This window comes from Miscanthus floridulus, chromosome 1 (genome assembly GCF_019320115.1).
Source record: "Miscanthus floridulus cultivar M001 chromosome 1, ASM1932011v1, whole genome shotgun sequence".
NCBI lineage: Eukaryota > Viridiplantae > Streptophyta > Magnoliopsida > Poales > Poaceae > Miscanthus > Miscanthus floridulus.
Window position 1 is genome coordinate 59371379 of NC_089580.1, and position 71849 is coordinate 59443227.

Below are 71849 nucleotides of genomic sequence, written 5' to 3' on the forward strand. Positions count from 1 at the left end.
ACAAATCACGCCCTGTGTCGTGCACTGTGCCCTGCCGCACCCTCGTGTTGCTGTCGGCAGGCACCATTCATATTCACAATGCGTGGTCTGTCTCGAGTCGATTCTTCGCGTCGCCCAACCCACATAGAGAACCAGAAGTGCTCCGTTGCTGGCTAATTTGGCATTTTCGTCCCTGCCGATCAGCTCACCGCCGTTACAGAGCACATTTGGGGGTAAGGCCCGAGGCAGCGGTAGCAGTTCGATCGAATGCAATTTCTAACTTGCCTTAACCTCCTATATCTGGTGCTCGTCTCGGCTTGGTCAGGACCTTCACCGGTGACGTGCTGACACGGCCGCGCCACGCTCAGAGCGCCGCCGCCCTTCACCATGCACGTGGCCATCCTAGCACGGGCCGTTTCCGCTCCAGACGACACCGTAGCTGTGTCTGGGGTAAGGTCCTGATGCTCTCCCATCTTTTTGTTTCTGTCTCTGAGGTTGCAGGTCGTTGGAACAGTCATGTCGCCATAGCTTTTAGTCCGCCAGCGTGGTCAGAGCGTTAGAAGTCACCATTCGGCCCCGAATCGGCACCTAGGGTTTTGTCTTGGCTCCGCAGTGCTCGTCGGCCTACTCCTTTAGTCGACGCCTTGCTCTGTTGACCGGCGTAGCAGGGCAGTGTCAGACGGAGCCACGCCGTCGTGCATGGAGTCAGCGGGGGCGGGTGCACTCGAATTAGGAGAAATCCTAGGGGGCTGGGTGAAAGCGTCAGAGAGAGAGAGCAATAGTGAAAAGGACTGTAGGTTACTTTCGTTGAAATCCAGGGTCGTTTCTGCAAAAACGTTGGCGCGCGCGGGCCTCCCGGCCTTGGGCCGTCGCTAGGCTGATTATGCCCCGTGCAGCCCCGCCCTGGCTTGGGCCGGACCTGGCCGATGGGCCGAAAGGGGTGGCCGCCGGTCCTTTTTCATTTCCTAAATGCTTTTCTAATCAAGGTTTCTAGTTTAACTTGTAAAATCAATATAAAATAGTATAGGGGTCCAAAAATTATGAAATCAATCATGTTAGTCTCCTAAAATCATGATCTACCTGTTAGTATACTTTGTTCATATAGTGTAATAATATTCTTGGAAGCTATATAATTAATTTAAGGTACTTAATATTGTAAAAATATAAACTTAAAGGAATTGTTGTGATAAATTGGTAATAGTGTTGGATCTGAAATTTTTACAGTAGGCTCCTAGCAATATTAGGTACTCACTGTAATTGTTGTAGCTCTAGAATAATTAGTTGCTAGATAGATAATGATGCCCTATTTCGAATAATGAGTAAATCGATAGAATAAAATAAAGAAACAACTTGGGTTTGTATAACTAAAATATTTATTGGAAAATAATGCCTTAATCGACGATGTGGATATGTAGCCTAAGTACGATCATCGTTAGAACTAGCTCGTTAGCTTAAAAGGCGTAAATCGTATTTCTACGAGTCACGATTGCAGTTGATTAATTACGTCTTTGCATTGCATCACATTGCATATCATAATAGGGACATCGATGGATCGCGGAGTCATTGAGAGTTGCTGGAGAATGGTACTTTTGGAGATCATGTCGCCATGATGGAAAGCTAACTTCTGATTAAATCTTACCTAGGCAAGCCCCGGTGCATAACCCCTATTATTCTGCACTTTAAATTATATTTGTGCATTAAGTTTTAAGGAGTTGAATGAAACTCACTTGCATATATATATATATATATATATATATATATATATATATATATATATATATATATATATATCTTTATCCTATGGGTCTTACCAGTATGACAGGATCGTGTAGATTGCTATGCTACAGGACTCCGATAGAAGTCGAGTGATTACCTGTCACTCACGAGATATAAAAAATATATTACTGTATTATTATCACATGGAAAAATATAAATGGTGGAAAGGAAAAATGGTGATTGGGTAGGCATATGGTTTGGGTTTTGGTGGGTGTAAGAGGTTGTGTCATGCGGCCAATGGGACATAGCTTGGTTACACTGTTTTTCCCTATCTGTGTCGGTTAAGGACCGATCGTTGCATAAGTCATCGAGACAAGTCACAGATTTATTATCCCGAGCACATACTTGTGTATGGGCGCTTAGAAGACTTGTTACTCTCTTGTCATGGGTTCTGACTCTTTCCAAACCAACTGTCATGGTGGTTTTTGAGTTAGAAGGTCCTTGCACTGCACTAAGTCCGGGACTTAGGGGCGGAGGCTTGGAGTCCCAGTTTAGACGGGGACCTGGACCCCGTGACAAGAGGGTAGTGGATTGGTTCTGCTTGTGTCCGGGGTACAAGCGGGGTGTGTGTTTTTGGGGTACCTAGCTGGGGCATTGATTCGCGAATCGTCGGGCAATCCGGTACGGCTTGTTTTGTGTCTAGCACCGTAGTAAGAACTGGAAGATAAAAAAGGGCAAAAGGAAATCTGATTGCTTACTACCTGTTTGAAAGTAGTATAGGTGCTTACATAGAATAGTTAGTTGATGAACTAATGCACTGCTAATAAAAAACGAATATAAGGACGCACGCTTATTAATGCTTTCTGCAGATGCAATAAACCCACTAGCCAGATAGCCTTCATATCCTTAGAGTCTTTTCTTTTCTCCTGTCGGGTAGGTCTTGCTGAGTATAATTGAGTACTCAGGGTTTTATTTCCCCCTGTTACAGGTGACAGGTGGATGCTAGAGTTGACTCTTATGTGTGGATTCCTCCTGGTGGGCTTAGAGAGGATTTTCTTTATGCAGCGATCATAGCTTTTATTTATAACTCTCACCAAATATTTTTATAAATGAAAGTTTTAAACCTATTGTCATAGTTTATATATCAATGCTTCATTATACCGTAAATAGATAATTATTTCCGCTGTAATTCTGATCATATGTTTATATTCCGCTGTTACATTAAATTATTCATAACTCTGATAATATAATTACATTTCGCTATTATAATAATAAATATTATACTCTGATGTTGTATTAAAAGTGATGTAAGAAATGGTTAAGAATGATGTAAGCTTTATTCTCTCATTTATGATCCTGATGGAAAAATATGGATTTTCGGGTTCTCCCTTGGGGTGTGTCCGACGGGACCACGTAATTTAGTGTCCTCCTTCGAGTGCTTAGTGTCTAATGGAAGATGAGCACTCCTGGGAGGCATTCGGTTAGGCGGTTCTGCCACAGCAGTCCTAGGTAAATATCGCTCGCGAGCCACCCTCCCTCTGTCTGTCTACCCGCCGCTGCGCACGCTCGCCCGCCGCTGCGTAGCGCCCCACCGGCAGCGCCCGCCCGCCCGCGCCCGCCGCACCCGCCCACTCCCGCCACACAGCGGCCGATGGTCGTGCCTCCCTCTCTCGATTTCATGTTATTATGATTGTTGCTTTAGTTAGGGTTAGTGATTTAGGATAGTTAGGTTAGTGAATTTGTTTATTTAGGTAGGTAGTTTTTAGGGTTTAGGTTGTGTGTTGTAGTATAGTTAAGGTTTGGTTAGGTAGTTAGGGTTTAGATTACTGTTAGTTAGGATTTTGGGTTTAGGGATTGATTAGGTATTTATTATTTAGTTAGTTTATAGTAGTAAAGGTTGTAAGTATAGATACTAGTTTTCAAGTGTCGGTACTTCGTAGTGCGTGATACGGCGATTTGGATGACTTGATGAAGTTTCGTCAAATGCTTATTTTTCTAGGGATGTTATTTAATATGTCTGTTAATATTACTTTGAATATATACATGTGCTTTCATATTGTGTTCGTATTACATAACAAGTTGTTCAAATTTTGCAATGCTACATAATGTTAATTTGAATATTGTTAATTTGAATACTCTAACACTTTATTTATCAATTTGTAACAGGATGGTCTCTCCCACGCATCACCCGTTGTATCCCCTTCTTGAGGTGGAATACGACGACTAGCACCGAGCACACATCTTGAGTGGCACCGACGTAGAGGTGGCATTGCCTCCTTTGAGGCCCCGCACGCACACCAGGTTGCATGCACACCATGCGGGTTCCCCACACGACCAGCACACCTTCGTCGGGTACCTGCGGTGGCTTCACAGGTCTATGAGGACATATATCAAGCCCCCGTACACTGAGGAGGCAATTGACGATGACTCAGAGAAAGATGTGATCGAAGATGTGTACAACGTTGCCACTAGGGACGACACACAACTATAGATAGCCCCGCTTCAAAGATACGTTATAAGATACTCGAATGGTACAGTTTGTTATCCATTTGGTATTAAGTATGTGTATTAAAACTGTCCAAACGTGTTTCTGTACCCAGGCGACACATTTGTTAAGGATGTCCAACGAAGCAGCATTTCGACTTCACGAGTCTAGAGGGCAGGGGCCAGGCATTCTCGAGGTTTTTGTGGAGGTAAACATAAACTTGTCCGTTTCAAAAAAATATTTCTTTAGTATATATGCGTTTGGGAAATGCACTAACTTTAACGTCTATTTATACAGAAGGTGAAGCGGGGCTGCAGGAAGCTACCTCAGAAGATGAGCTGCATGGACACTCCTTGGGTGGACCCTGCAAACGAGGACGACGACGACCCCCTGGGCTTCAGCAGACAGCACCACTAATAAAACGATTGGTCGCAGGACGAGATCAGCGTGTCTCAGCTAGGTAGTGCCCCGTTTGATTAAAAAAAAGCCTCACAGCTAGTAACAATTTAGTGATGTGCCAACGGCGGCCGCCGCCGCCACCACCACACGATCGCCTCCACTAAACGAGACGCAAAAGGCCATCATGTATGATATTGCTAGTCTGGTGAACTCTGAATCCGCCAGCACTAGGTGGAACACTGCAGACCAGAATCCATGCAACTGAAACCGATTCCAGTTCTTTCTCGGTCGTCCCTAGCATCGCCATGTCCAAGTCCAACTATGGCCTATCCGATTCCTCCATCTTTGCCCACCTTTGCCGTCTTGACACCTTGCTGACCCTTGACCTTTCCAGAAATTCCTTCACAAATTTGTCCGCTCAGTTCTTCGCCTATTCTTCTTGCTCCATGAAAGAAGGGTTGCAGTCACTTAATCTTAGCACCAATCAGTTGGCTAATTCGCTCAGTGATCTATCTGGCTTCCACCAGCTAGAAATTATTGATTTGTCCTTCAATTCCTTTGCCAGTAGAAGTCTGGGTGCAGACTTGGGTTCTTTTCCCAAATTAAGGAGCTTCAACGCTAGTACCAATAAGTTGAATGGTGATGTTCCTACCAGTGTGGTCAGCTCTTTAGCGGAGTTGGTATTGCCTCGTAATCAGTTGAGTGGCTCAGGGTGTTTGGTTGAGCTTTTGGCTTTAGCTTTTGACCCCAAAAGCCAAAAGCTCAACCAAAGGGGCTGTTTTTGGATGCTGTTTTTTCAGAAGCAGCTGCTTTTCCGTAGTTTATTTTTGAAAGCTGGTTTGACCCTGCTTTTGGCTTTTGGCTTTCTGCTTTTCGAAATTGATGGAATAAAAAGCTCTTCCATAGTTGTTTCAAGAGAGATAAAGATAGAAGATATATTTTATACTTGTTTAACCAAACAGCTTTCAGCTTTTCTACAGCTCACAGCCCACAGCAGCTTTCTCACAGCTCACAGCCCACAGCAACTTTTTCTCACAGCCACAGCTCAACCAAACACCCCCTCAATCCCTCCGGGCTTGTTTAAATATGAAAATCTCACTCTGCTGGATCTCAGCCAGAATAACCTGACTGGCGTTGTCCCAGATAACTTCACGAGTCTCTCCAGCTCGAGACTTTGCTCCTTTCAGGCAATTTACTGACTAAGATTATAAGCAATCGTGTATGTACGAGCCGTACGCATCGGCAACACGACCACACCAGCGTTGACTACACTCCTAATGTGTTACCAATAAATCTGAAGAGACGGAGGTGTCCGAGAGATCCTTACACTTCTAGATCTTAGTTTGTTAGATCGAACGAATATTGTCGTCCGAAACTTGTAGGCTTAGTTGGTTATGTTATGTCGAACTTATATTGAATCAATGAAAATGTTACGTGGCAACTTGTCAACTTACGCATGGACTTTATTTATTTGCTTCATATTCGTTTCAATGCGTCGCAGCAGCACTACCGATGAGATTAACTAGCAACTAGTTCGGGAACCGACAGTCCCGGCGTATCTCGCCGCCGGTGGCCGGCATCTTGACCCCAATCCTTCTGAGCTTGGTCATCGCCGTCATGAAATCGCCAAAGAAGGCACCCTGATTGGACGCGCGGCCTCATGTCGGACTAGAACACTTGCTCGGAGCCCACCGACGAGGGGTCGAGGAAGGCGAAGGCGTTGGGGTCAGAGCTGTAGGTGTCGTTCAGCTGCGCGACGCGAAGCCGGGGTCCATAGTTGCGTTGCTGCCGACCCTCACCAACAGCAGCCGATCTTCTATCTGCGTCCAGGTCCTGCTGCGCCGTGGGACTTGGCGCGGCAGTGCCGCGCCGAGGTCTATGGTACGGCAGACCCGGCCATGTCACCGGTCAGCAGCCTCGGTCGTCGCCACGTCATCCTCCCGCCACGCCACCATATATAGCGCGGTATAGGCATTTCGTCGCGCCATAGCAATAGGCGTAGCTAAAAGTGTTGGTTAAAAAAAATTAAACAATATTAAATTTAAAATTAGTTTACACAATATGTTAAAAAAATCGATGCGGCCAGCCAGCAGCAAAGGCAACTGATGGACCAGACTCCTCTGACGTAGAGATCGGCGTCAGATGCTCAGGATTCACATCTCAATAGATGGGTGGGCGGGTGGGCAGACGAAACAGTCGTCAGCCGACAGATATGCGGGAAATATCGGGGACCGAGCGAGCAGAGCCGTCCGCCAGTGGAGTAGCTATAAGAGCAAGTATAATAGTAAGCTGTAAACCGACTAAATACTGAGGTGGAGGAGAGAAAGGAGGAGAGAGAAGAGAAGCAGGCTGTAAGCTTACAGCTGGCTTGGACACAAGAACCAAGAAAGTCTGTGAGAAAGAAAAGTGGACCATGTATTAACTGTAAAGAGCTAATTACTATATGAGTGAGCTAAGAGAAGGCTGTAAGAAACCTTACAGCCAGCAAACCAGCTGTATTATTAGCCTTGCTCTAATCAGTTGATACGAGAGTGGTTGTAATCGAGAGAAAGAGAATGATTGAACTGCGATCGTTTCCATTGATTGATCATCCATTTATACGTGTTGAACCGTCGCCAAGGATCGGATGGTGTCCGTTCGGAGGCATCCCTCGCGAACCGACACGTCGCTCGGCGATGTCGGTTGTTTACAGGGATGTATCCGATTAGATGGACGCTTAATACTAATTCAACTCAGTAATCCTTAACTAATCCATGTCATGGATCTTGTGCTTCTTCCACCTTGGCGATCCGTGTGATGTTATCAATTGTGGCAATCCGTGTGATGAGATCAGTTGAATCTGATTGGCTCTTAACATATATTTTCGTTACCCGTTAATCCTATTGTTCTTAATTGAAAACTGTCAAATTCCAAGCTACCAATGGGCCGGCCTATACAGAGCACGAGCAGTATAGCAGGGCTAGGATGAAACTGGGCACCTGACATGACAAAGAGGTTTGCGGATTAATTAAACCTTGGGCTTTTCTATCTTATATAATATAATAATCTCCATCTTTACTGGTTGTTAGTGAAACTTTCATGTGTAACTCGGCACGCGGTGAGCCGACACGAACCGATATTAGATCCAACGGCAACACACCAACATACGGCATCCTCGTACTGTTGTGCCCAGCGATGAATATAGGACCTCTCGGGTGTTTAATGCGCTTGCTGCAAGCGTGACAGTGGTCGTAATCCATGTCCTTCTTTAGCGGTTCCTTGATGTCTCTCACCATCTCATGACATCCACCTAAAAAAGGCATCAAAAGATGTCCAAACATTATTCAAACGAACCAAACGCAAACATAGCAAACAAGGACCTTAAACCATACACATTACTCCGTCCTCAACTTTCAAGACAGAGAGAATTTAAAATGCACCCATCTTCAAATCGTGCAAACAATGGCATGTTCGGTTTGCCACACTAAAGGTTAGGCACATGCCAAAGCTCTGACATGCATATATTTGCAAAGTAGAGCTATTTGGTTGATTACCATGTCAAACTAAATTGAGTTGTGGCAAATTGAATGAGGTAAGTATTTGGACTCCTACACGAAACTTGCCACAGTTGGATAAACATGTAGCGGCTGTTTGGCTTGCAAGTAGCAAAACATGACCCAAATCTATGAAATGGTAAGAATATCACATCGGACAATTCAGTTGGACCATATGTTTTTTTAATGCATGATCAATAATTATATAATGATAATACACCTATCGATAATGTCAAACAATACAAAACTGAAAAAGGTGTACGTAATGCAACAAATCTTCTCAATGTTACTCACTCCAAACAATATAGTACAGCAAGCCACAAGATGCATTCCGTATGACAAACCGAAGGCATACCGTAACAGGAGGAGACCTAAGTGTCCAAAAAGAGGCTGCTACTTCCCATACAGTGCAGAGGTATTAATAGATTCACCATAAGCATAGATGAGCAATTTCACAAAGAGAAACCAGATCATTAATCTTGAACCCAACAGATTGAAAGTTGTTCTTCAATGGTGACAATGCAATTAGCCACAAAACCAGTACAGAAAAGGTCTAACCATGCTTATCGTGAAGCATCTCTATCCAACATGGGACATAAGTTACCAATTTTTTCCTATAAATAAAAGGAATTTTATCCATAGAAAAAATCACATTGCCTATGCAAGAAGCTACTTATAAATGAAAATAATTAGCTTATCATCAATAGAACAAGAAACAATCTTCTTACAAATTCCTAAGATAAATAGAAAAAGGGATGCATTTTACCTCAAATTTACAAATATTTGGAGACAAATAAACACGAGACCAAAACAGGTGGGCAAGAAAGTTTTGAGAGGCCGGGGAGCAAGATGGACCAGCACGTAACTGTAAGTTCCTAAATTACTTAGGGGCCGTTTGGATATTGGGATATAGGGGGTAGGATAGGGATAGGGAAATGAATGAATGTCTAAGATTAAATGAGGTACAAGAACGGATAGCTATGATACAATATTTTCTATCTCTGTCCCCGTCCCTATCCCCATCCAAACGTGGTGTTAAGCCACCGCAGCCCACGTAATGGGCTTTCAACAGGCACATTTGGAGATGGATAACGAGAAGATAGGCAGCAAATTGACTAAAGCCCATGTAGAATTAATAGAGATATTTGTTAGTTCTGAGAAGTGGCTGCAAAACAAGAGAAAGATTCAGTGAGAAGAGAATGAAAGGGTGAAAAAGATGCACCCATTTTTCCCTCTATCATGCCAGCTTTAATGGGTGGGTGGATGACCGTAGAACACTTCTTTCTGCACGTGCGTGTTGCGCCCAAAACTGTGGCGATCAAATCCTCCACCGTACCAAAACTTAGCCCCGAGAAAACACCTAACTTTCTTTGGTGCACTACAGTCTGGTAACAGAACAAACAACCTACGGCCCTGTTTGGTTGAGCTGTGGCTGTGGGAAAAAGCTGCTGTGGGCTGTGAGCTATGGAAAAGCTGCTGTGGATTATGAGCTGTAGAAAAGCTGAAAGCTGTTTGGTTAAACAAGTATCAAATATACCTTTTATCTTTATCTCTCTTGAAACAACTATGGAAGAGCTTTTTATTCCACCAATTTCGAAAAGCAGAAAGCCAAAAGCCAAAAACAGAGTCAAACCAGCTTTCAAAAATAAACTACGGAAAAACAGCTGCTTCTGAAAAAGCACCCTCCAAAAACAGCTCCTTTGGTTGGGCTTTTGGCTTTTAGGGCCAAAAGCCAAAGCCAAAAGCCCAACCAAACAGGCCTTAGTGTGCCATGACTAACTTGCAGCATCGCAAGGTGTGGGGTCCAACCAAGCAGACCCTATGCTTATCTACCGGAGTCAACAAACTAAAGGTGTTCACAGCAATGAAATTTTACACAAAACATTGTTCCAGCAAAACTTAGTTAAAGAAACAATAGTAGAAAATAGAGAGACAAACAAATGAATAAACTGTTGGAATTTCACGTGAAAGTGTTCCACACAAGCCTTATTAAACAAAAGTAGAGCCAAACGTTACTAACATGAAGTGCGAATCGAACTACTTAGCGAAGCAAGAGTCATCGATGGTGCATACACGCATAGGCTCGGTACCCTCATATGCCTGAAGATCTGGGATAAGCATTAGCTCAGCGAAAAACAACCGCTTGGCAAGGTGTGAGGTGCTTTGCTGGGGGGTGGCGATGAAGTTCACATGGGCAAATGTCGTGCCATCTTATGCTGTGTTATTTCAGTAACAGTTGGTAAGCACAAGATGTATTGCAGAAGCGGTTTGAAGTAAAAACAAGTTAAGGAAGCTTGCAAATATACCATCTTCTTGGTGGAGTTATAGACTTATAGTGCTCCAAGGCAAGCATGGCAAAATGGCATGCCTGAGGGCAAACCGGCCATCCAGAACGATCTGCTTCCATCTCCATCTTCTATGCAGTCAAGTGCTGCTCGCTGCGAGTGGCGTATATGGTTAATTCAGTTGCATCTAAATGCGCTCTAAATGTTACAAGGCTGGGCATGCTAGAATCCAAGACTGCATTCTTATGCAATACACATGTGAAGGTTCTGATTTTGTTGTTATCATCAAATGTAGTTATTATTAGGTCCCAGGCATCAGCCAGGTCTTCCACACATCAGGAGATCAAAGAACACACTTTTTTTTAACGAGAATTGTCATGTTCGCTTGGCTGATAAGCCATGGCTGAAAGTACTATTCACTGATTTATTGTGAGAAAAAAATACTACTCGTTGACTGAAAAAGTATGACTTATAAGCCAAGCGAACACGACCGGAGTTGCCGGCTACAAAAGATAACAAAGGTTCAAAGACAAGAACTTGATTAAAACTCTACTACATCTGAAAGTGGATAAGCGCCAGTGTTGAAATCCTTGAGCCATCTCAGGACGTCCTCCTTCATCTGCGCGACTCGATCCCTATCAGAGTCCTTCAGTAAGGCCTGGTTTAGTTGGCGAAATGGTACTGTAGCACTTTCGTTATTATTTGACAATTAGTGTCCAATCTTAAAAGATTCGTCTCGTGAATTTCGTCTAAATTATGTAATTGGTTTATTTTTTATTTATATTTAATGCTTCATGCATGTGTCCAAAGATTCGATGTGACGAGAAATCTTAAAAAATTTTGCAAAATGGAAGGGAACTAAACAGGCACTAAGTAGCTCAATTTCTGCATAAACGGCAGTGCAGTGTATATAACATCAGTGGGCGCTTTAGGGAAATGCTTTTCAATCATCATTTTATTCCGGCAAGTCCACAGAGCCCAGGCAAAACATGCAAACACAAACATGATCAACCTTTTTGGCCAGGGCCCCTTGCCCAAAAACCACAGGCTGGAGACAGTGACGAAGCCAGAAAAAAATTTAGCAGGGGCTGAAACAAAAGAATAGAGGTTTTTTTATCTTTTCTTAACCTTAGCCCCTCCTACCTAATACATATATGCATAAAATTTTAAGAAATGACTTAAGGGGGCTCCACGTGCGCAGGATGGGTAGGGGGGGCTAGAGCCCCCCTAGCCCCACCGCTGGCTTCGTGCCTGGCTGGAGAGTTCCCCCAAAGATCTAGGGCAATACTGAATGTCATAAATCTCCTGAAGCATACCCCAAACCAGCTTAGCTAAATGACATTTGAAGAGAATGTGGTTGATGTCCTCTACACAGGCACAAAGGCAGCATTGGCAATTCCCCCGCCAGCCCCTCTTAACTAAGCTCCTAGCAACCTGCAGCTTATTGTTAAAAATTTGCCATAAGAAGAACTTTATTTTTAAAGGCACTTTACTCTTCTAAATCAGACCAGCAACCCTGCTGGAAACCCCACTATCAGACAAGAATCTATAGAGTGATTTGGTAGTAAAGCATTTGCTTTTATCTAAAGCCCAGTAATCCAAATCCCTATCAGAGGATGGAGTAATGTCAGACTAAATTGCACGGATACGCGGATACGGATACCGGTACGCGATACGGCGATACTCCGATACGCTATTTTCCCCAAAATGCAGATACGGGGATACGGCAATATATATAAAAAATAAAAAATAAAACATACCATAAATATTACATAACATAACATGGTTCAGGGCATAACGTTCAACAGTTCAAGGCATAACGTTCAGGCCATCAAGCCATAATTCAAACTTAGGTACGACACACACACATAACATAGCAACTAGATTAAGGACACCACATGATGAAATGATAAAACGATAACTGATAAAGTGATGAAATGATGATGCATGAACAGCAGCTGGCCATGGCAAACTGGCAATCATCCATCAATCCATCGATCCAACATCTTCAGTCAGACCCAGCAGCAGCACCAGAGCTTTCAGTTATTCCTAGCGCCCCAAGATCTTCTAGAACTCTTTCAAGGTCTGGTTCATCAAGTGACAGATCAGCATGCTCAAGAAAATCAGCACCACCCTCAAAATCAGCCTCAAAAGTATCAGCTCCAATATCCCACATTGCTGAAGTACCATGGTGGTATTCTTCAGTTTTCCTTGAAAGAAGGCGCAAGTTCTGGTGTGTGAAAACTAAATCCTCAGCACGGCCAGGATTCAGCCTACAAAAGCAATTTGTAACCAGGAATCAAACTTCATGCAGGCAGTAAAAAATAAGGCCAAGTAATCAAGAGGTAGAATTAGAACCTGTTTATCAAGGAACTATGGATCAGCCCATAGGTACTCCAATTTCTCTCAGCACAAGAAGATGATGTTGGCTGACCAAGTAATCTAAATGCTAACTTTTTCAGGTCTGGTGCAGAATGACCATGAATTCCCCACCATTGCTTTGGATCCATATAAGTTCTATCCTCAAGTGAGTCAAATGAATTGAATCCAGGCCCAAACAAAGAGAAATTAGCATATTGTTGCTTGATCTTTTTTAGTTCCTCACCAGAAAAATACCTCCTGAAACAAGCATTTCTCATTTCTGAAATTTCCTCATCATTGTGAGGGGCTACTCGGTTTGGAACCTCACTAATCCATGCTTCAGTGTAGTACTTGGAATTTAGTGAGTGTGCTAAGCAGTGCAAGGGGGTGTTACTTTTTGCCCATCGACTCACCAAGATGTCTAGCACAGCTGAGAAGAAGGCAGATTCTTCATGTGGTTCTAGCCCTTCATGACGATAGATCACAGCCTTCACCTTCTCTATCATTGTATCCCACATTTCATATATCAAATGCAGGCATGGCTTGTCAGTATCAGCTGCCCGTATCATAGAATAGATAGGTTCAATGAAACTGAGGAAGTAGCGCACCTTATCCCACCACACATCATTCACAATCTTGTCTTTGACAAATTGGGCCTGACCTGGATTATCATCCCTGTAGGCAGACCACTTGTCACTCACTACCATCACTGAAAGAGCATCTTTTATAGCAACAAACCTCTTCAACATCACAATGGCAGAGGCAAATCTTGTCTCAGCAATGGCAAGGAATTTCAGCTTGCTATGCTCATTGAACATAAACAGCCTCATAGAGTGATTCATGATGTAATTCTTTATCATGCTGGCATCTGCAATAACCTCGCTGATCCACTAGAATTCATCATGAAGCTCATCCTCAGCGTCCCTAGGAGCACAAGTGTTCTTCAAGGCAAGGTTCAAAGTATGCACAACACATGGGGTCCAGAAAATATGATGGTGCTTCTGCTCAACAATGATACCAGCAGCTCTGCAATTGGAAGCATTATCAGTGATCACTTGCACAACATTTTGTGCCCCAACCTCATCAATTACAGCTAGCATCTTCTCTGAAATGTAATCCTTGGTCTTGGATATTCCTTCAGTGTTGATTGCTCTAAGAAACATTGGACCATCTTCTGTTACAGCCAAGAAATTCAAGAGTGGACGCCTTTGAGCATCTGACCATCCATCTGATACAATACTCACACCTTTAGAGCTCCATGTCGCCTTGATGGGCTGCAACATTCTCTCGACATGTGTCTTCTCTTGCACAAGAAGACTTGTTCTCAGCTTGTTGTAGCTTGGAGGGACATATCCTCCAATTGGCCGATTGGCAGCAAACATGAAAGCCTTCCTAAAATATGGGTTACGTGCAAGATTAAATGGCAGGCCTGCTGTATAAAACATTCTAGCTATCAGTTCATCAAGCTGGCTACGGACTTCTTGATTGAAGCTAGATTCAATAACTGAGACACCCTTCCTCTTTCTCGTCTTCTCGTTGCCCTCAGTAGGAAGTGGAATATCTCTAGGCATGGTCCTGGCAACAGCAGCATTGGCAGCAACAACTTCAGCTTGCAGTTGTTCAAGAACATGTACAGTCACCACTCGACAAAACTTTACCCCAAAACCAGAAATCTTTAACAGATGTGCTTTAACTCTAGAGTAGCTTCCTTGAAAATGATGGTCACAAAGTCTACATCTCATCTTTGAGTTGCCCCCCCTGACCCTTTCCAATTCTCTCAATTAACTCAACATACCTCCACAGTGGCTTCTTAGCATCATCATCTGAAGGTGGAGGAGTCACACGAGCAGCAGCTAAGACCTGACTTGCAATAGCAGGGTTGTTGGCGACAGGAAATCCTCCACTTTCAGAACCATCAGTAGATGCAGAAGCATTCGAAGAAGTCGCCATTGGATCTAATAACAAGAGGAGAATCAGACAAGGAGCAGGGAGATAGCTGAGAAGTGAAGGGAAGGACCAGATAAGAGAAGAGAAGAAAAAACGGACTCACCGTAGAAGGGGAAGGAGCCGCGGCCATCGATGGCGTGTGGAGGCGGCAGGGGCTTGAGGACGTGGTCTAGGGAGAGAAGACACAGGCGGAGAGCTGGAGAACGAAGGGGCGGCCGAGCAGCGCTGCTGCCGCAGATCTACGGCGTGCTGCACGCCTGCTTCAGAGGAGCGTGTGTGCAGCGGCGGCGGCTGCTGTGGCCGCACGAAAAGGGATTGCGGAGGGGCACAGCTGAGCGGACGGCTTTTATACGAACCGAATGAGTGGTTTTAAGGGTTATCAGGTATCCTACAGGTATCGGCAAGGTATCCCAGGAGTATCCGCGTATTTTTATTATTTGAAAATTGCGTTAATTTCCTATACGTCCGGGATACGTATCCGGCAGTATCCGTATCTGATACGGTATCCGATACCGGTACGTGAGTTTTGCGAAGTATCCGCGTTTCTTAGATGTCAGATAAGCTATCCTTGAGCTCTATCCGTCTATTGTATTCATGGGTTGTCAGAGTCCTTTTGAAATCCATCTCCCAACCTTCTTCATCCCAACAGTCTGCCACAGAGCAGTAGGGATCTCTAACCATCTTGTAAACATCCTCGTATTGGATTTTCAAGGGGACATCACCGGCCCAAACGTCCTGCCAGAAACTGCAATGTTGTCCATTTCCAACTTTATATAAGCCCCCCCCCCCCCCCCCCCCCCCCCCCCCACTTAAACAGGTGTTTCACTTTATGAAGCCCCCGCCCAAACTGAGATGAACCCTTATTGTCAGAATGAAAAAAAAAACTCTAGAATCCATATATTTAGCTTGTAAAATTCTGAACCATAATTCATTGGGTTCCTGCATAATCTTCCAGACTCGACTCGAAGGAGATATTGCCACTGCAGATCGAGCAGCAGCTATGGATTTTTTTTGAAGTATTGCCCTAATACTTATCAATTTTTTCATGCAAAAAGACATGCCAGTGTCACTGGGTGGTTGGTCCTTGAAGACAACGTCCTTGGGCTTGGTGGTGGCAAGCTTGCGGTAGACGGCGACGAACTTGGCCTTGAAGGCACGGAAGGCGACCTTGTCCACCTCGGTGTCGCACAGATCCTCGTCCGCCTCCTCCAGCCGCTTCGCAACAGCATCTCCCGATTGCCCCGCTCCCTCGCCTCCAGCTCCTTGGACCCTTCCAGCCCAAATACCAGTTCCAGAGGCTTGGACGGCAACTGCTCCCGCTGCCGCTTGTCGTCTGACCCTAGAGGCAGAGGGACCGGCACAGGGGACCAAAACGCCGGCACGAACGGCAACTTACTCAGGGCCTCAGGGGTGTTTGGTTGGCTCTTACCACTAAATTTAGACCTATTTAGTCTTATTCAGTCATTTTTATCCAAATACTATGATTAAATGGACTAAAAAGTGCATTAGCCAATTAGTCACCTAAGTGTTGCTAAAGGGACTAAAGCTCACTTTTTAGTCAGGCTGTCTCACATTTTAGTCACTTTGCAGTCAAACACCCTGACTAAAAGGGACTAAAAGGCCTCTTTTAGTCTATCAAACTAAACAGAGGATGACTAAACTCTAGGAGCTAGTTTAGGTGACTTTAGGAGGTGTGAACCAAACACGCCTACCAAAGTAACCTTCACGGGCTGCCGTGGGATCCTCCTCCATCGCCCAGGCTTCCTCTGCCTCCCTGCCATCGCCGACATGGCACCAGGCGACGACCCGCTCCCTCAGAATCCTTCTGAGCCTGAGGCCGGTGCCGAGCCCGGCGGTGCAGCAACGTTGCCTCCTTCCACGGGATCGTCTATGGTTTGGTCTTCCATATCTAGGTCGGCCTGATCGATCTACCAGAGCTAGAGGCGGGGGCGCCCCTCGGCGTCGCGGAGATGGTGGGAAGCACGGCGGAGGTGCGGTGAGCGAGGGCGGCGACGATCTGGGAGATAGCTGAGGCATGATGGGCCTTTTCTTTCTCAATGAGACACTGCATTGAATTCGGGTTTACTTGCATATGTACACCACTACTTCCCTACCAAGGGAGACCTGAGAGATTAGCTAGCTGCATTCTATATAACTATGCAAAAAAAAAAGGCATCACTAAGCTTGGACCAGTGTTTGTATTTTAGCCCCTAGGAGCTAACCCAATGCCGTCTGACGGCATGTCATTCAGCCCACTAACTCCAAGCCCAAAGATCTTTTGGCCCATAGTCATTTTCACACTTTTCCTCTCCTCACACAAGCAAAAACCCCGACCGGACCACACGCGCCGCCGCCGCGCCGCCGTTAAGCCTCCTCCACATGCCCGCCGACAAGCGCACGGAGGCCCTTCCACAACCATAGGCTGCCGCCGCGCTCCCCCGCCATGAGACCCTGCCCCACTTCGGATGCCCTTTCGACCACACATCCCCCTCCGCCTCCTGCCTCACCTCCAGCACCGCACTCCCCGCCCACCCAGACCTCCACGTAGACCGCTCTCCTACTCTCCCGCGGCGGCGTTGTCGGCGGCTGGAACAGAGTCCGAGGAGGAGGCGGTTGTGGGTAGGGACGCGCCTCTAGCCCCTCCCCGCGCAGGCGGGCCGGGAGGTGGACAGCCTGGGCGTGGCTGGGCACGGCAGGGGTCGCTCGATGAGAACAGGGCGGAGCTCGAGCGGAAGGCCTCTATCGCCGCACGGTTCAGGCACTGCCATGAGCTTCTGTGGCAGACTAGGTGGCGGGAGATGCGCGACGGGTTGGCCCAGATGGTGGACGAACAAGGTGAGCTCGGTGTGAGTGCTTGACTGCTTGTGTTTGTATATCTAAGTAGTTGTTGCTCTTGCCGGGAACATGAAAGCACAGTTATTCATGAATCCTAGCTGCAATTGCCATGCTCTTCCCTTAATTTTGTCTGAAGGAAACAGTATTTGCCAAGAGTGGGTTGCATTTTTCGTGCTGTTAATTATATTTTGATTAAATCTAGGGTCATCTGTTAATATACTGAAATTCCTATGCTGGTAATCGTATTTGTTTGAAATTTGTGATCATCTGTTACCGAGCTGCAACTTTCATGCTGCTAGAGTGCTAGTTGTATATTTGGTGGAAGTGTGAAGAGACAAACTATGTATCTAGACATAGCATATATCTAGGTGCATAGCAAAAGCTATGTATCTAAAAAAGCCAAAACGACTTACAATTTGGAATGGAAGTAGTAGTAGTTTTGTCTGCAGAAAGCAAACTCATAGCAGGATCACTAGCCAAATTTTGCAGATTGTCACTTAGTGTATGCATAAATATTCTTTCACATGTCTTGAAAATGGTAGGATTTGTATCTCAATGCATGCAACCACACAAAACATTTAAACGTAACCTTTTCTGCATTCAATTTTACCATATCTTTTGCTGTAGGTTCTGATTCTGCTCCGACTCTATGTGATATTCTGTGGAGTGGATTCAGGGAGTGGGATTCAAGCAGCATTGTGTGGGACGCTCTAGCAAATAGTTATGCTAGAGCTCAGATGAATCATGACGCTCTTTATGTTCTTAGTAAAATGAGCAGCCTAAACATGCAAATCTCAATAACCACCTATGACAGTTTGTTGTACAGTCTAAGAAAGGCAGATGTGGCACTGGAGATTTTTAAAGAGATGGAGTCATGTGGTATTCCCCCCAGTGATTATTCCCATAGCATTCTCATAGATGGCCTCTGCAAGCAAGATAAAATTGGAGAAGCTTTATCTTTCCTTCAAGAGATTAGGAAAGAGGGGAAATTCATACCCTTGGGGATGACCTTTAACACCCTCATGTCTGCATTGTGCAATTGGGGGTTCATTCAGGATGCAAAATCAGTTTTCTGCCTGATGTTGAAGTATGGATTAAATCCGAGCAGGCACACATATTCAACCATTATACATGGTCTATGTAAAATAGGTTCTGTACGTGAAGCATTCAATATTTTTCAGAGTGTGACAGAAGAAGGAATGGAACTTGATATTGTCACTTGCAACAGCCTTATTAATGGCTTTCGCTTGCATGGTCATACAAGAGAAATTCCAAAAATGATTGAGATGATGAGGGGCCTAGGTGTTGAACCCGATATTGTTACTTATACTATACTTATTGCTGGCCACTGTGAAGGTGGTGATGTTGAAGAAGGGATGAAGATAAGAAAGGACATCTTAGGCCAAGGTATGGAGCTGAATATTGTCACATATAGCGTTCTTATCAATGCTCTCTTCAAGAAGGGCCTGTTCTATGAGGTCGAAAACCTACTTGGCGAGATATGCAGTATTGGTCTGGAATTGGATGTCATTGCATATTCCATCCTAATCCATGGGTACTCCAAGCTAGGAGAAATTGGAAGAGCACTTCAAGTCTGGAATCTAATGTGCTGTTCTCAGACGGTAACTCCAACTTCAGTAAACCATGTATCTATTCTTCTAGGCCTTTGCAAGAAAGGATTCCTTGATGAAGCAAGGTCATATTTGGAAACTATAGCTAGTAAATATCAGCCATCCGATGTAGTCCTCTACAATGTAGTTATTGATGGTTATGCAAAAGTGGGTGATATTGGTAATGCCGTTCAGCTGTATGATGCAATTATTATGGCTGGTATGTGCCCAACCATTGTAACATGCAATTCTCTTCTATATGGTTACTGCAAATTTGGGGATCTGCATATGGCAGAGAGCTATTTTACGGCTATTCAGTTAAGTGATCTGCTGCCAACAACAGTTACATACACCACCTTGATGGATGCACTCTCTGAAGCTGGGAAAGTTCATTCCATGCTAAGTCTTTTTAAAGAAATGACTGGAAAAGGTATCAAACCAAATGCAGTAGCTTACAGTGTAGTTATTAAAGGACTTTGTAAGCAGTTCATGTTTCATGATGCCAAGAATGTTCTTGATGATATGTGTAGAGAAGGTTTTGATGCTGATCCAATACCTTACAACACGCTTATACAAGGTTTTTGTGAAACGCAAGACGCCAAAAATGCTTTCGGTGTGTATGAACTAATGGTATTTCGTGGAGTGATGCCCACACCTGTTACTTATAACTTGCTTGTTAATGTGCTGTGCTCAAAGGGACTAGTTATTCACGCTGAAATGAAACTGGAGTCCTTCAGAAAACAGGGTGCCAAGCTGAGAAAATTTGCATACACAACACTTATCAAAGCTCAATGTGCAAAAGGGATGCCTTACAAGGCTATTATGTGGTTTGGCAAGCTTCTAGATGCAGGGTTTGAGGCATCTATTGAAGACTTCAGTGCAGCAATCAACCGACTATGCAAAAGACAGTTCACCAAAGAAGCTTTGATGCTCGTACCGATCATGCTCTCTGTTGGTGTTTATCCAGATATTCAACTATACCGTGTATTGGGTACAGCTGTACAGAAGAAAAATGAGTTATTCTATTTACCCATATTGCAAGCCCTTGCTATCAAAGCTGGTATTTAGTACTTTGAGCATGTAAGTGAAACTGCCTGGTCACTGTTCTTAACAAGCCACATCACACAGGCTGACTAACCCCTTTTGTATTTTGTATCCATGTTTGTTGCTCTGCAGCTTGCGGTGTTCAGCTGCAATATCTGCCATGTTTGAATAGATGGGCATTTAGGACTGTTGCCCACTGTCAATCGCTGGGTCAGTATGATTGTGCCAAAGCACAAGGTTAGCTAAAGTTTTGACATCCATTTACATCATTACATGATGCGATCAGTATATTTTACCAAGAATGCTAAGATCCTAAGATCATAGTTTGTATTTGGTTTTACCACATGTTCTTGTGCAATTAGCGCCAATGAAAATGTACTTAACTTAAGGTTACCATTTTGGTACTATCCATTATCTTTCAGTTACATGTTTATGATACTGATTCTTATCATGATTTCTGAATTCAGACTTTACTATTACTAGATTTCGCTGGCTTGCGAAACTATTGACCTTGTGCATGTAAAGCAGTGTTCATGCAGGCAAATGCATGCATCAGCTATGAGCTATCCAGCTACACCTGCACACAAGCAAATATTTTGCCTAGTTATATGTGTCATGAAATGACTTGTTTTGTTTGAAAAAAAAAGGAATTGTTACTTTGCTAGTTTGCTTATTCTTTAATCTTTTACCAAGCAAGATGTGCAAACGTGAACTTGTATTTACGGTCCAATGGTGACGCAGAGATGGTGTGGAAACTAACTTGTTTCTTTTGGTAGGTCAAAGATATCTTTTCCTTGGCTGAATTTATCTTTTAGCCCTACTTGACTCTTTTCATGTTTTCATGTGCCGTGGCTTGGTAATGGGCCGTCAAGTTCTAAGGGCTGAACTCGAATCCTAACTCGTGGGTTGTTTCTTTTGGATCATGTATGGGCTCTTCAAAGAAAGGGGCTGGATTAGATCAGAATTTATGTTAGAAGGATTGGATTCTCGACGTGGCCTCATGTAGCCGCGTGGATCTTGGATAGGAGGGAAAGGCCATTCGTCTCAGCACCCAGCACATAAGCCCGCCAGCTAGGGTTGAGCAGAGGCTGTGGCACTGTGCATCGCTGTGAAGCAGACTGCTCCTCCATCCTCTCCAATATCCTGCACCATTAGGGGTTCGGGTGACCCCTGAGGATGGTGGTTACCTTGAAGATCCCGGTGCCATTGCTTCTTCGCTACTTGGCCTCTCCACCGCCAGCAACCGTCCCAGGTACGTACCATTCCTCCCCCAGTTTTCTCTATCATTGATCCCTCCTATCTCATAGCTACTCGTGATGCCCTGCATGTTTCACAGCTCTCCCAAGCGTTTGCTTCAAGCATGGACTGGGGAACAAATCTAGCTGCCCATTCTTGACGCCTTCCCGTCCAAGGAGGAGCAGGCAGGAACTCCAGCATACAGTGGTCCTTGGCGGCACCTTCGAGCATCTCCATGACGGCCACCGCTGCCTTCTCAGAGTTTACTTGGATGCAGAGCAAATCAGGAGAGATGATTTAGAATCTCTCGGTTATGTTCTTATGTACTTTCTTAGGGGCAGGTTTGTTTGTTATCAATCTTTTCACCCATCTGTTGTAAACATGTAATGGTTCCACGCATGCTTCTGTGAATGGATGTAACATTTCATTGGTGCTTTTGTCTTTGAACAGCCTACCATGGCAGGAGCTGAAAGCAGGACCAAGATTCAGAAATATGACAAAATCAGAGAGAAATAGATGCTTATTCCTGTGGAGGTGGCTCATAAATTAACTCTCGACAATTCATTTTTTTTATGAGAACTGCAGTAGGCAGACATTCATAAATTCTTTATTATGGGTTAGGTACTCTGCAAATCGTATACATCAGAGTTTATCTCCTACTTTCACTACTGTCGTTCATTGTGGTTTTAAGACAAGCCTGATTATTCTTACCTGAAGAGACTATTCTGTGATCTCTTTATTCAGGAAGGTGTGATTTTAGTGCGCATGTTTATTATTCTTTTTGCATTTTCTACTAGAACATCCTGTAATTGGTATTTCTAATTGTGTTACTTATGCAGGATACCAGTTTGACTATGTGTTTGCTGGACCATTTTGAAGCATCCTCAGGCTGCAACACGCGGATGAGGGTACGTAGTTGTCCTGTGTTTCTGTTTGATGGACTTATCCCATCTGTTTGCCATTATCTAGGCAAGTGAAAGAACTAGTGGAGGTGCTGGACCTTAAATGGATAAAGGGTGTGTTTGGTTCTGAGAGCCAACTCGCCTGACCTCACCTTGCCCTGCCGGCACAAACAACGAGAGGCTCGCCCAGGTCGGTGAGCCATTGGCTCTCTCCCGAAAGCAAGAGAAATCATTGCTAGCACAGACCCCGAGACAGGCAGGCAAGAAAACCAAACGGCTAGACTCAGCTAGAAATCTCGCTTGGCAAGGCAGCATAGTTTCGGTCCAAGAAACCAAACGTGCCCAAAATTGAGAAGACCCCAGGTTTGTGCTTCTGCTCTTGAAAATTTGTGTAACAAATCTATGATAAAAACCAGACATACGTTTGTGCATGCATGCTCCTTTTTGTGCAGGAGAGGCGTCTGGTAGAAGGAATCCTAGTGGTTCTGTGAATCCGAGTGGCAATTATGCTCAACAACCACATGAGACCATATCTATGTCATTAAAGGAAATTGTAAGTTAAACTTCCCTCCGCCCTTGTATGATCTATGAACATTCAGTGATGTTGTATCTTTCCTCATGCAGTCCTCTGTATCTCATGAGCTTTCCTTGTGCATGTTGTGTTACTTGTAGCTGTACCTGCACTCTTGCTGTACAGGATAATATGTAGCCGCACTCCTCTATAGAAGTGGTTGAGGACAATATGATAAAAAATAGCAGTTGCTAGAACTATTTGTGTTTTCCTTGATTGATAGCTCATGCCCTGTTTTCCTGGATAAAAGAACTTTGTCAAGGACTGTACAATTCGTAGATGGCAGTATATATGGCCATCGGGCCGGCCCGGCTCGGCACGGCCCGGGCACGGGCCAGGCACGGCCCGCTAGTGTCGGGCCGGCACGGCACGCCGTGCCCCCCGTGCCGTGCCTTACCGGGCCTCGTGCCCCGTTGACAGCCCAAGCACGGCCCCTCGGGCTGAAATTCGGGCCGTGCCGCCCGCACAGCCCGGCCAAAACTTGCGGGCCGTGCTAGCCCACAACCCAAATTGTAGAAAACCGCTCATCAGATTCTTAATCAACAGCACATTCATAATTTTGACAAGTCATTCACAGAATCACAAAAACAACTTAACTATTTAACAACTTAACAGCAAGACTCAAACACAACAAAAGACAGAGATTTAAAGATAGAAATGAGCTGTGTGCAATGCTGCCTCATTAAAAACCTTTTTGGGTAAAACTCACCCTTGTGAGAAACCCCAAAAAGAGAAAAAGAGTGCAGCACAGCTCTTATAATGTTCAAATGTTCACAATACAAATACTAGATACAAGCATTATGTCTCAACTTTCAAGCCTCACAGGTCTCAATCTCAACTCTCTCAAACTGAACTCTCAACTCTCAGCTCTCAGGTAGCAGCAAAAGCAGAAGCAACAGAAGCACTTGCAGATGTGCTAGCAGAAGGAGGCCCAGATCCATCTTCAGGAACATCAAGATACAGATTCTCAAAGGACTCTGCCAGCTCTTGGTTGTCAGCAGAATGTTGAAGTCTTCTATCACCCAGCTCCCAGTCCTTGATGCAAGCAAGCATCTCCACATGTTCAGGCAGAAGTCTTCGGCGCCGCTCCTCAATAATCCTTCCTGTTAAACTGAAACATGATTCTAAAGAGACAGTAGAAACAGGAACAGCCATAATATCTCTTGCCATTATAGAAAGAACAGGATAGGTTAGTTTGTGGTCACGCCACCAGAGAAGCAAATCAAAATCATCCTCATATGCAGTGACATTGTCACTATCCAGATAAGTTGTGAGCTCACAAGCAACAGAGGCAGCAGATTGAGTTGAAGTGGAGACAGAGGCAGGGGGAGGATGACCAACAACAGCTGATGATCCAGGGCCGCCAAAGATCCTTCCCCATGCTTGTATCCTCTTACCTGAGTTGACTGCAGGATGTACATGCCTTTGAGTATTACCAGCACATTAAACAAACCTCTCAACTTAGCTCTAGGATCAAGAATGAAAGCAATAGAATATAACAGAGGTATATTTTCCCAGTACTTAAGATATTTAAGCTTCATAGGATAGACAACAGCCATTAGATTTTGATCTTTTTTATTTTCATGCAAATGATGAGCAATGTCAAGCATATGGTGCAGAATTAGTGGACTAGTTGGATAGTAAACACCAGATAGAACACATGTTGATTCATAAAATAATTCCAGGAACTCCAATATCTTAGCAGCAATGAGCCAATGTCTTGGAGTCAACAATGTGCAGCCAAAATTTGCATTAATGAACACAGAAAAAACCTCCTTGTAAGGTAGCAAGTGTTTAAGCATAAGGTATGTAGCATTCCATCTCACATCCATATCTAAACCAAACTTTCTAGGTCTAACACCCTGAGCATTGCAATAATTCTTAAACATGGCAATTCTGTGATTAGATGAATTTAAGAAGTTAATAGCAGTTCTAAAATCCTCTGTGTAAGTTTTAAATCTCTTTAAACCAGATTTCACAATTAAATTAATGATATAACAAGCACAACGCTAATGCATAAGATTATATTTACGCTTATTAGGATCTGATGAAGTAGGTGTTGGATCAGAACCTAAATAACATGCAAACATGGGTGTCAAAGTCTCCATTGCCTTAGCATTGGAGGAAGCATTGTCTAGAGTAACAGAATAAATCTTGTCAATCATACCAAATTCCTGAACCACACAAGTAATTTTTTCAGAAATGTTCTCACCAGTGTGCTTCACCTCAATCAACCTAAGGCCAATTACCTTTTTCTGTAGCTCCCAATCTGCACTCACATAATGAGCAACTACACTAATGTAGTCCTCCTTAGCATTTCCAGACCATATGTCAGATGTCAAAGCAACAGATGATGCACCAGACAAAACATGATTCTTAAGCATATTACGACGTTCAGTAAATAGAGCACGAAGGTCTCTAGTGGTGGACTGTCTAGACACCCTACGAAACCTAGGGTTATGAGCACGTTGAATGTACTCCTCAAATGCATCTGTATCACCAATACCCAAAGGCAAATCAAGCCTAGCAATCAATCTACAGAGTTCAGTTCTAGCTACCTCAGGTTTATAATCCCAGTTATGCACAGAACCATCAGGATTGTAAGATAGCCTAGATTGAACCCTATCACGTTGATCAGTTTTCTGCCTACAAGAGTTCTGGTGCCTCTTCAAGTGACCAGTGCTAGCACTAGATCTAGCAGACAAGGTTGACTTACACATTTTACATTTAGCTTTAGTGCAAATCTGTACTCCATTCACAGTCTCAAATATCTCTTCAAAATCATCCTAGACAGGAGATTTACGCTTACCAACCTTACCATTACCAGCAGCAACAACAGATGGAACAGAGCCGTTGGAGTTGGAGCCGACCGGGTTCGCAGACGCCGTCGCCCCTTCACCACCGTCGCCGTCTCCGAGATCGACACCGAACAACGCAGCAGCGTCATCACGGATGTCGTCGTCGTTCTCGCCCTCAGGGGCCATGCCAGGCGAAAGCTCGCCATCGTCTTCAGCCATGGCCGCCTCTCCAGCACCGTACCTCAACGGTGTGGGTGGCCGCCTTGCTCCTCGCTCTATGCCGCAGCTAGAGCTTGAAGCATCGGCTACCGACCTGCGAAGGAGGAAGGAATAGATCAGTTAGAGATCTCATCAAAAAAGAAGAAAGATGGGGATTAGGGTTAGCCGGTTAGGGTTAGGGTTAGGTGCTTACCTTCGCAACCGGAGCCCGGTGCCGGAGAAGAAGATGACGACGGCCCCGCGGCCAGAGAAGACGACACAAGGTCAACAAGGACGGCGAGCGGCGGAGGAGGGACAAACGGGGTCAACAAACTCACATAATCACCGAGATCTAGAGGGGAGAAAGGTAGATGGAGAAGGGAGAGGTAGAGAGGGTGAGGAGCACGCCGGCAGCGGCGGTTCGAGGTCACCGGAGTCGGGGTCGACGACGGCACAGTGGATACGGTCATACGGCGAGGCGAGAGTGCGAGCGGCGGCTGCGGCGCAGTGGACTGGAGAGTGGAGAGCAGGAGAGGAGAGGAGTCAATCGAGTGATTTAGGTTTAGGGTTTGTGAGGGGCGCGGGCGCCGGCTGCCTGCCTGCCTCGCGCTTATATGGCAGGGGGAGGCCGGGAGGCCAAAGCGCCGTTGGCCGCTGGGCCGCTAGCAGGCCGCACGAGAGCCGGGAGCCGGGAGCTGCTGCCGGGCCGACGGCTTATTACCGTGCCGGGCCGTGCCAGCCCGCGGGCTTGCGCAACGGCCCAGGCACGACCTGTAGCTGCGTGCCGGGCCAGCCCGGGCCCAGAGACCCTCGTGCCGGGCCGGACTCGTGTCGGGTCAAATTAGCGGGCCGTGGGCCGGGCTACCGGGCCTCGGGATGCATGGCCAAGTATAGATGGCAGCTGCCTGAACTTCTATCATAGAGCAGTTCCATTTTCTAGCATCGATTTGTGTTTTTGCACCAACACCTGTGTGTCATGTGTGGCAGATTAGTTTTAGCTCCTTTTTGCTCTATAAATTTGTAATAGGTAGCAACTCTTCACGTTATAGTGTTATACACAACCCTTTAATCAGCTGGTGATTGCTTCCAATTTTGTGCACAATGCTCTTGTTGAGGACCAAACCTTCTAATCAGAGTCATAATACAGCCGAAGGTGCTATTTTCATATTCATCGACAGTGGTTTACATACAAGTGTCTAGTGAGTACATTTGCTGATGTGTTTGTTCAAGGGTTTTGTGGGCTTTATATAAACTTTGTTGGAAGCCATGTGAGGACTCCATTGATTGATCGTTAATCCCTTTGGGTTTTTTTTTTACGATTATACAGTACAACGCAGACACTCACAACCCACGCACACTCTCCCCTTTGAATACACGCATGTAAACCCTACCCCTATGCATCTTCGAAGATTGGGCCGGCAATTCTCGAGATTGACGAAATCATCAAAGGCACCTCGCTGTAGACGGGAACGTCGTCTACCACTGAAAGCACGACGTTGTTAAATCCTGAAAAAATCGCTTTCACGGGGAGTTAAACCTAGAACTTGAGGTGCTATAGGCTCTTGTAATCAACCTAGAACTTGAGGTGCTATAGGCTCTTGTGATCACTAGGCTATAGGTCCTTTCGCAATCGCTAATCTCTTTGTTGCTGCAGTGCAATGTGTTAAAAGAAAATCGTTGTTCCTCGGTTCAATCCCCGGCAAAAAGAAGAAACATGACAAGAGCTGTTGACTGTGTTGAGATCCCTAATTAAGTTGTTCTCATCGGTTCATTCCATGAGGTCTTGTGATGTATATTTGTAATAGTTGATGAACTCCGTATTTGTGGACTTCCTAATGATTAGGAAAAAAAAATATAATTGTTCTCGTGTACTTGTAGTTTTTTTGTGCAGCCGTACACTATTCCACACGGTTGAATTTGTGCGGCTGCTTAATTCACGTGCGAGAGCCCACGGATTCAGGTACACATGTGGGTTGCTTGTGTGGTGGGCCGAATTTTTTATATTTTAGCTTTTTTTTTTAAGTTTCTCACAAATAAACTCCTAGCGGAAAGAATTCAGAAAATGAACTCTTAGCTCGGCGTCATTGGTGCTGGCGTCGAGCCGAGACGTGTTAGCTCGGCGCCAGCACCAATGACGCCGAGCTAAGGGTCCATTTTTTAAATTCTTTCCGTCAAGAGTCTATTTGTGAAAAAACTTTTAAAAAAAAATAAAATGTAAAAAATTCGGTCCGGTGGGCAACGCTTGCTCTGATAGCCCTGTTCCTAGAGTAGGATCAGCCTGTGGGCTCAAAAAGGATCAGAGGCGTATTAAGGATGGTGTAACTTTAAGGGCCAGAATCGGATTGAGCTGAATGAAATCAGTAGGGGTTGGGCTCAGTCCCAAATAACCGATAGGATTGGAGTGGGGTTGGGGTCGGATCCTGGCCCATTATCAGGTAACTGGCTTATCTTTTAGATATATATAACCACACAATTTTTGTAATGTCTAACTAACATCAGACCTATGATTGTTTTGTACGATATAAAGCTCTTACTGATAGGAATGATGTTCTGTATATCCTGGTGCACCATCAAGTATTCAAGGAGGATTACTAGTAATAGCAGTAGCAATTAAAGAATGGGAAATGAAGTGCCGGCCCATATGCCATTTGATATCTTTCTGTTTTGCTCCTATTCAAGAGTCAGAATGTATGTCTGCTTTCGATGAGCAGAGTTTAGGAGTCCTTTATCTGAGTGTTTGTTTAGTTCGCGAATTTTAGAAATTTGGCTACCGTAGCACTTTCGTTTTTATTTGGTAATTATTGTTCAATCATAGACTAATTAGGCTCAAAACGTTCGTCTCGCAATTTTCAACCAAACTGTGCAATTAGTTTTTTTTCGTCTACGTTTAATGCTCCATGTACGTATCGCAAGATTCGATGTGATGGCTACTATAGCACTTTTTAGGAAAGTTTTTGAGAGCTAAACAAGCGGTGAGAAGAAATGTGTTCTCTTCTTCATAAACCCATTAATGAGACAGGCTGGCAGATGGCGCTAAGAATTTAATCTGAGCCATCAGCATCTACAACCACCACTTTGACGTCGGTGGCTGGAGCTTGCAATGAAGAAAGATAGCACAACGTAGTGGGGTGCAGTCTGCAGTGAGGCTGTGGAAACAATACATCGACACCAGAAGCTCACCAGAGGTACGGTTCTATGAACTAATTTATGGCTCATAGAATCATCGGCTCAAGCGAGTGAACCACTCATCACATCAGTCTTGTTGAGCACCCGCTAGTGTTGTCGAGCACCCATTAGCCATGTCAACCACAAACGAGCGTTGTCCGTCCCCATACATTATGGCTGAAGCTAGAAGAAGAAGAGAGAACACAGCAAGATGTAGGCACATACAAGGTGTAGTAACTAGATAACATACAGGGCTGACTCTGCGCCGACCACTGTACGTGCCGCACACAATACAAGAAGAAGGTGAGCCGTGCGACGCCTGCACCTGCAGCGGCTACAGTATCACAGCAGGGGGCCTTTCGACGCCGTCTTTCCTTGTTGTATTCACACAAGGTAGCAGTAGATTATCTAACAATCTTCCTTTAATCCTACTGCTAACCTTTGTACCTCCTCCATGCCGATCATCTTCTTCAGCTCCGTGAGTCGAAGACATCCGAGCGGCTTGGTGAGGACGTCCGTGAGTTGCCGACCAGTTTCGACGAACTTGATAATGATCTGCCCTCCATCGACACAGTCCCTGAGGAAGTGGAACTTCACGTCGATGTGTTTACTCCGGTCGTGCAGAACCGAATTCTTTGCGAGGGCGATGGCGGGTTTGTTGTCCACTATCAGTGCTGGTGGGTGAGCTTCCACGCCGATCAGCTCGCCCAGCAGCCGGCATAGCCACACAACTTGGCACGCAGTTGTGGCTGCCGCTACGTACTCTACCTCGCACGTAGATAGCGCCACCACCTTCTGTTTTAGCGACAGCCACGAAATTGGGGCCGACCCGAGGAAGACGAGCACGCCAGAGGTGCTCCGTCGTCCGTCGATGTCCCCCGCCATGTCTGCATCGCTGAACACAGTGAGCTGCAGCCTACTTCCGCCGGTCTTTGTGAAGATGATCCCTTGATCCACCGCCCCCTTGACGTAGCGTAGTAGCCGCTTCACCACAGCCCAGTGATCCTCTCTGGGATCCTCCATGAAGCGACTGACGTAGCCCACGGTGAACGCAATGTCCGGCCTCGTGTGGACTAGTTAGCGCAGACCGCCAACGATGCTCCGGTAGAGTGTTGCATCCACCTTCGCCGTGGTGCTGGCCTTCGTCAGCTTTAGTCACTCCTCCATTGGAGTCACACATGGCTTGCACTCAGCCATGCCGCTCCTCTCCAACAGCATGGAGGCATACGTGCTATGACCGAGCGTGAGTTCCTCCTTCCCCTGTCTCACCTCGATGCCGAAGTAGTAGGAGAGTGCGCTGAGATCGCTCATTCAAAAATGAGCCGCCATCTCGCGCTTGAAGCTATTGATGTCCTCCGTGCGCGCGCCGATGATGATCAGGTCATCCACATACACGCCGACGATAAGCTCCTCCTTCCCCCGTCATCGCGTGTAGAGCACGTGCTCGGTTGCGCACCTTTGAAATCCAAGCTCGCCTAGCGTGGCGTCAAGCTTGGCGTTCCATGCTCGAGGAGCCTGCCGCAGCCCGTAGAGTGCCTTGCGCAGTCGGAGCACCCTGTGCTCCTCTCCCTTGACAGTGAAACCTGGAGGTTGCCTGACGAAGACCGTCTCCGCCAGTTCGCCGTTGACGAGGGCCAATTAACGTCCAAGTGATGGACGCGCCAGTTTTTTGCTGCTGCCAAAGCAAGTAGCAAACGGACCGACTCCATGCGTGCTACTGGCGCAAAGACCTCCTTGAAGTCTATGCCCTCGCGCTGAACAAAGCCTGGAGCGACGAGGCATGCCTTGTGCTTGACAATGGCGTCGAGCTCGTCTCGCTTGAACTTGTACACCCACTTCAGGCTAATCGGACGACATCCTGGAGGTGGATCGGTGAGCTGCCAAGTCTCATTTTCCTCGATCGCCTTCATCTCCTCCAGCATCGCCCGTCGCCAGTTTCCATCGCGCTCGGCTAGCGTGAACGTGGGTGGTTCTTCTGCACTGACGAGTAGCAGCTCTGCGTCATTGAGCAGCCTGCCCGCCAGACCTGAGGGGCCTGTGCCGCCGATGATGTCGTCCAGCCTGCGGAACTGCACCTCCTCACCTTCGTGGAAGGCATCCATGAACTCAGTGATGTCACTTGGAGGTGAGGCGAACTCAATCGACGTCGATGGAGTTCCCTGTTCCGCCGGAGTGCTTGGCACAGCACCTGGAGTGCTCGGCACCCTGGTTGCAGTGCTCGGCACTACTTCTGGACAGCTCGTCATAACTCCTGCAGTGTTCGACCACACTGTACGAGTACCTAGCCTCAGTCTTGGAGTGGTTGACACCACTGCAAGACGTCTTGGCTCCACCACGAGAGTGCTCGACACCCATCCTGGAGTGGTCACCACCACTACAGAACCTCCTGGCACAACTCCTGGTGACTCGGCATCCCTCTAGGAGTGCTCGACACTCCTCCCGAAGTGCTTGTCACCTCTTCCCCAGTGTCTCCACCACCGTGGATGACCAAGTGCTCGATAATGAAGGTGCTAGTAAAGCCGCCAGCTTCCCCCGTGCTCGGACTGCTCTAGTCCCAAACCGCCTCCTTGTCGAACACGACGTCGCACGAGACAAGCACCTTGTCTCCGCGTGGGTCGTAGAGCCAGTACGCCTTGATACCCTCCACGTAGCCCAAGAACACCATCGGTGTGCTCCTGTCCTCCAGCTTGGTGAGGTTCAGCTTTGTCTTCCTAACATGGCCGACGTAGCCGAATGTTTGGAGGAAGGACACACTTGGCTTGTGCCCATACCAAGCTTCGAACGGCGTCTTGCCCATCAGGGCCTTGGTCAGAGCACGGTTAAGGATGAACACCGCCGTGGTCACCGCCTCTCCCTAGAACCTTACCGGCATGCCTTTGGCCTTCATCATGAATCGGGCCATGCCGACCACCATCTGGTTCCATCGCTCCACCACGCCATTCTATTGTGGCGAGTACGGCGCGGTGTGGTGTTGCCCCACACCCTAATCCGCGCAGTACGCAGCCAACTCCACCGAAGTGAATTCACCGCCGCGATCAGTCCTCAGCACATGGAGCCTCTTGCCGCTCTTCGCCTCCACACGCGTCTTGAACTTCTTGATTGCCGCCGCCGCTTCGTCCTTGCTCGTCAGGAGTTGCAGCCACATGTAGCGACTGCAATTGTCCACGAGCAGGAGGAAGTACTGTCGACCACCATTTGTCGCCGTAAACGAGCTCGAGAGCGTCCTTCGCGCGATACTTGGCCACCTTTGGAAAAGGTAGCCTTCTCTCCTTCCCGGCTAGGCAGCTGTCACACAATTCGCCTCCATGCTTGATGTGGGGTAGCCCTCGGACCATCTTCTCCAGCCGACCAAGCCCGTCAAAGCTGAGATGTCCGAACCGGGCATGCCACATCCATGGTTCCTCGGAGTGCCTTGCCGCCAGGCACATCGGCTGCTCTACCTTCAGGTCGAGTAGGTACAACCGGTTCAAGGACCTCTTCACTTTGGCAAGAAGTCATTGCTCCCGGTCCCTGATCCTCAGGAGTTCGTCCTTGATCAGTACCTCGCTATCGCGCTCATCCAGCTGACCAATGCTGATGATGCTAGAACGTAGTTACGGGATGTAGTATACATCCGTTAGCGTGCGGTGCTCTCCGTTTTGGCATCTGAAGATAATGGTGCCGCGCCCTTGGATAGTCACCCTTGAGCCATCACCAAACTTCACCGTACCGGTAACATCGCCGTCGAGCTCGAAGAAGGATGCCTTGGAGCCTATCATGTGGTTACTGGCACCAGAGTCCATATACCACCGCTGCTCCTGGTCGGCGCCCACACGTCCGAAGTAGATTTGGGCGCTTGGTTCATCGAGGTTGATAGTCTTCAGGACCTTCCTAGGTCCTTCCACCATCATCGCCTCTTCCCTCTCCTCGGCCTCGATGTCGTGCAGTGCATAGAACGTCGCCATTAGAATAGTGGCTTCATCCTCATCATTGGCTTGCGCCAAGTGAGCCTGAGCCTTCTTCTCCTGCTTGCAATTTGGGCACTTCCATGCCCAATGGCCCATCTTCCAGCAACGCCGACAGGCGTTGGGGTCGACCTGCTTCTTCTCTAAAGAAGCCTTGCCGCGGCGCTTGCCATCGCCACCGCGGCTGGAGGAGGCTGCCTTCCTAGAGTTTCTCCGAGCATCCCACTCCTGTTCCGTCAGCAGGAGTTTCCCCCTATCCTTCGTTCCTGTCGCCTGCTCTAGGCGCTCGTCCACCGTCCACAGATGGCCTGTCACATCCTCAATGGTGAGGGTAGACAAGTCCAGCATCGTCTCTATAGAGTGAGCGATCTGGATGTACTTTTGCCGGCATGTAGTGGAGGTACTTGGAGATCGCCTCCTCTTCGTCGATGGTGACGCCATAGCTCTTCAGCTTGCTGATGAGTGTCTGCAGGCGAAGGGAGAAGTCCTCCACCGTTTCACCATCCTTGAACTTGAGGTTGGCGTACTTCTACTTTAAAAGCTGGGCCGTCGCCTTCTTTGCGCGGTCGGAACCGACGCGCATCGCCGCAATAGCCTCCCACGCTTCCTTAGCCGAGCTCTTCGCTCCCAACGGCTCCCTGTACTCCGCCGGTACAACAACGAGGATAGCCTCCAACGCTGACATGTCATCTTCTTCATTGTCGGTGCCCTATCAACAACATTCCAGAGTCGTTGGGCTCTAAGCTTGACCTTCATGGTCAACGACCACTCTCCATAGTTGGTGTGAGTCAGCGTCGGCCAACTGGTGCCGTTGACCTCCCGCACAGTGCGAACAACGACCTCCGGTCGTGGCTGGACAGCCACAGCAGTGCCACTGTTGTCGCCCGTCTTCGAACCGCCCGTCATCGCCAGCGGTTAGTCTGGCGATGACGCTTGTACGACTCTGATACCACTTGTTGGCCCACAGGATAACCGGCTCAGGCGAGTGAACCACTCACCAGTGTTGCCGAGCACCCGCTAGTGTTGCCGAGCACCCACTAGCCGTGCCGACCACGAACGAACGTTGTTCGTCCCCACACACTATGGCTGAAGTTAGAAGAAGAAGGAAAAACAGAGCAAGCATACACAATACAAGACACCGGCGTTGGCCAAAGCCCTGTCTGTGAGATGACAAATCTAAACTCTCTTTACTGAGTTGACGTGGTAGTCTGTTTATGTAACTCTATCCATCTAGTCCTAGTACAGCGCACATGATGTAACAGTAACTAGATAACATACATGGTTGACTCTGCGTCGGCCACTGTATGTGCCTACAGTGCTGCAGGTGAGCCGTGTGGCGTCTGCACCTGCAGCAGCTACAGTATCACAGCAGAGAGCCTTTCGACGCTGCCTTTCCTTGTTGTGTTCACATAAGGTTGTAGTAGATTATCTAACACTATTGCAACCCATTTCAACACACTGCAGGACGCGAAATGTGTTCCAGCTTTCAAACTTGCCAGTAGGTGCCAACGAGCGACATGCCAAACCGGCTCAATTTCGGTCACGCAACGACAATCGTTGTGATTCAGTGATCACTGTGTGGGCATCATTGCTGAAAACCAAGTTGATCTGGGGGAATCCATGAAGCAGATCACGTACTTGTTGGATGTGGTCGAGGACAAAGGACATGGCTACTACTCCTAGGCGCCTAGGCCGGCCTCCCCACGGAGGGGCATATGGGCAGGGTGGCCCCCGATCGAGATCTATCGTCCAAGTCCGAGAGATCTCATCACCAAGCTAGCATCATGTCCGGAGATCTGCGTGAGCATCTGGCGCATGGCCGAAAGCCAAAACTTCAGGGCCGGGCAGGTCGGTGGTTGTCGACTAGCTCTGAACAATCGCCCTCCTTTCTCTTCCGTTTGCTCTCGTCGTTTTCAGTCTTTTACTGAGCGAGATTCTTGTGTTTCCCTCGTTATCTATGTGTAAATTGCATACTCGGTTGGTTGTTTGTGATGTATAGTTCTGTTAGTGATGAGATCGTGACTGCAGGTCAGAGAGAAATAGCACATGTAGTGCAGAACAGACAGCTGCTGAATGCTGAGCTGCCTGGCATTCTGTTCTGAAGCATTGAGAATGCATTTTATTTTCAATGAATCTACATATTCCATGCGAGTAAATGCAGAATTCGGTACACGTTGTTGTGGGTCTTTAGCCTTTGCGTAGTTTGTCTTTTTCGCGTGGAAGAACCAATTCAATGAGTTGTTTTGTTACCCATCAGGCCATCACCCTCAGTCTGTCAGTCACATTTCCAACCACATCTGCAGTCACCGGCAGGATTTCGAAGCTATAGATATGCTAACGATAGGCATGGAATGGCGCCAAAACGTCCAGGCGATGCCCAAAAAGCTCGAGGAAGTCTTGCTAGAGGACAGGCTCCCAAAGTTGGTTTTGGTGATGTTGGGGAGGGACATGGCCACGGTTATACGAAAAAAATGTAGGCTAGGCTACCTGGTAATTTTCCAGGTCAAAATTAGACATGGCCATTTCCGTCGGCTACCTCATACCCTATTCGTGATCCATACTCCCTCCGTCCCAATTTATCTGTCGTTTTCGGTGTCCGTACCACGACTTTGACTCAATTTGTATAAAATATGTGCAACATTTGTGTCTCCAAATAAATTTGTTAAAAAACTAGATTCAAAGATCTTTCTAATGATACTAATTATGTATCATAAATAATAATATTTTTTAATATATATTTTGTTAAAGTTGTTTCTCGGGAAGCGAGAACGACAGATATTCTAGGACGGAGGAAGTACGACACCAAGCTTTTCGTAGACAGGGGCAGCAGCAGATCGATGGCGTCCACAGAGTTCTTCTCTGCTGCTCACCTCTGAAGCTCTGACTCGGCCGGATTCTGGCGTCCGTCTTGGCAGGGGGTCGAGCCGTCGAGCAGAATGATGCGCTAGGTGCTGAGCCCGCATGACGGTGTCCCGACCGCCGTGCGCTCACGCCCCAGGGCAAGGAGACACGACGTACGTGCTGACTCATCTTGGTGCCGTGCCCGGCCGTCCAGGCTGCACGGTGTGGTCGCAGAATGTTTGGTTTCAGCCCAGACACACTGAAAGGATCAAGATGCCCAAGAGGGGGGGTGAATTGGGCTAATTCTAAATTCTCTTGCAATAATCAAATCCTACGGATAGCCCAATTAACCCCTTGTGCCTAGAAAAGTGTTTCTATCGAATTAACGCACAGAAGACTTGCAACCTATGTTCCAAACTTACTCTAGCATAGCAATTATACGAATATAAAGACAAGTATTGAATTGCTCAAAGTAAATACTCAAAGTAAATGCTCAAAGTAAATGGAGAGAGGAACGCGACGATGTTTTGCCGAGGTATCGGAGAGTCACCACTCTCCACTAGTCCTCGTTGGAGCACCCGCGTAAGGGTGTAGCTCCCCCTTGATCCGCGCAAGGATCAAGTGCTCTCTACGGGTTGATTCTTCGATACTCCGTCACGGCAAATTACCCAAAGCCGCTCACAACTTGAGTTGGGTCACCCACAAGCTCCGCCGGGTGATCACCAAGCTCCCAATCACCACCAAGCCGTCTAGGTGATGGCGATCACCAAGAGTAACAAGCACGAACTCTCACTTGACCACGTGAAGCCTAATGAGAAGATGGATGCACACTTGTCTACTCTTGATTCACTAATGAGGTTTCACTCTTGGATTCTCAAATCACAAACACCTCACTAGGACCTTGCTCTTCTTGGCACTCACAAACGTGTTTCTCAGCTGTTGGAATGAGCAAAAGTAACTCCACACACGAGTGGAGCTTCTATTTATAAGGCAGCCTGAAAAACGAACCGTTATGAGCTTCTGCGGGATGACCGGACGCTCCGATTGTTTTGACCGGACGCTCCGGTCAGTTCAACCCGCGCAACAGTTTTCAAGTGACGACCGGACGCTGTCAGGGTCTGGTCAGTACTGACCGGACGTGTTCGGTCGCTCTTGGATGCTTACTGTAATCGACCGGACGCTGGATACTCAGGGTCCGATCACTACTGACCGAACGCGTCCGGTCACACTTTCTCAAGTCTGGACCCTTACTGGAGTCGACCGGACGCTGGCCCTCAGCATTCGGTCATATTGACCTTCCAGCGTCCGGTCACACCAGACTCGTTCTCCTCGGTCAAATGAACTGACCGGACCCTGCGGCCAGCGTCTGGTCGCACCGGAGCCAGCGTCCGGTCGCACCGAAGCTAGCGTCCGGTCAGTATTTGACCCTCCATTCACTTCCAACTCTCGATCATTTGTGAATGAAGTTTGGTCCAAATGATCTTAGGCATTCATAGGAGCTACCTAGAGCTAGTTTTAACAAGTGTGCACCACACCTAACTCACTAGACTCAACTAGGTCAAGCTACCTGTCCATACCCCCCTGAATAGTATGGCCAAAGGAAAAACAAAGTCCTAAACTACTCTAAGTGTCTTTCCTTAACCTTGTCGTCCATCCTTTGAAAACCGAAACGATTTCCATCGTAGGGGCATGACAACCTCGATTGCCCAATCGATCTCCATTACCATGACCTAACTTTATTTGCCTCTACAAAACACACGTTAGTCATAGTAATCTTGTATTGTCATTAATCACCGAAATCCAACTAGGGGCCTAGATGCTTTCAATCTCCCCATTTTTGGTGATTGATGACAATACTACCTCGAGTATGTTAATGAGTGAGGTTTTTGACGGGCTTAGTTCATATAAGCTTTTGTCGGTAAGAACAAAAGTGTTAGTCAAGCTTATATGACCCAAGCCAACACAATGTACTCAAAGAATATGAATTAAGCATGAGTACGAGTAACAAAGCTCATTTGCTTCGAAGAATAAACGCGGAAGCAAGGGCAAATGAGCATAACACAAGTGATATGACATTTAAATGATGCAAAGTAGAAATCACACATGTCATTATCACAATCACATAGATAGCACTATCACATATATATAATAGTATGCATGAAAGTAAACACACGAATGCATAAGTAATAGTGTATCACACAAATAAAACTCCAAATGTATATAATAAGCTAATACTATATAACTAGCTCCCCCTAAATGACGCTCCCCCTGAGTCTACATACTCGAACCCTCTCCCCCTTTGGCGTCAAACACCAAAACCTAGGGGTCGGTCGGCGGGGCTGCAGCGGACGAGCCGGGCGCTGAAGAACATGGGGCAAACTGGAACTGGGCACCATCATCATCTGACCCTGAGCTCTGAACTAACTGACCCTCTGTGGCAGGAAGTGTCGCTGAAGCGGTCTGGGTCTGAGCTGGGGCTGGTGCTGCCTGTGAAGCTGCTAGTATGTCTGTCGTAGGATCTGACGAGGCGACAGACGAGGGGAGCCTCTGAGTAGTCACAGCGACTGGGGCTGCTGTAGATGGACCAGCGGTATGCATGTGAGGTGGAGTAGGTATGTCAGTCAACTCGCTGAATGATGCTCCAAGACTCCTGGAGACTGATGTGACAGGCACAAATAGCGAGGAAGACTGCTCTGGTGTGAAGCTCGTCTGAAGTGGAGTGAACTGCGGGGCTACCACAGGTGAGGCTAACCACTAGGACACCTGTACAAGAGGTGAAGCAAACTGAGCTAGAGGCTGTCCCTGACTCTAGAGCCCACTGGGCTGTATCGCTGGAGTCGTCGAAGTGGTGGCATGCGGAGCGAGCTAGGGCGAAAGCTGTGGCTGTGGGGCCCCAAGAGCTGTCACTACATGCTGCATGAAACCCATAAGCTGCTGCTGCTGCTGCATGGCCTGTTGCTGCCTCTAGAACTCGTCATGTCGAGTCTGAAACTGGGCAAAAGTAGCAGCTGTCTCCTGTGCCTGTCTATCCTGTGTCTGTTGCATCCACTCAAGAATAGCAATGAGAGCGGGGTCTGTCTACGGAGCAGGTGGAGCAGAACTGGAGCTACCGGCCTCTGCATCGTGTCTACGTGGAGGCATCTGAGGAATAGGCAGGTAGTCATCGTCAGAGCTATCACTGTACTCGCTCACCTCCTGCTGTGCCTCTAGCTCCTCCTCCTCAGTGGCTGCAATCCCTCTGATGATCTCATCCTACTGAGCTACGGACTCTGGAACGTCGGGACGATGGCTAGGCTGTCTGGGTGCCTGAGGAGTGGTGTGTTTGATCCTCTGTGACAGGTTGTAAGCTGGGAACTCTGTGGTGGCACCTGTATACTCATCCATCATACCAGGGGGCTTATCAAGCACTACTCTGTGGATGAGGAACGTGATCCAGTGAGCATAGAGAAGCTGCCTACGACCCTTGAATCCCTCAGCTATAGTATCCTCCATCTCTGAAAGAAGGAGGTCCCAGATATCAAATACTGTCTGCTGCATCAGGGCATTAAGAAGCCAGAGCTATAAGCGAGTCAGGCCCTCTCTATATCCCAACCTGGGAAGCAGTGTCCTCCTGATAATGGCCTCTAGCACTCTCGTTGTAGGAGTCAAGTCACTGGGGTTCCTGCTCGACCCCTCTCCAAAGGGCTCCTTGAAGTAATGTCGCACTAAATCTGTAGGGGACACCAACCCTCCATGAGGACGCCTGGGAGGCTCCTGCTGTCCATAACACACCTCATGCATCTTGACAGGCTGCTCCTATAGCCTCAGTATCTCTCTAGCCCTACCACTCGTCACTCTGTAGTCTTTGCCTCTGAAAGCAAAGTGAATGAATCGGTGATGTGGATCGATGAAGAGTGAAGCATAAAACTGACGAACCCAAGATGGTACATATATCCCTGTCCGTCCAATCAAATCTGTCAATCCTGGCAAATATGATAAGTAAGGCCGAATGTGCTCTCCGGCTGCTGCCACAATAGACTCTATCCGACAGACTCTCTAAGATCTGAACACTGCCCCACTGTTGAGATAAGCATTGTAGAAATCTTCCTACAGTGGCGTGTAGAAACCCTCAGCTGCTCTCTCATCCCTCCTCGGAGGAAACCAAACCTCAAACTCAACAAAACGCAGCTGCTGAACCTGCCTGGCTGTAGCGGCCCTCAAGTCGAGGTGTACCACTGGAGGTGGACCCTGTGGTCTAGGTGGAGGACGTGATCCCCTCCGCTGTGTCGGCGGCCTCGGCGAGACTGGTACACGAGTCCGTCCAGAGCGGTGAAGCTGGGGTGCCGGCTCTGTCTCCTCGGCCTCCTGAGTCTGTTGTGCCTGCTCGCCCTCCTGAGTCTACTGAACTAGCACATGCTCTATTGACGGGCCTTCCTCAATGGCAACCCGTCATCCTACAAACATGGCAGTCCTAGCTGGACTACCATGACGACGCTCAGCCTCCTCAATCTTAGCTCTGACTGCTGGTGAAACCGGCTGATCTGCAATGACAACTCCGCTGCGGGCACCACCTCTCTCGGCAAGCTCTGCGGCCTCTGCAACAGCTGCTGCTCTCGCTGTCTCTGCGTCGGGGTACTTCCGCTTCTTGGATGTCACCTGCTTGGTTGACTTGCCCTTAGATCCGGCTGGCTGGCAAGGCGAGGGCCTCCGATCATCATCACCTGGGCCACCACCAACGTTCTTGGTACGAGCCATCTAAACTGACAAGATGATGAAATGCCGCTGATGAAAATCATCTGTCAAACTGCCGCTTTCAAGGCTTTGGCCTCGATCCTTACTCACGAGCTTGGCTCTGAGTTGACTGCCAACTGCCAGAAGAACCACAACGGAACCGACTCGCTGCACGATAGAATAGATGGATATACAAATAAATACCATATGTCTAATAGATGCGAAACCCTAATAGAGAAAGCAATGTAGATGCGAACTTGAATCGAATGGCTTTCTACCTGACGATCAGCGATCCGAGAAAAGATAAGATGTCGCGCGGGGAACCTCAGAACCGGTTAGGGTTAGGTCAAAAGCCCTGAATGCAATGGGGAATCAGTGCATTGTAATTTGATCTAGGTCACAATTGATCAGATCAAGATTGGAAAAAAAATCTTGCCTTACCAATCAAGGAGGTGGTAGGGCTAGGTCACACGGCGTGAGATGACCAGCGAGGCTGGCGCAAGGAGCAATGGCACGGGGCACGGTCGCTGGTCAGCGCAGACAGGGGAGAGTGCGGGGAAGGCGCGGTGCTTCGGCTCAGCGGCGCGGTGAGGTACGGCGGCACGCGGCTGGCGAGGGGGCCGAGCGCAGTGGCATGCATGGCCGGGGCACGGAGCACGGCTGTGGGCTAGGCTGCGGCGGCGAGTTGGCATGCTGGAAGGCGGTGTTGGCGCGGGTGAGTAGCGGTGGCGACCTGGCGGCGGTAAGGGTTCAGGCGCGATTTGGCGGCGCGAGTTAGGTCAAGGAGAAAGAGATCAAAGGCGCAATTATATGAGGGTCCCGAACGTGACAGAGAAGGAAACGGAGAAGAGACTTAAGCCGCGCGAGATCCACTGATCGGACGCTCTGGTGGTAGCGACCGGACGCTACCACCTAGCATCCAGTCGATTCCAGAGAGGTCCAATTCCTCTAGAATCGGGACCAGACGCGTCCGGTGGTCCATGACCGGACGCAGGCAGGGTTCGGTCAGTACAACTTGTCCTTCCTTCGATCGACCGGACGCTGGATCTCCTCCTGACCGGACGCACAGACGCAGCGTCCGGTCACTCCATCGGCAGCAGTTCACCTCCTGTGAACTAACCGGACGCTGGACAGCAGCGTCCGGTGCAGCGTCTGGTGCACCTTTTCCAGCAAATCTTCAAACTTCCTTCGCGCTGCCTGTTCCCAATGAAGTCCCAACTCGAATAAGATCCAAATAAACACCAATTGGGACTGATGTGAGTGACCTCTCTCAAACCCTCGTATTTCTCAAAATATTTTGCCTTAGGCTATAATTCTTTTTAAGAAAATAGGCAACAAGAGGGCAAATGGAACAAAACGACAAAACAACATTCATGCATATGCAATACTTGTAAGTAAATCTAGTTGCTTGTCAAGTTTGATCCAAGGTTAAGCTTCTTCACACGCTTTTCGGCGGTTATCTTAACCATGTTAGACAAGCCCTATATGCATTGCCACAAATTAAGCATGTTGTATATTACAATGAATGCAAGGGACAACACAAGCTCAATTTTTAGTGAAGTTACTAAAATCAAGTACATTGAGCTCATTCTGCAATCTACAAAATGTAGCCTCATCTAGTGGTTTAGTGAAGATATCCGCTAATTGATCTTCGGATCTTACACCTTCTAGTGATATATCATTTTTAGCCACATGATCTCTTAGAAAGTGATGGCGGATATCTATATGATTGGTGCAAGAGTGTTGAACCGGATTATTTGCAAGTTTTACCGCACTTTTATTGTCGCACAAAAGAGGTACTTTCTCTAGAACTACTCCATAATCTAGCAAAGTTTGTTTCATATATAATATTTGTGCACAACAAGCACCCGCGGCAATGTATTTCCTTTCGGTGGTGGACAAAGCCACACTATTTTGTTTCTTGGAGGACCAAGACACAAGTGATCTACCAAGCAAGTGGCACCCTCCAGATGCGCTCTTTCTATCAACTTTGCATCCGGCGTAATCCAAATCAGAATAGCCAATTAATTCAAATAAAGCTCCTTTGGGATACCAAAGGCCAATGCTTGGTGTGTGCTTAAGATACCTAAGGATTCTTTTTACGGCAATTAAATAAGTTTCCTTAGGACTAGCTTGAAATCTAGCACACATACACACACTAAACATGATGTCGGGCCTAGATGCGGTTAAATATAACAAGCTACCAATCATAGAATGGTAGAGAGTTTGATCAACCGGGTTACCTCCCTCATCTAGGTCGAGATGTCCATTGGTAGGCATTGGTGTCTTGATTAGCTTACATTCATCCATCTTGAATCTCTTGAGAAGATCTTTTGTGTATTTCTCTTGAGAGATGAAGATGCCTTCTTTCATTTGCTTGACTTGAAAACCAAGAAAGAATGTAAGCTCACCAATCATTGATATCTCGAACTCCTTTGACATCAATTCACCAAATTCTTTGCATGAGTCTTCATTTGATGATCCAAAGATGATATCATCAACATATACTTGACAAATGAAGATATGTCCATCAAGCTTCTTGGTGAATAGTGTAGTGTCGACCTTCCTAATGGTGAAGCCCTTCTCAATGAGGAAGTCCCGAAGGCGCTCATACCAAGCTCTTGGGGCTTGCTTAAGCCCATATAGTGCCTTGGATAACCTATAAACATGATTAGGATATCTAGGGTCTTCAAATCCAGGAGGTTGATCAACATAGACTAGTTCATTAATAAAGCCATTTAAGAATGCACTTTTCACATCCATTTGATAGAATTTCATTTCATGATGTGATGCATATGCAAGTAGGATACGAATGGCTTCTAATCTTGCAACCGGTGCAAAGGTCTCTCCAAAATCCAAGCCTTCAACTTGAGAGAACCCCTTTGCAACTAGTCTTGCCTTGTTCCTCACAACATCACCTTGATCATCTTGCTTGTTGCGGAACACCCACTTTGTTCCAATGACTCTTGCACCTTTTGGTCGCTCTTCAAGAGTCCAAACTTCATTGTGAGTGAAGTTGTTCAACTCTTCATGCATGGCATTGATCCAATCCGGGTCCTTAAGAGCTTCTTCTACCTTGGTAGGCTCATAGCAAGAGACAAAAGAGTGATGAGCAATAAATGAAGTAAGTTTTTTAGATCGAGTCATTACATCCTTTGATGGACTCCCTATGATGAGATCTTGTGGATGATCTTATAGGAGAGGTGTATTTCTTCTATTGACCACTTGAGGAGGAGGTTGTGGAGCATCAACATCTTGTGCTTGTACCACCATTTGCTCATGGGAGATATGAGTATCTTCATTTTCCACTCTCCCATCTTTTTCACCATCTTGTGGTACATTTGATGAAGAAGATTGGTTAATGACTTGTACATCATCTTTTAGCTTGATGTCTCCCACCAGAATATTCTTCATAGCCTCCCTCAATGGTTCATCACCTACATCATCAAGATTCTCATGTGCTCCTTGGGAGCCGTTAGATTCATCAAATTCCACATCATATGTTTCTTCAACCAAGCCGGTGGCATAATTAAATACTCTATATGCTTTAGACTTCAATGAGTAACCAACAAGAAAACCTATATCACAACATCTTTGAAACTTCCCTAGGTGTTGCCGCTTCTTGTAGATGTAGCACTTGCAACCAAACACCCTAAAGAAGGAGACGTCCGGCTTCTTCCCATTGAGCAACTCATACGGTGTCTTGACAAGGAACTTTTGAAGAAATAGGCGGTTGGATGCATAACATGCGGTGTTGATTGCTTCCGCCCATAGAGCTTCGGGGGTATTGTACTCATCTAGCATTGTCCTTGCAAGAGTGATCAAAGTCCGGTTCTTCCTCTCAACTACACCATTTTGTTGAGGAGTATAGGTTGCGGAGACTTCATGTTTGATTCCAACTTCATCACAATAAGCTTCTATGTTTGTGTTGTCAAACTCTTTGCCATTGTCACTTCTTATCTTCTTGAGCTTCACTTCAAATTCATTTTGAGCTCTCTTGGCAAACTTCTTGAAACAAGATGCAACTTCGGATTTGTTATGAAGGAAGAACACCCATGTATACCTTGAATAGTCATCCACAATCACAAGACAATAGAGATTTCCTCCCAAACTCTTGTATGTTGTTGGTCCAAATAAATCCATGTGTAGGAGTTCTAGCACTCTTGTGGTTGACATAAAAGCTTTGGTTGGATGAGTGTTTACAACTTGCTTGCCGGCTTGACATGCACTACAAAACTTGTCCTTCTCAAATTTCACATCCTTCAACCCTTTCACCAAATCATTCTTCATAAGCTTCTTGAGTGAGCTCATCCCAACATGAGCAAGTCTTCTATGCCATAGCCACCCAAGTGTTGTTTTGGTGAATAGGCAAGTCTTTAAGTTTGCATCTTTGGAGGTGAAGTCAACTAGATATAAGTTGTTGTATCTAAATCCATTGAATATCACTTGATTGTCATTTACCTTGGATACAACAACCTCCTTCTCGGTGAATAAGCATTGAAAGCCAAGATCACATAATTGCCCAACGGATAGCAAGTTGAAGCTTAATGAAGCAACATAGAGTACATTGGAGATGGAATGATCATTTGATATTGCCACTTTGCCCAATCCTTTAACCTTACCCTTTGAATTATCTCCAAATGTTATTTTCTCTTGTCCATCTACCTCTTCATCTAGTGAGGTGAACATATGAGGATCACCGGTCATATATTGAGTGCAACCACTATCAATAACCCAATGACTTCCACCGGTCTTGTAGTTCACCTACACACAAGAGATTCAAGCTTTAGGGATCCAAACTTGTTGAGGGCCCTTCACCTTCTCAACAAGTGACTTAGCCACCCAAATTTTCTTAGGCCTACTCTTGTTGGGGGGTCCTAAGAACATGACTTTCATCTTTCCACTAGAATCTTTTCTAAGCATGTAGTGAGCACTGAAAGCAAATGGTCTAGCATGCTTGGGCAAGGGTTGTGGTGGTGGAGTTTGACACTCATGAGCAAAGTGGCCTTCTTGTCCACACTCAAAACATCTCTTTGGCTTTAGCTTTGGCTTTGATTGTTGGTGTTGAGCTTGAGCCTTCTTCTTCTCTACACTTGCCATATATCCAATGCCACTTCTATCCATCTTCATGACGGTATTCATGAGTAGCTCACTTTGGAGATGCTTGCCTCTAGCAAACTTGCTCAATCCCACCTTGAGATGCTCTTTCTCCATCTTGAGCTTCTTGTTCTCTTCCTTGAGAATATCATTGTTCTTCTCTTCCTTGAGTTTCTTGTTTTCTTCTTTGAGCTTCTCATTCTCAAGGATCAACTCTTTGTCGTGATCAAGAGTTTCTAGCACAATGGTGTTGTGACTTTTCATCTCTTCAAGATTTTCATGAGCTTCTCATTGTCACTCTTGAGCTTGACATACTCATCATAGTCATTGCACTCAGCCACTTGCTTGCCTTTGCTACTAGATCCATGCTCAATGCTCTCATCAATTAAATCATCACATGATGTAGCTATATCAATCTTGACAACATGGTTAGTAGCATCATGTGGCTCATTTGGTAGAAATTCTTGAGCAGTAACAAGAGTATCATGATTAATCTTAAGAGTAGTGTATTCATCTTTTAGCTTGTTGTGACTAGTGATAATCTCATTGTGCACCCACTCAAGTTTGTCTGTTTATCTTTAAGCTCTTTCTTAGAAGATTTGAGCTCCTTGAGTTTGGATGATATAGAATCATTTGTTTCTTTGAGCTCATCATTAGCCTTTTCTAATGTATCACACTTAGCTAAGAGTGAATCATTTTTAGCATCATTCATTTGTAGTTCTACTCTTTCTAATGATCTTAGTGTATTTTCTTAGTATTTTGACAAGATCATCATATGTAGGTGAATCATCATCGCTATCGCTATCATCATCACTAGCTTGCTCATCATCACTACTATCATCACTCTTAGTTACATTGCGTTCACCCTTGGCTATAAGGCATAGGTGTGTAGAGGATGATGGCGATGGTGGCAGTGAGGATGCAAGATCAATAGCAATGGTGGCCACCTTCTCATTGTCACTCTCATCATCGGATGATCCACTTGATGAATCAATGTATGTGAGCCAATCACCGACAATGTAGGCCTTGCCACTCTTCTTCTTCTTGTAGAAGTCCCTCTTTTTGCCATCTCTCTTCTTGTATGGCTTGTTCTTTTTCTTTTCATCTTCATCGCTTGAATCATCTTTCTTGCCCTTGTTCTTGAACTTGTCTTTCTTGGGCTTTGTGCATTGATGAGCTAGGTGGCCAAGTTCGCCACAATTGTAGCAATCCATCTCGGAGATTGGCTTTCTTCTTGAGCTAGTGAAGAACTTCTTCTTCTTGCCGTCAAACTTGATGCCACTCTTGTTTAGCTTCTTTAGCATCTTGGCAGTCTTCTTCACCATGAGAGCAAGGCTTTCTTCATCATCTTCATCACTTGAGCTCTCATACTCAAGTCTTGCTTTGCCCTTATCTTGGCTAGCTTTGAATGCTAAGTCCTTCTCTTTTTTCTTTGTAGAGGATGAGCCATCTTGTGGGGTGATGTGCATGTACATCTCATGAGCATTGATCTTTCCCAAGATTTGTGTCGGTGTAGTGGTGGAAAGATCACCTTGATGTAGCACGGTCACAATGTGCCCATATTTGTCAATGGGGAGGACACTCAAAATCTTTCTCACAACGTCGGATGGCAACATTTGAGTAAGTCCAAGCCCATTGACTTCCTCTACAAGAACATTCAAACGTGAATACATCTCATTAGCACTTTCTTTGGGAAACATCTCAAAAGAATTTAGCTTTTTAATTACAAGATGATAGCGTTCCTCATGCTCACTCTTGGTTCCCTCATGGAGCGCACAAACGTTCGACCACAGTGCATGGGCGTCTTTGTGGTTCCTTACATGATTGAACACATCTTTGCAAAGGCCTCTAAAGATGGTGTTGCGAGCCTTTGCATTCCATTTTTCATAGTTCACTTCATCGCCTTGAAGTTGTGCGGCATTCTTAGGTGTTGGGAACCCTTGAGAGGCGGCTCTAAGAATTCCAACGTCTAGAGCTTCTAGGTATGCCTCCATGCGAATTTTCCAATATAGAAAATCATCTCCCTCAAAGATAGGAGGAGGTCCATCCCCGTGAGACATCTTGCTCTAAGCGATTAAGCTTAAAAATGTGAGCACGAGGCTCTGATACCAATTGAAAGGATCAAGATGCCCAAGAGGGGGGGTGAATTGGGCTAATTCTAAATTCTCTTGCAATAATCAAATCCTACGGATAGCCCAATTAACCCCTTGTGCCTAGAAAAGTGTTTTTATCGAATTAACGCACAGAAGACTTGCAACCTATGTTCCAAACTTACTCTAGCATAGCAATTCTATGAATGTAAAGACAAGTATTGAATTGCTCAAAGTAAATACTCAAAGTAAATGCTCAAAGTAAATGGAGAGAGGAACGCGGCAATGTTTTGCCGAGGTATCGGAGAGTCGCCACTCTCCACTAGTCCTCATTGGAGCACCCGCGCAAGGGTGTAGCTCCCCCTTGATCCGCGTAAGGATCAAGTGCTCTCTACGGGTTGATTCTTTGACACTCCGTCATGGCGAATCACCCAAAGCCGCTCACAACTTGAGTTGGGTCACCCACAAGCTCCACCGGGTGATCACCAAGCTCCCAATCACCACCAAGCCGTCTAAGTGATGGCGATCACCAAGAGTAACAAGCACAAACTTTCACTTGACCACGCGAAGCCTAATGAGAAGATGGATGCACACTTGTCTACTCTTGATTCACTAATGAGGTTTCACTCTTGGATTCTCAAATCACAAACACCTCACTAGGACCTTGCTTTTCTTGGCACTCACAAACGTGTTTCTCAGCTGTTGGAATGAGCAAAAGTAACTCCACACACGAGTGGAGCTTCTATTTATAAGGCAGCCTGAAAAACGAACCGTTATGAGCTTCTGCGGGATGACCGGACGCTCCGATCGTTTTGACCGGACGCTCCGGTCAGTTCAACCCGCACAACAGTTTTCAAGTGATGATCGGACGCTGTCAGGGTTCGGTCAGTACTGACCGGACGCGTCCGGTCGCTCTTGGATGCTTACTGTAATTGACCGGACGCTGGATACTCAGGGTCCAGTCACTACTGACCGGACGCGTCCGGTCACACTTTCTCAAGTCTGGACCCTTACTGGAGTCGACCGGACGCTGGCCCTCAGCGTCCGGTCATATTGACCTTCCAGCGTCCGGTCACACCAGACTTGTTCTCCTCGGTCAAATGAACTGACTGGACCCTGCGGTCAGCGTCCGGTCGCACCGGAGCCAGCGTCCGGTCAGTATTTGACCCTCCATTCACTTCCAACTCTCGATCATTTGTGAATGAAGTTTGCTCCAAAGGATCTTAGGCATTCATAGGAGCTACCTAGAGCTAGTTTTAACAAGTGTGCACCACACCTAACTCACTAGACTCAACTATGTCAAGCTACCCGTCCATACCCCCCTTAATAGTACGGCCAAAGGAAAAACAAAGTCCTAAACTACTCTAAGTGTCTTTTCTTAACCTTGTCGTCCATCCTTTGAAAACCGAAACGATTTCTATCGTAGGGGCATGACAACCTCGATTGCCCAATCGATCTCCATTACCATGACCTAACTTTATTTGCCTCTGCAAAACACACGTTAGTCATAGTAATCGTGTATTGTCATTAATCACCAAAATCCAACTAGGGGCCTAGATGCTTTCACACACAAACTGTCTGGCACATGCATGGACCCTCGACAATGGACGCTTAGGGCTGTTGAGATCAACAGAAACAAGCACTGGACATTAAAGGAGCTCTTTTGAGAGGCTCCATCCAACAAAACAGGCAGTGGACAGCATAGCAGCTGGGCATCCATGGGCCTAGGCGCAAGAAAGTTTGGGGCTCCGGGCACTGTTCTGACTGTACTTTGCATGCAAATGGTAAATTTCAAGAGTGAGGAAAAGCACTACTCCTAGACTTTGCCTTGTTAGATTGATCTCCATAAGTTGGCCCAATGACTAATTGAACCCTTGATCCGCGTCCTGATCGGGGTTGCCTAGCTGTTCTCCTGGCTGATGGGTCTCGTCGGGCAGCGCTATAAAGAGGAAGGTGTGGGCCAGGGCGCAATAGACGAGGTTTCACCATAGCCGCCAGCACCCCACCATGTCCTAACCCTAGTCCAATCGTGAGGGTGCGCTGTGAGTGACGGGAAGCTCCACCGCTGCCTCTAGACCACGCCTGCACTCATGTCTTCTTTGAGACCCTAGCGGGCACGTCAAGCTACTGCTACTTCCTCACTGGCGCCATGGCCACGACTTCCCTTTGGTGAGGTATATCAGCAAGTCTCATTTATGTAAGTTGAGTTTTACCCGCTAGATCTACACCTAAAGGTTCTAGAATTTCATCAATGGCATCAGAGCCAGGTTGGTGTGCGGATCTATTTTGGGTAGTCTAACTTTTAGCATTTAGAAGGAGATGAATCGGAACGAACGAATCCAGTCGAGTTAAACCCTAACCCTAGAAGAAGAGAAAGGAAAGGAAGGGGGTTTTCCTACCTGGGAACCGCCCACACCATCACCACCGCCGGACATCGCCTCGACGCCGCACGGGAAGTCACCCCGAGCCGCCGCGAGCGCGAGGACTCACCGCTGTGCGGTCTCCGCCTCGGACTCGGGCTAACGGCACCACCCGAGGGCCGCTCAACGGCTCAGGCCAGCGCGCGCGCCGGTGAGGGGCCCAGTGGTGGTGCCGCTTTCCCACCGTCGTAGCGCGGGAAGATCACCCAAGCCTCCACCGAGCCGCGCGCCTCAGGACGCCGTCGCTAGACCACTCGGCGGCGGCGTGCTCACCCTACGGTCGGCGCGTGCACCGATGAGGGGACCGGCGGCGGCGCCATCATCTCCGACCATCATAGTTTTCAGAGAGAAGGGAGAAAGAGAGCAGCGCGGCGAAGAGAGAGAGGCAGGAGAAGAGAATGAGCTCTACGGTTCGGGGCAGCAGCGGACGACACCTGTTTTTGTTCTTCTGATCTGGACGGATAGTCGTCGATCGCGATGAACGGCTATGAATGCAAGGGCTACATTTGGCCTAGGTGGGTTGGAAGAATCCTGGCATAGGCCCAGGTTGCGGTCTTGGACGCAGGGGAGCGCAGCGCGAGCAGCCGCCGCGGGCCGTCTTTGCAATGCTGGGCCACGGCAAAGGGTGGCAGCGCACTGGGCCGCACACGCGAGCGGACTGGCGGATGGGCCGTTGGGCCAATTTTCGATTATAGCGCAGAACTGTAGCAAAGCTTTGGTTTTATATTTTCAGAAGCAAATTTTTTTGATGATTTTGTCTAGTTTAAATCTCTGTCAAAATTTGAACCAACGGGATAATTTTCAGAGAGTAGATGAGTACAGTAAATGCCACTAAAAAGTAGATAAAGAATTTTTTTTCATTTTTCCGCTGCAAAGTTTAATGTTTATTGTCTTCTAATTAAATTCGAACCAACGAGAGAATTTAATTTGAAGAGCAGTTATATTTATTCATTAAATTATGATTATGTTTATCCTCTAATTAAATTAGAACCAACGGGATAATTTAAATTAGAGGAGTAGTCCGATTTGTTTATGTTAAATTATGGTATTATTATTTTCTGATCAACGTGATGATAACAATATTATAATAAGTTTAAGGTTGAAGTTTAAATCGCTGATAAATTTTACACCAACATGGTCAATTTTTCAGAGAGTAAATATAGACCAAGAAATGCTCCTGAACTAATAGAATGTATTTTATTATCGTGTTTCGCTGCAATGATGTTGATTATCTTCTAATTAAATTCGAATCAATGGGAGAATTTAATTTTAAAGAGTAGTTATATGTCTTTCAAGTTAATTTATGAGTTTTATGCAATAATTCTATTTTCTGCCCAATGGTGATGTAGAATTGATGCAGAAGCATCTTGTAAGTTATATTTTTTAACCAACGAGATTACTCGGCTGCATGCCAACGGGCTGCAATGCTAGGGTATGTGAATGAAAAGGCTTGAGTCAAGCTAGTTCAGGATAATTTTTTGTTAGTTTACTAATTTTCTGATTAAATTAGAACCAACGAAAAGATTTAATTAGAAAATGAAGTATAAGTGAATGTTTTAGTCATTATGACTAAATTTTTTGTTACGGTAATTTATATATATATTTGTCCCGCATGGGGAGAAGTTTGGCATAGTACTTATGCTAGTCAATCCTGCATGGTGGGAGAAGTTTTGTGATGACTCATATGTTTTTTTATCCCGCATAGCGAGAGAAGTTTGGATAGCTCTAATGCTATCCTAGTATTGACAAGGCACAATACAAATGCACTGTCATTGTCAATACTAACCAAAAGATAAGAAAAGATGCAAGTGTGACTTACAAAAGTACTGCTAATAAAAGACCTCGTTGAGTTCTTGAAGTGAAGTGAGGAAAGTGTACTCCTATACGGATCAAGAAATAACTCTATTTGCACGACATAATCATGTGAATGAAGTAAGTCATAAGTGTCTCCTCGTTCACATGTTTTTCTGAATAGTTCTCGAAATTATAGCAGTAAAGTTTATGCCATATTTCGAGGAAGAGAATAGTAAGATCAATTAAGAAAGATATTGTTTATTAAGAGTGAGATAAAGATTAATTAAGATAAATGTGATCATCAAAGGAGTACAACAGTCATAATAACGATACCCCAAGCAGAGAAATAGCTAAATTTTTAAACATTTTACAGTTCCGATAGAAAGATAGCGTAGTCAACCAGAATCCATACTGGACGAGTTTTAAAGATGTTAAGGTGATGCTTCAAGCACCATATGAGGTTTTAACAGATTAAACTCAAACAAGAAATTTAAAGATACACTATCTTTATAGAAGATGGGATGATCTGGGAGAGCATGGCATGTAGAGACCTATGACTTTAAGAGAAGCGGGACTGCATGCCCACTTCATTGATTCAAAGAACAACGAATTTCTTAATACCTGTTGATGTTGTATGACTTACACAACACCTATTGTTTGCTCTTCGAAGAAGATGCATAATGTAAACAAGGATCTTGTAATACAGGAGCCTGCAGAATCAATTGCCTCTTGGCATTGAAGAGCAACAATAGCCCCATATGAAAGTGCAAGTAGCCGAGACCCTAGAAGGTCTCAAAATGTTAGTAAACCAGTTTTTTTCTTATGACTATAAAGTTTATGTTAGTAAAGAAATTCAAATGGATGGTGATCCCACCTCATTTGAAGAAGCCATGAGAAGCGTTTACTCGTTTGAATGGCAATAAGCTATGCAAGTTAAAATAAATTCAATGAATACCGATGATGTTTGGGACTTAAAAGAAATTCCTAATGGAGCAAAAACAGTAGGCTGTGAAAAGGGTCTACAAGACAAAATATGACTCCAAAGGGAATGTGTAAAGATATAAAGCATAACTTGTAGCAAAAGGCTTTACGCAATGAGAATGAATAGATTACGATAAGAATTTTCTCTCCAGTCTTATGCAATAATTCTTTTAGTATCATAATGGTGTTATTGGCACATTATGATTTAGAGTTACATCAGATGGATGTAAAGACGACATTCCTCAATGGAGATTTATATGAAAACGTTTACATGGCACAACCCAAAGGTTTTGTCGTGAAAGAAAAAGAACGTATAGGATGCCGCCTGTAGAAATCTATTTATGGGTTAAAACAAGTCTCTAGACGGTAGTATTTGAAGTTGATGAAACGATAAGAAAGTTTAGGCTTAAAGAAAATGAGAAGGACAATAGCGTTTATGCGAAGTTCAAGAATGGAAATTCTTTTTCCACATCCTGTGTATAGATGACATCATACTCACTAGTAGTAATGATAATCTGCCATTGGAGAAGAAGTCTTTGTCCTCAAGTTTCAATGTGAATGATCTTGGTGAAGCCTCATTGGTTCTAGGAATTGAAATTCACCGAGATAGATAAAAAGGGGTATTAGGACTTAAAAAAGATAGATGAAAAGGCATACTTAGAAAAGATTCTAAAGAAATAAAGTATGCATGCGAGTAAACCTACGCCTGCTCCTATAGTCAAGGGTAATAGATTTGAAAACTTTCAGTGTTCCAGGAACCGATATGAGATCGATCAAATGAACATGGTTACATATACTTCAACTGTTGGAAGCTTAATGAATGTACAAGTAAGAACTTACCTGACGTATCTTACGTATCCGGGATATTTTGGTAGAAGCCCAGTCCAGTTATAGATCACTAGAATGGAGTTAAGAACGTCTTGCAATTTTTTCAAAGTATCATAGGCCTCATGTTGAGTAAGAAAGAACACGTACTCTCAAATAGTTGTGGTACAAATGTTAAGTTTTGATCAGATGTGTAGTGAAATTCATAGTAGTTGCTAGCACTTGTAGTTAGAGTATTATTGTGAAAAAGCTTCAATGAAACAGTTGTGGTGTCATCAATTATGCATACCATAATATAGCCTGTCACGAGGCCTCAGAAACAGATAAAAGTGGTTAAGGGAATATGTACCCAGATTTAACAATGGTAGTCAACAACAATAACCATTTAAAGTAGTTAACTCCTAAGACAACAGGTCAAGTGTGCTGCCAAATATATTGATATTAAGTTATATATTATAAAGGAGAAAATCCAGAATCGTTTTAAAAGCATTGAGCATATAAGTACCAAACAAGTACTTACAGATTCGCTTACTAAAGTCTAACCACCCAGTGCGTTCAGAGAACACATAGTCGATATGGGTTTACGGGAAAGCCTATGATTTCTAGATACTAAAGGCCTAGTTGAGAATCTGTTTCAAAGCAGAGAAGTGTATTGTACTTGTTTAATCTAATGGCAACTGACCGTGACGATGAGGCACGCTCTATGCACTGATCTGCGATGGAATGAGAAAAAGATAAAGTAAGTTAAGTTTAAGACATAAGGCGAGATTAAGGGAAGAATGTTAGATTGATCTCCACCAGCTGGCCCAACGGCCATTTGGGCCCTTGATCCGCACCCTGATCGGGGGCGCCGAGCCGTTCGCATGCCTGATGAGCCCCCGTCGCGCAGCGCTATAAAAAGGAAGGTGCGGACCGGGGCGCAACAGAAAAGGTTCACCGCAGCCGCTAGCGCCCAACCATGTTCTAACCCTAGTCCGATCGTGAGGATGCGCTCTAAGCGACGAGAAGCTTCACCGCCTTCACTGCTGCCTCCAGACCGTGCCTGCATTCCTGTCTTCTTTGAGACCCTAGCGATTACGTCAAGCTATCGCTACTTCCTCGCCGGCGCCATGGCCGCGACTTCCCTTTGATGAGGTATAACAGCAAGTCTCCTTTATCTAAGTTGGGTTTTACCCGCTAGATCTGCACCTAGAGGTCTAGAATTTCATCATGCATGTCAAGCTTGCATGGGCACTACTGTAGGAAACGGGTCACTTTCGACTCCACCCGAGCGCTCTAGCTCCCGCCCACACCATTCCCGTTGGCCGTTGGGTCGGCGCCGGCGCCGGCGCGGCCGCGGCCGCGTGCGGTGGGGGCTGAGTTGGACCGCCGGTTCAGTGAGTGCCTAGCTAAGCGCTGCTAAGCTAGACGGCCCTTTGCGTGCGTGGCTGCCTACTCGCTACTCGGTCTACTCGATCGCCCGCTCGAGTGACCGACGGGTTCGTGTCCGAAATGATGCCGCGGGGAGAGCGAGCAGGCGGAGCCGGCCGGCACCGGCAGGCAGCGCTGGACGCTTGGCGTTCCTGTCGCCGGGCTGCCGGGTGGGCGGGGTCGATCGGTCGACCTGCCTCTGCCTGGCCCCGTCCCGTCGCGGCTGTTCCCGGCTCGGCCTGCCCCCCTTATCTGCTCTGTCTCGCACCCCTGGCCTGGCCGGCTGGCCTGCACGCGGCCACGCGCTCGAGTGTGTGGCCAGGCCAGCCAGCCGGCCACTGCTTGCTGTCGATCGTCGTCGTTGCCGTGCGGCTTGCTTTTGGTTGGCCCCCGTGATTCAGTACCTGATCAGTGCCGTGCCAGAAGATCGGTAACGCTAGCTGGGTGCGGTAACAGAGTGACACTACTACGGATCGGAGTTACTGTACGTACGCTCCTGCAGCTAGCAGTGTGGAGTGCACAAAAGGGTAGATGTTCAGAATTCTCCCTTCTTTTCCTGACGAACACGTTTTATCAGTGGGCGACACACAAAACACAGGCTGAGAGCAAAAATGATACGGATGCTTTGCTAAGGTTGGTGACAAGAAGAGTGTTTGACAAAGATGCTACCAACTCCTATTCTCCTGGCATGCATATGTACTAATGCGCTAGTGGCGCAACGACGCACGGAAGGCCTCCCTCGCACCGCGGCGCGTGCGTACGTGGAGACCACAGACGAACGCCGAACGCGCGCGCGCGGCCAGTGCCCGGCGGCGATCGGGGCCAGGCAGGCCAGAGCTGCACGGCGTCGTTCGTGTGATCCACGCGCGCGGTTGGGTCAGCCCAGCCCTCCTCCACTTTAGCCTGGGGGAGAGAGGGCCGGGGGTGCAAGGCCAAGGCGACGTCGCTGTTTGACTCCTATCCGCTGCTAAAATGCTGAGGACGACGGGACTGGACGATGTCTCGCTGTCGTACGTGCCGTGCTTCGCTCCCGTCGTCGGCGCACTGACCCCGGCCCGGACTGGGATAAGGATCAACGCAGCAGGCATGATCCGTATGCGCGCTCTCCTGAATACTCTCTCTGTCTCTCTCCACGCGCGTGTTCCACTTCCACCGCGACTCGTGTTCATTCATGTCTTCCGGTCTCGCGTCGCCGTCGCCGTCGCCGTCGGGGCTTTGGGGTCAGCGCGCGGGCGCTTTAGCTTTTCACCGTGCGCCCCCCAACTCATCGTGTCGTCTTGATGCGGTTTATGTTGGCGCGCACGTTTCTGTCCCGGGTAGGTTTGGGATGGAACAACTCGCCAGGTTAGCAACTATAGTAGGAGCGTGCACGCATGCAGTGGGGTCTCCATTTCGCAGCACCAACGACCTCTACTTGCATTGCCTTGCACCTACACGTAGATGCCAATTCATTGGGATGCATTGAATTGAACTCGGATTTTGAACGCAAACATTACATTCAGTCCTAGCCCTCAACATTGAAGAAGATTTGTTTCACATGCTCTTCCATTGCCCTTTTGCCATGGTATGTTGGCTCAGCCTGAACATTATTCTGCCTAATTCTGATGACATTTCATCAGGAGGTCTAACTTTTTTCATTAAAATCATTGTTACAGTGTGTTGGGCTGTTTGGATTATGCAAAATGACATCATCTTCAGGAATTCAGCACCTTGGTTCATAGATGCAGAGGGGTTTTCAGAAAAGAATTTGCTCATCTAGTTATTCTAAGAGCAAATGCACGTTCTCATCCACATATAGATCAATGGCTAGAAGACTTTATGTAATTCTTGCTATTTTCTTTCTCTCTTCTTATGTATCTTCATCGTACTTTTGTATTGCGCTGGTATTTTTATTTATTAATAAAATTCCAGGAGGGGCTCCACCCCTCCTCCTGTTTCATTAAAAAAACATTCAGTGCTAGCCCAAAAATGGCATGGTCTTCCACGTGCTTTATTTGGTGACCACTATTTTTGTTAGTATAACATAACTACTCCAGATTCTAGAAGAGGTGTTATACGGTGATGTTATCCTTTAGGTGACCTGAGTTTTGAATGGAGTTGAAAAACTCACGTGGAGTAATTTGATTGCGCTAGCCAATATTTGAACTCAATATCTTTTAATATTTTGATGCCATATTGAATTGCATACGCCGACTTATTCAATCGAATATGTCAAACTGAGTGAGTGAGTATTCCCTTATACTTTAACAGCTTGGAAGAGATCTCATTTGTCAATCAATATATACTCCCTCCATTCTTAATTATAAGTTATTCCAACTTTCTTAGAGGGTCAAAACTTCTCAAGTTTAACCAGATTTATATAATAGAATAGTAAAATTTACGATACCAACTAAATATCATTACATTTTTCATTAATTATATTTTCATAGTATACCTATTTGATGTTATAAATCTTTATAATCCTCTCTATAATTTTAGTTAAACTTAAGATGTTTTAACTCTCTAAGAAAGTTAAAATAACTTATAATTTGAAAGAAATAAAGTATACAGTAGCAGTTTGATTTGAGTATATCGTTCATCCTAAAAACAGCTATTTTATTCGAAGCTAACAGGGGTCTTTCACTTCTAGTTTTTTCGGTAATGTTACAAACAGGACGTTCCACATCAGCGACTCTCTCCAGACGGACGCGTGACGTGACGTGCACCACAACTTTGCCTTCTTTTATTCCCTGCTCATTTCCATGTCTTTTATTCTCATCCACTCATTGCTTTCTTATCTACTCCCACTGTGTTAATGTTCTTCTCTGGTATGTTTCCCTTTCTCTACGCACTCTGCTTTGTTTCCCCTAAGCGACACAGCCAGATCCTCAGGCCTAGCTGCTTGTGAAGACGAGGAGGTACCTAGAGGTGGCTCGCATAAGCCTAGAGATGTCCCTTGCGGTGGAGGCATATGCGAGGTGGAAACGTGCCACCCGCGCCACGCCCATCCGTCCTCTGCGTCACCGCCGCCTGTGCCGCCCCCACCCGGCCCTCTGTACTGCACTGACGACCTCCGCGCCGGCGGTGAGCACACCTGTGACCTCCACGCGCCAACCACCCGCCCTCTGCGCACACCGCGTGCTCGTGCTGCCCCCACACCCGCCCTCTATGCGTCGCTGCCCAGCTCAAGCGTTGTCGGCAAGCTCCACGTGGCCGGCGAGCACACCGATGACCTCTGCGCCGATGAGCCTCCATTTGCAAAGCAGTAAGGAGATGTTTGCACTGAAAGAGCATGTTGCGAACGTATATTACGAGCGTTTCAGGTGTTTCAGAGGTACTCCCTCCATCCAGAAAAGAATGTAATTATGGGATCCGTGATGGTAAGAGTAGTTCAAGTTTGACCAAGTTTATAGCAAATAGTATTAATACTTATGTCTCCAAATAAATTTATTATGAAAATATATTCTATGACTAATCTAATGATACTAATTTTGCATCAGAAATGTTAGTATTTTTTTACATAATTTTGGTCAAAGTTCAAACCAATTGACTTCTTGGGAAGCGAGAATTGCATTTTTTTGTCGACGAAGGGAGTATGTTGTAAATGTTTTATATCGACGTTGCAAAAGTAGATCAAGATGTTGCATACGTTGCAATGGTTGTACACGTATATTGTAAAGGTCGGTTATCAATGTTTCATCTGTGTTTTCGGACGTATGCTGCAAGTGTGTTTATCTCGATGTTGCACATGTTTCACGCATATGTTGCATGTGTTTTATCTGGATGTTTCGTATGTTTGCAAAGATTTTCAAGTGTTTCAGAAACATATTGTAAGTGTGTGTTTAAATTGTTTTAGTTGTTTCAAACATATGTCGTAGTGGCTACACACATATGTTGCAAGCATATGTTCCAAATATTTTATCTGTTTTAGACGTATGTTGCGGCAAGTCCTCTATGTTGAAAGTGTTTCATGAGGCACAGGCGGTCCCTCGGGCGTAGGCTGTCCCCACGGGGCTAGCGAGCGCAGGAGGGGCACAACAGGGTGAGCAGACGCAGGGCACAAACAAGCAGCAGCAGGGCGCGGCCAAGCAACAGCAGGTGCGGTGAGCAGCAGTGCGGGCATGCATGCTCCGATGTGCGTCCGTGAATGGGAGCAACCAGAGGAAGCGTGTGGGAGACAACCACCCGACGTGGGACCCATCACAAAGGTAAAGGGCGCTAGAGCGTTGCCGTTTTCTACCGATCCATTTTGGCCGCTTGAAAGGTCCTAATGGCTAGAGGGGGGTGAATAGCCTATTAAAAATTTATACAACAACACTTAGCAAACCGGTTAGACAAATATGAGACGAAGCGAGTGTTGCGCTAGCCTACTAAAATGCAAGTCACCTACCACAATGGCTATGTCACTACAATGGCTATGTCACTACACTAAGTTAGTGTGCTCTCAAAGGCTAACTAAATAGCCACACTAACCAAATTAACAAGCTCTCACGATTAGCTACACTAAAGAGCTTGACAACTAGTTTGCGATAATATAAAGAGAGAGAGCAAGATGGTTATACCGCCGAGTCGAGGAATGAACCAATCAATCACAAGAATGAATATCAATGAAGACCAATCACCTCGGAATCAAATGATGACACAATGATTTTTTACCGATGTTCACTTGCTTGCCGGCAAGCTAGTCCTCGTTGTGGTGATTCACTCACTTAGAGGTTCATGCGCTAATTGGCATCACACGCTAAACCCTCAATAGGGTGCCGCACAACCAACACAAGATGAGGATCACACAAGCCACGATCAATCTAATAGAGTACCTTTTGGCTCTTCGTTGGAGAAAGGTCAAGAACCCCCCACAATAACCATGATCGGAGCCGGAGACAAGCACCTTCCTCCGCTCGATGATCCTCGCTGCTCCAAGCCGTCTAGGTGCGCGGCAACCATCAAGAGTAACAAGTAAATCCCGCAGCGAAACACGAACACCAAGTACCTCTAGATGCAATCACTCAAGCAATACACTTGGATTCTCTCCCAAACTCACAAAGATAAAGAATCAACGATGGAGATGAGTGGGAGGACTTTTGCTAAGCTCACAAAGTTGCTATGTCAATGCAAATGGCCAAAAGAGTGAGCTTGAGCTGGCCAAACGATATTTATAGACACCCCAAAACAATAGAGTCATTACCTCTATTATTGGGCTATCTACGTGGTGATCGGACGCGTCCGGTCGTTCCACGAGAACCACGTGTTCCCTTCAAATGAATTAGCCGTTGGCGCCCCAACGGCTCTCTCTGTCACACTCTTATACAATCGATCGGGTGCGACGCTAGAGACCAAACGGACGCAGGCGAAGCAGTGCCAGGTCGAGTCCAGAGAGCTCCCTGCGTCCTCTCCTTCCTGGTTCAACTCCCGCGCACCACGTCACCACGATCTGACGCAGCCCCTGCGTGTTCGATCGCGCCGTCGCTCCACTGTAGCAAAAGGTGACCGGACGCGCCGATCACAACCGAGCCGGCGTCCGATCAACCCGGGCACTCTGCCCGTGCCTGGCCAAGATACCGGACGCGTCCGGTCCCAATGCCGGACACGTCCAGTCATCCTGTGACCAGCGCGACTAACTCTTTTTCAATTCCAACTCCTTCAGCCTTGCTCAAATGTGCCAACCACCAAGTGTATCACTTTGTGCACATGTGTTAGCATATTTTCACAAATATTTTCAAGGGTGTTAGCACTCCACTAGATCCTAAATGCATATGCAATGAGTTAGAGCATCTAGTGGCACTTTAATAATCGTATTTCGATACTAGTTTCACCTCTCTTAATAGTATGGCTATCAATCCTAAATATGATCACACTCAATAAGTATCTTGATCACCAAAACAAAATGGTCCTATGGATTTCACCTTTGCCTAGTTTATTTTGTTTTTCTCTTTCTTCTTTTCCAAATCCGAGCACCATGATCATCACCATGCCATCACCATCATCATGATCCTCATATGCTCCATCACTTGGAATGTGCTACCTATCTCATTGATCACATAGATAAACTAGGTTAACACTTAGGGTTTCATCAATTCACTAAAACCAAACTAGAGCTTTCACCGCTGGCGGGCCCAGCTGCAGCCGAGGGAGGTGCGCTCCGCTAACTGTTCGGCCGCACGTCCGTGAATCTGCAGGGGCGAGTGCGCCGCATAGGCCACACGGGCGAGCACGCGCTAGACTGAGCGGCGGGCGTGTTGTTGGCGTCCAGACGTGTGCTTCTGTCCGAACGTCTGGGCGCCGTAAAGAAAGAAAAACAGGTTCAACAAAGGGGTCTTCCACGTTCCTTCAATACACGTTCGCTACAACACGCCCCTTCATGCTCTGCATAGCTTGTAGCTAACTCCTCTACCCACACGCATCCACCTGTCTTCGAAGGCTCTCCTAATAATACTACGTGCTACACCATCGTCTGTTCCCTTCCGCTCTCTACGACTCTATACTATACCCACAAATTAATCTTGCACTCCAACACAACTCCCCAATGTATCATCTACCTCCCCAACCAATAGCACCCTACACAGTGTCTAAGAGCAATTCTAGGTGCTTCATATAATTAACTTGCTAAATCACTAAGTTTAGCGAGTTAACAAAATAACTAGCAACCTTAATTTATTTTCCTTCTCCAATACTTTGCTATATTAGCTTTCTATACGATTTTGAGTTGGAAGCCCTGAACTATTTCTAACCAACCAAACATATTTTAATAGTTTCTTTGACTTTTACCGTTTCTCACATGAAACACTTTATTTTCTTAATTTACTTATGCATCCAATGTACTATAATATCCCGAGAAAAACGCCGGATGGAGAGTGGATGCGGAATTCTCTCGACTGCAAAAACTTACGAGTTGGAGAAGACATTAGAAATTTCTTTATTTTAAAGGAGCTATTTTACTAAACTGTTGTAGCAGACTTTTTTCTTTTTAATAAAAATAAAAATAGGGAGTTGTTTTACAAAACTCCAGAAGATGCTCTAAATTTGGTCTCCTCAAGCCTCAACCAACTAGCCTATACGAAGAGACTCCTTTTCTAAATCCCGACAACCAAGATTCAACACATCGAACTCAACTGTAGTATTGAAAGCTTTTGACTGAGGAATAGGTGTGAAATTTATGAAATTTTAAAAGTGTCTTTCAAGATAAAAATTTCATGTGCCTTAAGTGCCCCAAACTAAATATTTTTAAAATTACTTGTTTTCAGAATTTTGGCCAAGTACCAGGGAAATATACATGGTTTCACTAAACATGTTTTTCTCCTATGCAACAATTTTTCTCCCTGGAGTAAAATGATTTATGTTCCTACCAATAAAAAAAGTTGTTCCACAGAGGAAAGGAACAAAAAAATCTTGTTTAAAGGAAAATATAGTCGTTTCGTAGCGAACATGTGGTGTGAACATATGTATACAGCCTGTTCGCTTGCTCGTAAACGATCGTAAATTTCCAGCCAGGAACAGTATTTTTCTTTCACACCAAACTAGCCAGCAGTAAATAATCCACGATACGATACGGCCTCCCGAACAGGCTGATAGTGGTTTCGTAGCAAGGGTAATAGCTTTCTCCTGGACATCACTTCTTTGATCAATTAAACTGGAGACGTCGTTTTCTTAACCTATCCGATTTCATGGTGACTCAAAAGTGAGCTAGATTTTTGTGTTGGCACCTTTTCAAAGTTATGTCGTAGTTTTAGGGGTGGAATGTGAATGCGAATGTCACATGATTTCCAATTAGGGCCTTGTTTAGATTGAGAAAAATTTCAACCCGATGAATAGTAGCACTTTCGTCTTATTTGGTAAATATTGTCCAATCGTGGACCAACTAAGTTCAAAAGATTCATCTCGTGATTTCCAACTAAACTGTGCAATTAGTTTTTTTTTTTACCTACATTTAATGCTCCATGCAAGTGGCTAAAAATTGATGTGATGGAGAGAGAGTGAAAAAACTTGGAATTTTGGGGTAATCTAAACAAGGCCTAGAAAAGGTACAACTGTTCTCCGCTGTCGGAGTCAACAAAATTTTACAGTTCTGGTACATGATGCCCTGTTGAAAAAAAGTCCCTCATACATCTGAATTTTATGAGCATGTTATAAGAAAGGATTCAGATGTTTTAGAGAAGTTTGACACCTAGATTAAAGGTGTTGCAGGAATCGGGTGAAATATTCCTTCCCCGCACCAATTCTACTAAGAAATTACATCGAAATAGTGATTGTAACTCTAGTACAAGTCAAGTGTAGAATTATAGATCCAACATAAGTTGGCGCCCGTAACTAAAGTCGTAGTGTGGGAGATATTTAATTTATTTTACCAGAACTTAATCTATTTCCTTCCATGCACGATATATATTTAGGAAGAAGAAAGGGAAAGAAAAAAGAAAACAAAAAAAAATAGGGAGATAGGATTTCAACCGGGTACAAAGTAAATAAACAAATAATCCCAAAAATTTTATCTTGTCCTTCGCTATTCTGTGTACTATTTATTACTCATCTCTGGCTGGGAAGAGGCTGGAGTTTATAGAAGTCAATAATACGGCCGTAATGGCCTAACATACATATGTGCATTTTGTAGCAGTAATGGCCTAACATCAATACTGTAACGAGCTCATTCGAACTGGCGGTACACCATATCATGACAAGGAAAACAAATTAATTATCATCATCATCTTAGAGAAAGTAAAGACAAAAGGGACGAAATAAAAGGTTTCACAGGGAGAAAGGGAGGGAAGGGGGCCTGGTTGGAGATTCGTGCATTGAGCCCTATGATTTTCTCAGGCTTGTTTAGATTGCCTCAAAATTTCAAGTTTTTTCACTCTCTCTCCATCACATCAATTTTTGGACGCATGCATGGAGCATTAAATGTAGGTAAAAAAATAACTAATTGCACAGTTTGGTTATAAATCACGAGACGAATCTTTTGAGCCTAGTTAGTCCATGATCGGACAAAGTTTGTCAAATACAAACGAAACGTGCTACAGTGTCCGGATTGCAAAAATTTGCAATCTAAACGAGGCCTCAATATTATAGTGCCGAGCACACTAGCTAGGGGCCGAATCATTCCCGGCAGGTGCAGATGTTGGGAACGGCAAGGAGCTCGGAGCTCCATTGGCTGCTGTCCCAAACTGACAAGAAGGCGGCTACTAGGTAGCTGATTATTCTTTCAGTCAGGGTAGCTAGTTGGCGTCCCTGTGTCTGCGTCGTGCTGTGTGACTCCCAGCGGGCGCACCAATTCAGACTGAGAGGCACCTTGTGCAGGGTGTGTCTCATCATCTCATATACAGTACTAGTTGCAGAAAAGTCGAGCCCAATTGTCATCGTAGTCCGTTGAAAATTCCAATTGCCTCTAGGGAAGAGCGACAAGGGATAAAAAGAAATGGCAGCATGCATGCAAAACTCCTGGCAACCGACTGGTTCTAGGCCAGGTTTAGTTCATCCAAAATCCCAACTTTGGCACTATGCAAAAAGAAGATTCTCCGTCACATCAAACTTGTGGTACATGCATGGAGTACTAAATATTGATGAAATCAAAAACTAATTACACAGTTTGGTTGTACTTTGCGAGACGAACATTTTTAGCCTAATTAGTCAACGATTGGACAATTATTACCAAATAAAAACAAAACGCTACAGTGTGCTACAGTAGTACCGAAATCAGGCGGCGCCAAATCGGGCCGCAACTAAACGCGGCCCTAGTAATTCCATATCTCCCTGGCCGCGAGCAAGCCAGGTGTGAGGTGTGCCGTGTGTGACCGGAAGAAGGCCTACTGCAGGAACGAACGTGCGCATAATTGCCGCTCGGGGCAACGTGCAAGTTTCTTTCCATTCCACTATTCCACCAAAGGGAAGCTGCACGCTTGCCTGTTCGCAGACGTATGCCCATGGCTATCGATGGAGGAAACGTACAGGACGCTAGACGAGGACGTCGATCAGGACAGGGGGTGCCGCGACCCGCGAGTGGAATGGGGCGAGGCTCATCCTGCACGCAGCATTACCCAAAAGGCGCGTGTCCCCTATCCCCGGGGCACCAGGGGGGCAGCCGGCGCATAGAATAAGACTACTCCTAGCTACTTAGGCGGCTAATGCTAATGCTAATGCAGTGCAGCACCACCCATAGTAGTGTCATCGATCGCGTGCCGCCTTCGTTCTCTTCTCTCCCTCCAACCCCTCCCTCCTCGCTAGCTCCTTTGGTTGGCTATGCGTGGGCGCCACGGGCCATGGATGGGTGCCTGATGAATGTGTGTGTTACTGACCAGCCGGCGACCGCTGTTGTCCTCCACGATCATTGGACGGTCGACGGTTTCTCCGTCATGTTCTCACTCACCACGCCAGCGCCCTTTCCGCAGATGGCTGTCTCCCTCTACTCTCTCCAGTCATCAGTAGCGTAAAATTGCATGCATGATTTGTACTACACACTACTAGCTGGTATAGATCGGTTGTTTTCTCAGACGAACACGTACGCACAGTAAGTAGACATGGACTCGTGGTAACTGCAAGATTAGAGGCCAAGCTACCTGCGTTTGGCGCCTTGTGGCATGCGATGCGATGCGATGCGACGCGAGCTCGTCTCGTCGCGGCAGTGGCACTGGCACAAGCGCACAGCCAGTGTACTAAAACTTGTTGTCTACTACGGGTAGATGGAATCATTGGAAACTGGTCGGTGTACGACGACACTGTCGGTGGCCGTTGCATGCTCTGTCGCTCTAATAGGCATGCAATGAAGTAACAGTAGGGCTAAGAGCGGTGTCGGGAGCCGCCGGTCAAACGTCAGTCAAATCCTGGTGTCAGGGCCTGCAGCGTCGTGTCGCGATATTCTTATCCCAGGGTCCATCACCGCCCTGCCCGAACACTACGCACAAAAATAATGCGGTTTCTGATGGTTTCATCGCCATTAGCACCGGAAACCGTGAGCAAAGCCTCAGCTTTCCGCAGGTGGTGGGTGGAACATTGAAGCAACATTCTGTCTCTCATCAGAAAAGGTGCCGCGTTTTTTACTGCGATGCGTGAGCCTGGCGCAACAGAGGCCACCGTCGCAGTGGCGTCGTCCATCCACTCCGTCGATTTGGGAGCGAATGGGCGATCCATCAGAAATTCAGAAGGGTATCCTGCATGGATGGTTAAAGCGAAGCGAAGCTGCCAAAGGCAACCACGGCGGCTTTTTCCGGTGTATCTGATGCTTCCTGCCCGGCAGTGGCGGATGCACGATGCGGGATAAGGGGGGGCTAAAACAATGAAGATGTTGATTTGCATGAAGATTTAATGGTGAAATCAAGCTTTTGCTACAGTGATTAGGCTTGAAATCAAAAAATTAGGGGGGGCTGGAGCCCCCCCAGCCCCCCCCCCTGTGGATCCGCCGCTGCTGCCCGGTTGTGTTTAATTGTTTATTAGCTCCAACTGATTGGATAATTAGATCATTTTTTTCTCGAAAGGTGGCAAAAAGATTTTGCCAGATTTTTATTAGATGATAGAAAGGAAAAAAAAAAGGGATGTTACAACGTTTTTACAACCTCAACAACAGACTCAACTCTACTAAAGGCATACAGACCAAACCACTCTACTGAGGAAAGAAAATAAAACCAATAGAACTCTTAAAGAGAAAGGGAACCGAGGAAAAAAATGCTACTGATGAGCTTCTGCGTTTGGTCTTGTGGCCAATCGGAATTGATCGATCTCCTCCTTGCATAAGAATGCCACCTCCCTTGGCTGCAAGCTTTTGTTTTGGAAAGTTCTTATATTTCTCTCTTTTCCATATGTTTCACCAAAAATAGATCATGAGGCCATCAAAGTTTCTCCTGTGAGGTTTATCTATCCGCAGCCTACATCTGCGCCAGTAGCCATGGAGCGACCCATTGTCTCCCATTGTGTCGACTGCTGAGAGCACAAACCAAGTTTTTAAGATGGACTATACTTGTTTTGAGAAGGGACAACCCTTGCACAAATGCGTGGGGTTTTCTGGATCAACTCCGCATAGTTTGCATATAGGGTCATTTGGCCAATTTCTCTTTATCAAATTGTTCGCTGTGAGGATATTCTTATGTAGCAACGTCCACGCGAAAAATCTGTATTTTGGCTCAGCCCTAGCCTTCCATATCGGCATGATCCGTAGCTTGTTGTATGATCCTTCAAATTGAATGTGGTATGCACTCTTGGATGTATACTCTCCATCTGCCATCCAGCACCATATTATGTTGTCCTCCCTACTAGCGTCAAGCTGGACTTGTTATACAACTTCCCACAGTCGGACGTATTCCTGAATTTCGGCAGTTGACAGGATTCGGGTGATGTGAGAAATCCACTTATTGTCATGTATTGCCTTTTGCACCGTGACATTCTTCCTCTTGGCTTTCTTGAATAAGGTTGGCGCAAAGCTCTTAGGTGCCATTCCTTGCACCCACGATGAAGTCCAGAATTTGGTCGTTTTGCCATCGTCGATCGTTACTATCGTCGATGTTGTGAAGAGGTCCCTGTCCCGACAATCACACGGTAGTTCTAATTTGTTCCATGCCGTTTCCTTTTGGTGCCATTGGAACCATAGCCAACGTAGGCGAAGCGCTCGTGCGAAATGTTTCAAATCTAGAATTCCTAGCCCTCCCTTACTCTTGGGATGACAATAGCCCTCCCTTACTCTTGGGACGACAGGATGTAGTCCAGTTGACGATCGAATGTCCTCCATAGACCTTGTCGGGTGTCTCTCCCCTCCAAAGAAAGCTTCTTCTCATTTGATCAATCCTTTTTATAAGCCATTTGAGTTCGGGGAACACCATCATGTGGTAGATTGGTTTAGAGGAGAGCACCGTTTTTACCAACGTCTTTGTAACACCTCTGGTGTTTTGACCTAATACTAAAGTTTGACATGTCATCATGTGCATTGCAAAGCATTCATTTAGTATAAAGTTTTGAATGCATTCACTAAATAAGGTTTATTTCATAATGTTGTTATTTCATGTGATGTATTTCAAAAACCCTAAATACAGATCATGACCACAGGGGTTAAATTTCATGTGATCATGTGAGGTCATACGTCCTTTGACTCAAATAATCCTAATGGGCCATGTTGCTGGTCAAAAATCAAAATCTAAGTAAAAGGAAGACAAATCAAATTTGAATTCACATTCAAATTATAAAAGTCCTTTTTGCCCCTTTTAACTAATTCAAAATCCATGAGGAATTTGGGGTTGAGGCAAAAAGCAAAGTTGGAGATTATTTTATGAAGATCAACTTTGGTATTCAAAGTTTTTCAAGTTTACATATAAAATTTGGAGTAATTTTGAAATGATTCAAATCTTTAAATGTACCCCAAATTTGAATTTCAAAATGGAGGCAGAATTTGAAAATGGTTCTTAAACCAAAGTTGTAGTACTTGAAAAATTGAACAACTTTCATTTTTGGAGATTTTCAACTTCTTTAGAAAATTTCTGAGTAATTTGAGAAATGAATGCAGTGGCAGTTCTGTAATTATTTCAAAAATCATCTCCACCTCACTGCTTGCCGCCGGCGCCACGCGGGGGGTCACCGCCGATCATATTTCGCCGCTTTCCCGCGCGCAGGCATGTCACCGTCGCCGTGGCGTCTCCGTCGTGCGCTGTCGCAGCCGGGCGAGCTCATCCCGGCTATAAATAGCCACAGTCGCCGCCGTCATTCTCATTCTTCCCCTCTGCTCTGCTCCGCCACCGCGTAGCTCCGCCTCTCGCCGTAGGCATCGTCGAGCCGCGTCAGTCATTCCCAGCTACGTCAACGCGATCGCATTGGTCTTGCGCTCCTCCTCGATTTGCTCTCGTCGCTGGTGTTGGCCGGAATCGCCCGGCGCAACTGTTTCTTCCCCGAGCCCGGCCGGAGCTCCGCCACCGTCAAGCTCGCCGTGGCTAGGACGTTCCAGAGTGTCTCCGACTCCACCGAGCACATCAACGTGTTCGTGGGAGTCCCTGATCGTGTTTCACCCTTCGCTTTTGACTCTACTGTGTTGTTGCCGGTGATACGCCGTGTGCCGCCGCGTTTATCGCCGCCGTGGCCGCCATAGTCGTCGTAGTGTCATCTCCGGTGTGCCTGCTGCTTGTCCAAGGGTCGGGATAGGTCCGCCGTGAGGTGGTGATCCTGTTGGTACCAGTCCCCTCGCCGGAGCCTCGCCGACGGCGCGTTTTGCCGGTCAGAGTCGGCAGCGCCGCCGCGCCCTGTCTCTGTGACGTTGACACACGGGGTCGACCTATCAGTGAGAAGGGAGAAGAAGAACAGCGCTGATTTTTGTTTTCTGAATTTGTGAATAGTACTGAATCTTTGGAAATTTGTAGAAAAATAATCATAGCTCCAAAAATTCTGAAAATTTTTGTGTAGCTTCTGTACATGTTCTAGTATGATTTAAAAATTTGAAACTTGAAATTTGAATAAATTTTGAATGTTCAAATATTCAGTCCATTAATTGAAAAATGCAATTTCCATGATTTTTGTAAGTCACTATATAACTCCAAAAATTATGAAATTTGTTTTGGTACACTAATTTGTCATAAGGAAGCTTACATAAAAATTTGAGCTTAATTGGACAAAGTTTATTTTATACCTAATGTAGACTTAATTATTTATTAATTATTCAGTTAATTAATGATTAATCAATTAGGATTTGTTTGACTTTTGAATTGATTGTTGACCTTGGGTCAGTAACTTATAATGATCCTTAGTACCTTAATTAGTATTTGAACTAATATCTAATCTGTAATTAGTAAATCTTAATGACATTTCATGTGATAACAAAAGTCATTAACAAGTTAACTCGTCGAAACCCTAAGTGTTGATTAGTGTTGGATCTTGTTTTGGTCATGTTTTGTGACTAGTAGGGTTCCAAGATCCATTAGGTCAAGTCATATGTGTGGTTCTTAATGATAGGGTTACAGGTTGGTTTTGTTGGCTTGCAACTGTACCGTGAAATAAAATCCATTGCGGGTGTTTTTACATTTCATGTGTCGTGAAAGCATCATGTTTACATTATCATCATGTTAAAGCATATGTTATCATTTCGTGTAGAACCCGAGAACGAAACGATTCTAGTTGAGCAAGTTCTGGAAGAATCCCCGGTTGTCACGGGATTTGATAATTGTGGTACTAATCCGGAACCGGAAATCGTCAACGAAGGCAAGCCCCGGTTTATGCATTAAGCCATTACCTTGTTACTTTGAAAGGTTTATCACCTATGTTACTTATTGCATTAAGTTGATCAATTCAAATACTACCTACTTGATGCATTGCCTACCTTGTTACTTGTTTACCATCCTTGAAGATGTTTTTATTTACAAAGGCGTAGAATGCTTAGTATGCTTTATGATAGGCTTTCAAAGCAAAAGTTTTGATACAATCAAAGATGGCATACTGGCCAAAGAAAGAAAGAAGGTAGAATGAACTAGAGACTAGTCGGGTGACTTATCTTGAACGTTGGGTAATGTTGCCGACTATGTCGCTTAAAGGCCACTCATTGTGGATCTTCTGAACGAGACACTTTGTAGTACTGGTCACATACTCCGGTAAGCCTACTTCGGCTAAATCCGATACTAAGACGAATGCCCGCGCACTGGGAGTGGAGAGATGGCGGGAGTAGCGTGTACCCTCGTGGCTGGAATGTGGCCAGATTTGAGGTGTGCTGTGCTCTCGGGTGGCGTGGAGACGGCTTAGTATAGGAGGATCCGGTAGCGAGGTTGATATATGCAAGATTAAGTTCTACATATGTCGTGTGATAAGGAATCCCCAGCTGGGACTTGAATCAATTCGAATTGCCGGTGCTCCGCGGTTATGGAGACTCGATTCATTACAGAAGTAATGTAGTACTGGTGAATTACTAAAATATGAGAAAAAGAATGGAATGAGAAGGAATGAAATATGGGAAATTTACATTTAGTTTGAGATAAAGAACTAAAAGGACTTAGGGGTAAAATTTGAGGATAGGATAAATATAGTAAGCTTTTGGCAAAGGACTTGAATTTTGCTACATCTTTACCTTGTCCCAAACCCCTGCATCTCTAAAGTCTTACACCCCGTTACGTCGGGTTAGTCTTGTTGAGTACTTTCGTACTCAGGGTTTGTTAACCCTGGTTGCAGGTGAGTCACATGCGCAGGCTTGTTTTGGTCCCTGCTGCATGTCTGTGTTTGAAGTCAATGACGATGAGGAGTGATGAATGGCCTTTGGACAAGGCACCAGTTTGTTTGATAAATAAAGTTAATGTAATATTATCCCGCTACTATGGTTGTATAACACTTATGGTATTGTAAGTTTGAAAACAACTGGTTTGTAATTATGTTATCTTAAGACTTCCGCTATCTTTTACTCTGGTATATATTTGAATAAACTGTTGTAATCTGCAATGACTGTGATTGGGATCCTGTTTAAAAAGAGAATCGTGGATGATTCGAGTTTCCCGAGGACACCCGACAGCCCTGTTGAGTTGTTGGGAACTCGTGTACGCTATCCGAGGTTTGTTAAGACAACGATAGGTGCATGTGGGCCCAATTCCTTAGGAGGTTCTGCCACAGCTGGTATCAGAGCAGTTCCCATCTAAGATCATTGTAGGTTACTTTGGAAAACCTTCAAAATGATTTGGATCAAGGAAAGTAAACATGATATTTTGAAAGTTCAATTTCTTTCTTCTTACCTTTGATCTAGACTCAATCCTGACTTATTTGAAAAGTTT

The 71849-nt window shown here is 45.9% G+C and overlaps 2 protein-coding genes and 2 pseudogenes across 14 annotated transcripts; 1 reads left to right on the forward strand and 3 right to left on the reverse strand.

The window, feature by feature from the left end:
• Positions 1-6732: 6732 nt before the first annotated feature.
• On the reverse strand, positions 6733-10618 carry LOC136457461 (uncharacterized; annotated as a pseudogene).
• A 1787-nt stretch (positions 10619-12405) lies between these two features.
• LOC136457469 (uncharacterized) lies at positions 12406-16457 on the reverse strand (annotated as a pseudogene).
• A 575-nt stretch (positions 16458-17032) lies between these two features.
• Positions 17033-34618, forward strand: LOC136526988 (putative pentatricopeptide repeat-containing protein At1g13630). Of its 13 annotated transcripts, none has more exons than XM_066520234.1 (10): positions 17033-17540; positions 18168-20230; positions 20327-20431; positions 21136-21446; positions 21531-21771; positions 21881-21964; positions 22052-22178; positions 22270-22695; positions 22785-22885; positions 27554-27683. In XM_066520234.1, the coding sequence occupies exons 1-2, from the start codon at positions 17171-17173 to the stop codon at positions 20216-20218; spliced, it is 2421 nt and encodes an 806-aa protein (XP_066376331.1). In that variant the 5' UTR covers positions 17033-17170; the 3' UTR covers positions 20219-20230; positions 20327-20431; positions 21136-21446; positions 21531-21771; positions 21881-21964; positions 22052-22178; positions 22270-22695; positions 22785-22885; positions 27554-27683. The 13 variants fall into 13 exon arrangements, with proteins under 13 accessions (XP_066376331.1, XP_066376465.1, XP_066376257.1 ...); XM_066520368.1 differs by lacking the exon at positions 27554-27683 and adding an exon at positions 25731-27041; XM_066520160.1 differs by lacking the exon at positions 27554-27683 and adding an exon at positions 23771-24850.
• On the reverse strand, positions 23774-25920 carry LOC136457473 (zinc finger BED domain-containing protein DAYSLEEPER-like). Its single transcript, XM_066457510.1, has 5 exons — positions 25717-25920; positions 25153-25614; positions 24936-25077; positions 24357-24845; positions 23774-24309 (listed from the first exon to the last, which is right to left on the reverse strand). The coding sequence occupies exons 1-5, from the start codon at positions 25918-25920 to the stop codon at positions 23774-23776; spliced, it is 1833 nt and encodes a 610-aa protein (XP_066313607.1).
• Positions 34619-71849: the final 37231 nt, after the last annotated feature.

Coding starts and splice junctions, on each gene's coding strand:
- LOC136526988 (XM_066519942.1), top strand. CDS start 17,171: ATGCCCTTTCGACCACACATCCCCCTCCGCCTCCTGCCTCACCTCCAG. Junction 17,541..18,167: donor CCAGATGGTGGACGAACAAG/GTGAGCTCGGTG, acceptor CTTTTGCTGTAG/GTTCTGATTCTGCTCCGACT.
- LOC136457473 (XM_066457510.1), bottom strand. CDS start 25,920: ATGGCTGAAGACGATGGCGAGCTTTCGCCTGGCATGGCCCCTGAGGGC. Junction 24,846..24,935: donor TTCATCAGATCCTAATAAGC/GTAAATATAATC, acceptor AAACTTACACAG/AGGATTTTAGAACTGCTATT. Junction 24,310..24,356: donor TCCTAGAGCTAAGTTGAGAG/GTTTGTTTAATG, acceptor TACATCCTGCAG/TCAACTCAGGTAAGAGGATA.